The following is a 71049-nucleotide window of genomic DNA, read 5'->3' on the forward strand; positions in this document are numbered from 1 at the left end:
CACCGTGATAACATTCAAGGGAGAGAGTAGAGACTGCATTCCAATGTGTTCATAGTGCCTCACCAGTAGTCATCAACACCAGTAGTCACTACTATGAAAATCACATAAAACTATCAAAACATGTTCCATTTCAAATTTTTGATAACTCTACTCAAGTATTGCAATTTAATTTCAATCCCGGATAGTGGTGCGTAGTGGCCGATCCCAAAAATGGGATAATGAGATAGCGTATTGCAGTATGACAAATAACGATCACCGATATTTGATTGTTATTTTGGACAAATTACATGAATAATACTATAAAGTATAAACAAACATATATTTAATATAAAATTAAATATATCACCCAAAACTCGTGAAACATCCATAAATCAAAACACCAAAAAACAAAAGACAGAAGAACGAATAAAAAAAAATCATAAAACAAGGGAAACCATAAAGCAAAAGAAAGCAAAGGAAGAAAAAAAGAACAGATAAAGAGAGAAGATATCCCCAGGTCGTGTTTTCCAGCCGGAAGATAGAAGAGTGTGTTTTGCGGCATAGGTGAGAAGAGAGAATATATCCTCAGAAAGGTTTTAAAAATATGGTGAATTTAAAAATTTCCTACTAAAATCAAATAGCAGCTGAAGCGGCCTCTATCTATTATGCTCCGCTGCTATAGCAGCTTAAGCGGCCGTTATTTGATTCTGCACCGCTAGGATGATTACTGTAGCGGTTTGTCGCTGCTATCGTCCGCTATTGACCGGGGCATGTGTGGGATGTTTATAATAAGCACCAAATGTGTGAAGCAGCAAGCTTATCATTCTTTAGATGAAAAATAACAGAAAGATATGGACAGACACGTATATGAAGTACAGCATTGACTTATTATAAAATGTTAGTCTTGCTTATAAACATGTGTAATCAGTAAATATCCTTACTAATCAGATTTCTGAGCAGGTTTAGAGAGTTGGATCATATGCCTTTTGTCATGTTAAATTTATAGACCCTAGCTGTTTGAAGTATCAATTGCATGCATGGCAGCATGGGAGATTTTTATGATACATAGATTCGGTACGGCTCTTAAAAAATCTAGAAGGATCAATTATTTGGGTGTGTGTGTGTGTTGTGTTCTAATGAGCTAGTCTTTCTGTTGTTGAATTGAGTAAAACTCTATTTCTAGTTATCACTTTAATGAAAAGGCAAACTAGACGCACACGATCATGTCATTATTTCTGCTTAGTGTTCTTCTGATATACATATGCGCCATTGTATTCTCTTTTATGTTTGTCAATGTTCTCTATTAGTTGCTGATATGTTTGTAACACTTAACAGATTTCTGATTGACCATATTTGACACAGTTCAAACACAAAATTAAAGAGGGACTGAGTATACATAAATTGGAAACCAACGGAAAATGAACTATTTCTCGTTGAGTCAGAGGAAAGATGCTGAGCTTGTTATTTACACAGTTGACAAAAGTGGGAAAAGTTAAAACTAGAAAACAGATATTCAAGTGGGGCTCCGCAGAGATGGCTCAGGAATAAAAGACCAATCCAAATAGCCCAAATCTCTACACACTATAATCCGGTCCTACCATTATCTTCAGGTTGTTGTAATTTTGCAGTTCAATGGTATCCAAAGTCTAAACCTCGCACACACTTCCACTCATAGACCGCTTGAACAGAGAAAACAGGGAAACTTAGAGAGGAAGGAAAACTAGTTGTTACTCTGTCCATCAAGAACAGGAAGGTTTCCTGGAAATGGCCATCAGAAGAGGCCATAATGGTGGCAAGAAACACAGTTTCCTTGGAAAGAATCTAGCTCTAGATTCTAATTATTTGAACCAAAAATCACACACACTTTCAATCATATAACACTTGAACAGAGAAAAGAGTGAAACTAAAAGAGGATAGAAAATCATTCACACTGAAAAATGTACACATTTGTCTTGTTACTCAATGAAACAATAACTTTATACACACTATGAATAAGTTCTGCTCTCATCAGGCTTATTCATTAAGCATGGTTATACAACACAGCAAACATCTAGTCACTTCTAAAATAGGACCTGAATTAACTAAGTGTCTCAAGACACACCTGATAATTCTGGTTGGCTACAAAACAGCTAGCTTGCTCTTTAATATCCGCAAACTGCATGCAACACTCCAAGTTCAGCCTTCTTTTGTTCATATGGTCCCTAGAAAAAGGAAATCTGATCTCTCTATGTTTACTTCTCCATGTGCAATTGGGTGCTTAGCTAGAAAGAAACCTAACTTTCGGGGAGTCCTTTATGGTTTTCACAACATTAACAAGCACCAAACGAATGTAGCGGCTGGATACAATCTCACCATCTTAGAGTCTCCATTATGACTGCATGCAAGGTACCCTTAGCAACATTGAAGCAAGATCAGTGTCTTTCTTTGCTCGATTCACCTCAAAAGTTTTGAGCTATAAGTAAAGTTTGTCAGCAACATGAGCATGTCTAATTAACATATAAATGGCCCGTGATAGAGTTGTTTCAGTGGTGTCCCAACCAGCAATTACAAACTTCAAAATAACCTCGCTGACTTTTTTCAATTGCATTGTTTTCTCCCAATTATATGAATCTTAATAATATATAATTTTTATCTATTTCATTAACATGAGGAGTAATTTGTTAAAATGAAAGCTTAGATTTCAACTCCAACATTAGGTTTGGAGACATGATTTCTGTGATACATGATTGTTGGCCAATCTTTTTAGCATCCTCTATCTCTATCTTCCTTCTCTGAATTACTGAGTAAGTGAAATCATGGAAGAATTTGATGCTATATCTTCCTTCTAAGCTTACATTTAGAACTTTCTAAATGTATAGGGGATCAATGGAACAAAGGGCAACATAGGCAAATATGAAGGAAGCACAATAGAAGAGGGGGGAAGAACCACCTATATGCATAATCGAATTGTGATTTCTGAAGGATTTTTATTTTAATTTCAAAATGATAATATGACGTCGCAAAACAATGAGCTCTAATTGATCGTCAATGTAAAACAAGTTTACTAACAAGTAACAATGCATAGCTATTGAACTCTTTCTGAAATCAACCTATAATAAAACAAATACTATTCATGTATAAAAGAAAGCTTACTTTTTGGTAAAGATGGATAAAAGAAGTTAATCAAAAGTTAAATTTACTATGTGTGCATACCAAATGCAAAAGAATAGGTTTCTTATCATCTCTTTAAAGGGCAACCCGGTGCACTAGAGCTCCCACATATGCAGGGTCCGGGAAGGGGTCCCACCTTTATCATAAAAAAAAAAATACAGGAGATTAGAAAAAATGAATATTTATTAAATGCAACTCAAAAGTCAAAATAATCAATAATTATAAAATACACAAAAAAGGAGATAATGATCTCAATCAAGGAGCTCCTCTCAGCAAAAAAATATATGACCGGTGAGTCTAATTTCATCTAACAGAGAAAGGTTTTAATTATAATCTGTAAAAGAATGAGATGAATTGTACAACAGTTTTACCTTTTGCAGCACCAATTACCCACCACACAGGTTGTTGGAGCCTCCTTGAACCTTCTTACCACCACTCTTCTTTAAATTCAACAAATATATTGGTCAGGATAAATTTTGAGCTAAGTCAGCTTCAACATCGACTCAATTAGATGAGGAAGCATAAGAAAATTTCTGAGAAGACTATACACTTTTGGACCCGCGGCAAAGTGGAGTTCAGGCTCTAACTGCAAAAGCCTTTATCTTTATGCATTAAAGTTTATACTAGGTGTTGTGTGCTCTTTCACAGCAGTAATTCCAGTGTCCTTTATGAAGATAACATAAGCTGGAAACTACATTCAGAATGTGTGAATGATGAACTACTGGCTAAACAGCATATAGTCGGACAGCAGAAAACTAGCACATGACACCACATTTAACATTTGATCAAACTCAAAAGTTCAATGAGTTTATCCGTAAGAACTCTAAATGTCCAATAAATGTATATGGCCCATCTTCCAAAGGATTGAAGGCATTTCACTTCAGGCAACAAGGTCAACTTCATCTCGTTCTGGGGAAACCACATCTAATCTCATCATGCTCTTATATTGATCAGGAACTGGAGCCCCAGCATGCACACAGAGTTCCACAACAGCGGGAGCCTTACCATAATATCTCTTGATATTGTTATTCAGAGCAGGGCCATTCAGATCCTCAACATGCCAGACAAAATTTGGACCCACAATATCATCTAATGTTGCCTCTTGCCATGCATGTAAACCATTCCGAGACTGATGCTTTGAAGCCTTGCACATTCTCAGCTTATGTCCCTTAGGACCAACCTGAACCTCAGGACAATATCCACAAGTATTCACAACATACTTCTCCATGATCTTCTTTGCACCTGAAATCATCTCAAACCATGAGTCCAATGCATGTTTACTTAAATCCCTTAATTTGTTCCTTTCTTCGTCACTCAACTGATCCATATGACTTATTTTGTTCTCCAGTAGACTTTGGACCTTCTCTACAGGCTCTTTTAACATATAGGACGAATCAGTTAAAGGATTGACATTTTCGAAAGAACTATTTCTTTCAATTTCATTATCTTCCGCAACGGATTCAAAATCTGCAATTCTTCCTTCGATGCAATATACCGGTTTTGTTCTCCTCTTCGTGGGAAATTTTTTAAGGTCTAAACCCGCTTGTATACAAAGTTCAATTATGGCAGGGATACGTGGAACACTAAACCTCTCATCATGGCCAACTCTTGGCTTGCCAACACGGTCATACAAATGAAAGCATTTTGGGAAACAAACCACGTCTTGAACACCTCCCCTTTTCCAAACATGAGTTGCACTCCGCAGCCAACTCTTTGGTCCCGTACATGTTCGAATTTCATGACCCACATAACCAATGTGAACCTCGTTACAAAACCTGATAAGTCAAAACCATTAAATGTGAAGCCAATGCAACTTGTTCTACTTCTACTCCAAAAACATAGAAAGCCCAGATCAATGACACAAAATTCTACCACTTAAAAAAAAAATGCTGCCAAGTATACTCGAGTTTCATTTGTTTAATTTAAGAATCACACAAAGGCATATTTGGCTCCTTTTAAAACGAGACAATCTATTTTTTTTAAGAAAAGTGACATATGGTAGAATGTCTCAACTCTATTTCCTGTCATTTTCCCTCACATCAGTGCAATCTTACATGTGATCTTTACCAGTTGTCAGTCACTAAAATACTCCCTACATTCCAAAACTTTTGTTGTTTAAGGTATTTTGCCCAGAGATTAAGGAAATACTTAATTGATGGGTAGTATAAGTACCAAAATTACCATATTCTAATCATTGAACACTTTACAAATACCTATAAATTAGTCCCTGACATTTTCAAATGAGGAACAAATTAGTAATTCTGTTGATTTTAACTGAGACTAATTTGTATTACACTTAAACAAATTACTGGAATAGAGGAGTAAGATATACTTTTCATCTGTCATATATGCATATAACATTAACATTTACACTTGTTTTTATAATCAATTGTTGAGAATTTAATTGCTTAGAACTTAGGAGCTAAATCCTAGATACTAAACATCAATTTATTTCTTATGCAATGCAATTATTCGTACCACTTAAATTCAAAAACAAAACAATCATAGATTCACATAAAAAAGATAGAATGCATACTCGCAGCGCAAAACCGGAATAACTCGAACGAGTTGCTTCAAACCGGAAAGTAGAAACCCTCTTGCTTGATAAACTCTCCTCGCAACTTCTACAAGCTCAGGCACAAGTAACCCATTCTCAGGCGCCTCTTCCAGAACTCTACAAGGCTGTGCCTTTCGCGCTTCTCTCTCTGCCTTTGCCCTCGCAATCAAAACTTTCATTGGCGTCACGTAGGGTTTTCTTTCTGATTTTATTCGGCTAGGGTTGGGTACGTCAGAGTATGGGAATGCGTTGTCGGGATCGGGTGAGTCGGGGCAAGTGCCGGATGTGAAGGGGAGGGTGGCGGTGAGGCGGTGGGAGAGGCAGTTTAGCAGAGGGAGATGGGTGGTGATTGCGGTGGTGCGCATGGCGGAGACACTGCGGTGAGAAATGGAAGTGGCGGAGTTTAGTTCCTGAGTTTTAGGAGGCGTTTATTTACTCTTGATGGTTCTTTCATTTTAATTCTTACAAAAGATTTTATCACCTTTTTTTTTTTTTTTTTTTTTTACTTTTTGTTCTTCTTGTTTTATTTTGCTTCATATTTTAGTTTTAAGTACTTCATATTGATAGGGCTACGATTGAGAATCTCACGCTTTAAAATTTGAATTTGCATTTTAATATTCTATAGATTTTTCTGATCTTTATTATGAGAAAACCTTTTTTTTTAGGATAATTGAATAACTAATGTATTTGATATATAATATAAATAAAATATATCAATTGCTTTTGGTTAATGTTCAATTCTTTATATGGCAAATTTGCCATAACTCTCTAGCCACGAGAAGTCTCTTACACTATTGAAGAATTTGTGTCTCACCGGCTTGTCCTTTTTGTAAGAATGAAGAAGAGTTGATTTAACATTGTTTAATCACAACGCAAGAGCTTTAGGAGTTCCGAAGGTTTATAATACTGATAATGAATGTTTGTAAGGAATCGAAAACCACCAACGTTCCACTTCCGTTTCATAACATTTACTTAAGGTTTGGTTCTTTTCGTCAATTAGTTATGTGGAGTATTTGGTGCTCAAGAAATTAGTTCGTGTTTATTATCCTAGCTACAAGTTCTATTTGCTACAACTATTGTATCTCAATTTTAAGTGGCTATAACTATTTTTGATAATATTATTGAGCAGAATGCTCTTAAACCTTGTCGAGAGGTCTCTTGACAACGAGGTAATCATGACACGATGATCCTTAATGTAGACATGACTGCACTAGCAAATCCAATTCGACAAATCTTATTAGACACCATTGTGGGAGCTTAATATTTGGGTTCCATGAGAGTGTTGGTTGTTATAATATCATTCATGCTGATTTTGAGTTGTAGTGTGTGGGTGTAAGTTATGCTAAGAAAAGGAATTAAGATCTCTTGTTTATACTCTTCGCATATAGTCTAGTCAGTGAAAACTAAGAGTCATCGCTTTCACCATTATCTAATTTGTTGGAGCATATCAAAGTCCATCAAGGTATAAATTGAATGATTTCTCTTCGCCATATTCTCTAATAAGGTAATACTTGTGCGAATTTCTTTGCAAAGTCGAACGCTAATAATACCGAACTAGTTGTTGAAGTTTGTGATCGTCCTTGAAACTTTATTAGACTCTTTTGACTAATGTTTTAGGTGCCTCCTCTTTTAAATTATTATTTTTTATTTATTTTTTTGCTTTTTTCTTTTTCGCTTCCTTAAAAAAAATTACCTTCAAAATTGAGTAAAAAGAAAGAAGTCACTTTAAAATTTGTTTATCTTTTTATTATTTACATTGATTTATTATTTATTTTGTTGGCGTCTACTAAAACCCTCTCAGTGAGTGAGCTAGCAGCATTAGTCACCGTCGCTCAATTTTTAGGGTTTAGCTCTCATCGTCTCTCCAAACCTTCACCGTCCGCTCACCCTCACCAGCTGCCATGGCGAGCACCAAAGTTCAGAGGGTTATGACCCAACCCATTGTACGCTTTCTCAACACACTCTTTCCTCTCTCAATTTCACTTTTCTTTCTCTTTAACAACTTAACCTAATTTCCGTTTTCTTTCTTCTTTTTCTCATCGCAGAACTTGATCTTCAGATTTCTTCAAAGCGTAAGTCCTTCTTAATTCTTCCTTCTGTTCTTGCCCCAAAGTTTCGTTTTTCTGATTTTTTATTTATTTTATTTTCGCAGAAAGCGCGGATTCAGATTTGGCTTTTTGAGCAGAAGGATTTGAGAATTGAAGGAAGAATCATTGTAAGTTTATTTTTTCAAGCTTTTTTTTTTCCTTATCAAATCAATTTTAAAATGTTGTGAAAAATTGAAAAAAAAAAGCAGCTTTTTTTAATTGGGATTTTGGTGCTGTGAACTTTCTTTCAATTATGTTCTGAATGGTGTAGAATTATGTATACAGATTTTTAGGAAAGCTACGGCTTTAGTGTGCAATAACCTATTTGTTTATTTGAAGTTGCTGAGCTATAGCAAATTAGTCACTGTTTGATGCTTTGGGAATTGCAAATTAGTCACTGTTTGATGCTTTGATAAATATCTACCATTGATCTTATAATGCTTCTAATTATAATTTGGCTTCTTGACAAGTACTACTGAATTTAAGATTATTGTTGAGTTATGTTTTAAGAAACATATGCATAAAACCGATGACATTATGATGTCGTTTGATTCGTGTAGCAGAGCCTACTTAGTGGGATAAGAATGCAAAATAGAAAGTTGTAATAGTCCAATTGGTAGACCAAATAGTCACGGGTTTTTGCATCGGGAGGTTTACACTAAAAAGAAGAAAGGGGCACATGACAGAGTTAGCAGAGTTGGTTATAGGAGCATGAGTACGGGGGATTTGAACGTCGGGTGTAATTAGGATTATTTTTTCTTGCATTTTATTTCAGTTTCATGCTTGTATTTGTTGTATTTTCATAGATGGTAATCTCCTTTTCTGTGGAGATTCATTTGTTTTCATAAATGCAAGAAGTATTCAACTTTTCCTGCTCTTTATATGATCAATTCTATTCTGTCATGGAAAACCTGATTGTGACCTATGGAGCTTGTCGGTTTGATCTAATGGTAGACTTTCATAGGTGTAGAGTTGTGAACTCGTAAGGTTTAGTGGTAGTTTTTTTTTTTTTTTTTTTTTTTTTTGAAGAGGCTAAATTTAGCCCACCCAAATTGACACTGGTGAGAATTGAACTTGAGACCTTGAGGAGGAGCACACTCCCAGGTCCCAAGCCAATACCACTAGACCAACCCAAGTGGGTTTATTGGTATCATTTTAATCTACTTAACCAGTTATTCTCAAATATTTCATAGGTCTTTCATTCAAATTTAGCCATGACATTCCCTTAAATGTATTTACAATAACCAGCAGTTGATTCTTATCAGCTGTACTACAAGCCAATTTGCTTGTATCCCTGCCTCATACATTAATCGTTTTCCTAGTGACCCATTTCAATACATCAAAATCTGTAGTCAACTCAAGCTCTTGCAGTCTTGGCGAGTGTTTTAATTGCCATACCCAACATCCATACCACAAAAGATATATCTGGGCAATTATGAGGTGGATAAATCGGTCTTTGGTTTACGAGTATATATTTCTTTAGATGTATGAAATTCTATCCCCAGAAAATATTTCTGCAGATCCAAATCTGCAATTTCAAACATTCTTGTAACTTCTCCTTCAAGCCCGAGTTCAGCTTCATTAACGCTTTAACAATAATATCATCCACATTGATAATTGGGGCTGTAGTTTCTCTTTTGGATTGGCTCAATATATATAATATAAAATAAAATATGACCAACCTAGCTTTGGGTGTGTCTGTGACTCTTCACTTCCACCCCTAATTAGGTAAACGTTTCTTGATAGTTGACTATACACGATCTAGTGCTTAAAACCCGTGGAAAATAGCCGAGAATTTTACACAAGCCAGTGGAGTTAATTATCAGATTTTAGCCAAGAGTTTTATACAATCCTGTGGTTTTACTTTTAGCTGTGCATTTTGATGCTTGCCCAAACCTGTGGAGTTGTAAGCAGTTCAAAAGGGACATCTGATGGAAGTGCAGAAAAATAGATGAAAGAACTGCATTTGTGGAGTTATTTTCCACAGCTTACAACTCTTCCATCATTGCTTTTTCCAATTTTGATCTTCTAGAGCCTATGTGATGTTTAGTGCTGTCGTGTAGCTGAATGTTAACAAACTGCTATTTTCTGCTATTAGATGTTTCTAGGAACAGACATATTAGAAATTTGTACCCGACAAACAAAAGCTCTATGTTTACAACTTTTTGCATTCATTTATCAGCATCTCTAAGAAATGTGATATTACACTTGTCACTACTTTGTACTATCTAAATTTATCTTGGCCACATCCTTGGTATCCAAAACTTTGAATTTGAATTTCATTTGTCTCTTTCAACAGTTTAGGACTTTGTAAACTTTTTGATTCATGAGCTCATTTCTTGGGGGAAAATGCTTGGTTATTGTTTTTGTTAGAGTGTAGACAGTACATCCTCATTAAAATTTGGATTTTTTAGTAGGTTTTTAATGATCTTGTGATCTTATTTTTGTTTTAAACAGGGTTTTGACGAGTACATGAATTTGGTTTTGGACGATGCTGAAGAAGTAAACGTCAAGAAGAAGAGCAAAAAAACATTAGGTAATACATGTTTCTTATATTTTGATTATATTTGTCTTTGCCACTCATGCATTTTCTGAAGGGTGTTATTGTTTTGATTAGGGAGGATCCTTCTTAAAGGAGACAACATAACTTTGATGATGAACACGTAAGTGAAATTAAAATCACATTTTCATATATTTCTATGGTTTTCTTCTCCTCATTTTAAGTGAAATGATTTGCTTTTACAATTTTCAGGGGTAAATGATGATGATGATCTCATTGGTACGGTGGTTCCGTTCAACAAGGCCGATTTATCTTTACCCTTTCAGTTTAATTACTATATCTCTTGTCAACATGTTGAATACGCTGCGTGAAAAAAGTTATGTTGACAATATGAAATTTTTATGCACCAAACAAATACTAGGTTTGTTGGTCCTTGTAGTTATGTCTTGTTGCTTGTATTAAAGTCCAAACTCCAGAATGTAAACCAAGCTGTGGTGATTCAGAAAGTTTAACACCAACTTATAACCTTCATCCATTTATTGACTTCCCCCCTTCTATCATATGCTATATCGTGCCTAATTAAGAATTTTAGAGGATTTTATTAGATTTTTTTTAGGGCATTTTTTTATGAATTTAATTGGGTAAATTACAGTCACTTCCCTTGAGGCCTTCTTAAAATGCACTAACACGTCCTCTAGTTTTCAACTAAACATTAACCTCCCCTCCATTTAACACTGTTAGTCGGTTAAATAACTTTTCAACTTTCACTCATCCTCTCAAATTGGATTTTTATTTGATTAAAATACAATTGTACATGAATAATTATCAAACCAGTTTGTCATTAAAATCATCATCGATGCAATTGTACACATGAGTTTCTTCAAAGCAGTTTGTCTTTAAGATCATCATCGAATGTCATAATAATTTACAAAACACCAAATTTAGCGAATTTGAATGCGAAGTTGGCTATACATAACCATAACATAGCAGAGTATGCTTTAACAAATAAGAGTAACTTTTACCAATTGTAACTAACGAAGCAAGATAAAGCAATATAATTGAACTATGTATGAGAATATGTGACGGGGGTTCTTGTAGTTTAATCCAATTTGATAGTGTGAAGATAAATGGCAAACTGAATATTCTGCATATGATTCACGACTTTTTTACATGCTTATCATTTGGAGTGACACCCATGTGGTCTTAATGTCTGCTGAACTGTTAGACCCATTGGTTGTGATTTTTACGGTCAGGAACATGACCCGTAACACAATACAAAAACATCATGAAAACGAGATTGAAGACGACTATTAGACTAGCCTCGTGGTGATATCATAAACCAATTGTATTGCATATCATTGTGCTATTTTTGGTTGTCTACATTAATTCGAGTTATGCATGATTGTAAACTTTTGTTTTTATATTTAGGGGGGACCGATCATTTGATGCTATGCTATCATTTTAGGAAGTGGGGATCATTTAATGTTATCATGTTATGCTACCATTTTAGGAAAATGGTGGTGATATACGCTGCAAGTGAAAGATCTTAACTACTCAAATGGATGAATGAATTGATTACACGATGCGTCCGTAAAATCAAAAAAGAAATATACTATAATGATGATGCAAATTGCAATACATTATGATTCGTTAATTGTTGGGTTAATTAGGGGAGCTCGAAGGACCGTCAACATCATGAGGATATACAACCGACATTACATCTAGGGCAGGACAATCCCCCTCAAGTAGTCACCCACACCAGTAGCTTGGGCTCTGATACCAGTTTGTTGGGGAGTGGGAATGAGCTAAACGTCTAGGACCACTAAGAGACTTAGACACCACACTGTTACTCAAAACTTTAAGGTAATCTAGTGGTAGGAAAATGTAGATCTTGAATCTAGGAGTTTCAACATTAATATCATATAATTATATTACTTCACGTAATATAATTTTATACGGTGTCCAAAATATCCACTGCCCAGTGACATCATCGCTACACACAGGATGTATAATGGAGGTTTAGAAAAGAAAAAAAATGTGGTTTGGTTGGTGAGCTAAAGAACATTAAAGAAGTTAAAAAGAGGAGGTCTCGAACATGATCCCAAAAATTAATATGACCAATAATTTTACTAATATTGCCTATAAAAAGTAAGTATCATTGAAGATAAAAACATGTTTATTAGTTACCAGTAGTAATATTCTTGAAAGATCACCTAGTTTTGTGGCGTATATTCAACAACTTAACTGACTAAATATTAATGTAAAAACAAATGGCGATCATAGGCGATTTTTCTTTGTTCTTCTCATCACCCTGAACGTTACTCTGATTCTGATTCTGAGACATATCTACATTAAAAACAAATGGCGATCAAAACCTAACTAAACAACAATGCCATAAAATCATAAAATCAAAAACTAAACCTAAACTTAAACTATCATCAAAACCTACACTTAAACCTAAACAATTCTAACAATTCTACAACGATTCATCAAAACCTAAATCTAACAATTCAATAAAAGTTCTCTAACAATTCTAACCATTCTAACCTAAACTATCCTAACATATCATAAAATCAACAAATCAATATAGTCGAACATATATAATCGAAATTTAAGAAAAGCGTTGTGATTGAAAATTGGCTTGGAATGGCTTGAAATAGCTCAAAATCGCACATTGGAGATCAAAAAACGTAACAATGGAGTTTTGGAAACTCCTATGTCTGTTATGTTCTTATAACATTTTCCTCGGTTCCTCGGCAGTTAACTGCAGCCGGATTTCTAATTCCTTAGCAGTTAACTGCCTAGGAAGCAAAAACGTAAATTACTCGTGTGCCACAACGTTATCAAATGTGGGAACAACAATTATCAACCAATTATTAATGTAAAATTAAGTTAGTAGGGTACAATTGACAAAAAAAACTATTTGTACGGGGGCATACATAAATCTACAATAAGTAGATCCCTCCCTTTGAGGGTAATCAAAATCTACTTAATTAGAGTTTAAAACGATGGTTCAACTTACAAGCCCGTCTATAAATAACTCAATGATAATCATTACAAAATAACACTCTATACGTTCCCTCAAAAACAAAGCAAAAAACCACTCTAGACGTGACTTTAATTTATTTCTTAGTAATGAACTCTGGAACGATACATAGCTTTCTCAAGGGAAAGAGCATTTTAGTAATCGGCACAACAGGTTTCTTAGCAAAAGGTACCAGCTATATATATATATCTATATAATTCATTTAAACTATCATTATTATTATTATCAACTTTTATGAAAAAATTACCATGCATATATTATAGTTACGTATAGTTGAATTTATCTTTATGTGCAGTTTTTGTGGAAAAAATACTAAGAATTCAACCAGAGATACAACAGTTGTATCTTCTTGTAAGAGCTTCCAACAATGATTTAGCATCACAACGCTTGCAAAATGAGGTGCATCAATGCAAATACGGATAAATATTTTTATATATTATAGAATATATATGCATTATGCATTATGACTATTTTTTTTATCGGCTAAAATATGGTTTTGGTCCCTGCAAATATGTCTCGTTTTGGTTTTAGTCCCTGTAGAATTTTTTTTTTGTTTTTGGTCCCTGCAAAATTTTTTGTTTTTGAAAATAGTCCCTGACCCCACTTTTGTGATGATTTGCATATATGGCACATTATAACTGAACCAATTTTGTAGTTTTTGGTCCCTGCAAAATATTTTGCTGGAACTTTTTTTTTACAGAGACTAAAACCAAAACGAGATATATTTACGGATACTAAAATCATATTTTAGCCTTTTTTACGTGACCAACATGAACTAATTGTTTGAATTGTTACATAATTTTATAGGTATTTCAAACAGATTTGTTTGGATTGCTACGAGATAAGTTGGGTCAAGAATTTGATTCTTTCATATCAAAGAAAGTTACAGCTATAGCAGGAGATGTTTCTGTTCAAAATTTGGGATTGAAAGATGAAAATCTTAATCTGTTTCAAGAAATAGACCTTATTGTCAATTTTGCTGCAACCACTAAATTTGACGAAAGGTTATGACAATAAGCAAACATGAACACTTGATTAAATTTAGTGTTAAATATGTTTTTTGTCTCTATAAATATACAAACTTTTCGTTTTAGTCTGTCTAAAAATTTTCTTCAACTTTTAGTCCTTATAAACTTTTCAATTGCCACTTTTGTTCCTTATTTTTAAGTTAATTTTTATATTTTTTTGAATGAAATTGTGCAGAAATGTTTATAATATTGTAAAAAAAAATCTCAAAAAAAAAATAGAATTTAAAAGAAAAACACAAATTAAATATGAATTTTTAACCGTAAAAAATATAAAAATTCATATTAAATTCATATTTTGTTAAAAAATTCTAATATTTTTTGGGAGAGATGCTTATAACATTATGATTTTTTATGCAAAATTTTATTAAAAAAATATGAATTCTACATATGAGTTTACTTTAAAGAGGGACCAAAAGTGAAGATGGAAAAATTTTAGGGACTAAAAATTGAAGAAATTTTTTAGAGGGACTAAAAAAAAAAGTTGACATACTTTTAAAGACCAAAAACATATATAACCCTTAAATTTAAATAAATGCGCTTATAGTCCTCTTTTTTCATTATATTAAATTTTAGTCCTCGAGTTTTATAATTTTTCCTCACAACACGGTTTGAAATTTGAAACATGTTTTTTTTTATGAAATGACATTTTTTGTTTAAGCACATTGTTTATGGTCCGAATCAGATATGTTATATCATTAAATGTGATTCTTCTTGTTGTTTTTTTTGTCATGCTAATCGGTGCCTCCGGGGTACTGGTTAAGCATACAAAAAAAGGAAATTTTTATCATAAAAGGAAGTTTTGTTGACTTATTTATAGATTAATTAAATAATTTTCAATTCAATAATTAACATATAATTTCCCTTTTTATTATCCTTAACCAGTATCCGGTTTTTGACAAAAAATGTGATTCTTCTTTCTACCCAAAAAAAAGTGATTCTTTATCATTAAGGAATATGACCATGTGCAAAAAAAAAAACTCCAAAATGACATAATCTTGACACTTGTAAAACATAGGACTAAAATTTAATTACAAAAAAAATATAGTAAGGATTAAATGTGTATTTAAATCAAATTTTAGAATTTGTCTCTATTTTTATCACTAAATTTGATAATATAAAAGATATAGAGATTTATCTTTTTTGTCTATAATCTTGATTGTTAATTTTCTTTTATTTGATAAAATTAATTTAATTTTCGTACAGGTTTGACATCTCAATGGGTGTTAATACAATGGGACCTTTACATGTCTTAAACTTTGCAAAGAAATGTTGCAATATAAAAGTTTTTGTCCACATATCAACAGGTAAATTTCTAGGGCAAAAAACATATAAGGTAGCCTAAAATGCAAGGGAAACTTTTTACTTTATACCCCAAATTTTTACCTATATTTTAAACACATACATGCCAATCCAAAAATATTCTTAACTTTAACATACTGATAGTCTGATACTATAAACATTTGTTTTAATCACATATTCTCTCCTAGACTAAAACGTCGAAAAAAAATCAACGAGTTAATTTTTTTTAATCTTTTGAATTTTGAAAGATCCAATTTAAATATTTATACCAAAAGTTTTGAAATTCAAAACTTACATTTTGAATATTCATGCCAAAGTTTTGAAAGCAAAACATCTAGTTCGAATATTCAAATTAAATGTTTTGAAAACTAAAGATCTGAAGTTAAATTTTCAAAGTAGAGACATCTAAAACGAAGCTGATCCAAATGTCATTCTCATTATTTTTAACAAATGTTAATAAAGTATTATAGCTGTTCTCCACTTTTTTATTATTATAAAATTTATTTGAGAGATCCATATTATATTTGATGACCTCCCACTTTTGGCTATTACTAAAAGTAAGTAAATTGTATTCATTATTAACTAGCATATGTATGTGGAGAGGCCAATAATGGAGAAGAAATTTTACAAGAGAAACCATTTGAGATGGGTCAAACTTTAAAAGGAACCTCAAAATTAAACATTCAAACAGAAATGGATTTGTTGGAGAAAAAAATAGATGAACTTCGAGCAATGAATGCCGATGAAAGCACAATCAAATATGCATTGAAAGATTATGGAATTCAAAGGTTCATCAAATTCTTTTTCTTTTCTTTTAATTTTTGTAGCACACTTTGTACATAGTTTATATGTATGTTGTTGACAAAACATTGGTTCATGATCTTAATCTAACATTCTTTGTCTGATGTGATTTGAACTGATTATTACGAAATTAGAGCAAATTTGCATGGTTGGCCAAACACATATGTATTCACAAAAGCAATGGGAGAAATGCTTGTAGTAAATCAAAAAGATAATGTACCATTGATCATTATACGACCCACAATGGTAACCAGTACGAATAAGGATCCATTTCCTGGTTGGATTGAAGGTTTACGGTATATCTTCTTCATCACTTACAAATCTTCAAAATTTGTATCCCATTTGCTATGATTGATTTTCCTAATCTAATTTTTTTTTTTTTTTTAATTTCATTACAATTATATAATTTTTTTATTTAATTTATTTACACCGTCAATGCAATTTTCATTATACTATAAGTCAAATTCAATCATTATTACTTCTAAAGTCATATATATAATGTAAAAAAATTTACACCGATAATGTATGAATTTGTTTACATGTATAATATATTTTTAGCATGCTTGTATTACAGAACTACGGACACTGTGATACGCGGATATGGTATTGGGAAATTAGCATGCTTTGTCGGTAATCCCAACACTATTTTAGATATAGTAAGTGTCATTGGTTATTTATTTTTATTTTTTTTACAGCAAGATATTTTATTTTATTAAATATATATATATATATATATATATATATATATATATATATATCTTATACTTTTTTTTATTTTTTGTTATTTTTTATGTTTCAGCAAATACGTTGAGCAAATTCATTGATAATTTGATAATCAATGCATTCTTTTTATAAAAAAGAATTGAATTATAACGAATACAAGGTTATTTAAACCCTTTCAATTCAAAGAGATACAATGCATATATTAAAGGATTATTACACTAATAAAAAAAGAGGAATGATAAGTGAACACAAAAATACAAACACAAAAACGACATCAGGGATAGTCTTATAATTTCCGTCAAAATTTAATGGCATAATTGAGATTACAAGTAGAAATTAGAGACATTTTTGTTGTTAGGTAAGACTTGATTGTTGTTGTATTAAGAAAATAAAATGATTTAAATATTACAAATTAATAATTTTTTAGCAAGAATTTGTAACAAGTGGTTACAAATGGTGGTTTCTTGAGGTGGAAGCAAATTGTTTCAAAGTGGTGATCTATGGTGGTGGGCAGTGATTAGAGTAGTTGTCAACGGTGGCCAAAGTAGTGGTCGGTGGTGGTTAGCACGATGAGGAGTGTTATGGACACTTTCTTTCTAACACTCTTTCTAACACTCACTCTCTTATTCGGTGAAGTTCATGTGGGTACCACACATTAGAAATGGATCCCACATAAAATGGTGAGACTCATATGAGTTTCACCCAATAGGAGAGTGAGTGTTAGAGAGAGTGCTAGAAAGAGAGTGTTCCTAGCATTTCTCTTGAAAGTAACTTTTATATATTATTTCTTATTTGTATAAAATTACTATAGACGTTATGCATGTTTGGAATTGGCTTAACTGAAGCTTTCTGAATTCATATTATTTATTTTACAAGCATTTTAATTTGCTATATATACTCTCTTTTTGGACAGATTTGTTATATATTTGGGAAAAACAAAAATAATTATAACTTAACCTTTGAACATGCAGATACCTGCAGATTTGGTCATTAATTGTGTGATTACAACCATTGTTGTTCATTTGGATCAAGCTCCAAAAGATTTCATCTACCACATTTCTTCATCGTTAAGAAATCCTTTCAAAGTTTTGGATTTTATCAACATTATCTATGATTATTTTGTGAAAAATCCTTGCACAAATGAAAATGGAAAACCAATAGTTATCTCCAAGAGACTTTTTCCGACAAGTTTGAGTGGTTTCAACGTTTATTTGACAATCAGATATGTCATTCCTCTTAAGGTTTGTTGAATATGAAACCTAACAACCTAATCAAGTGAACATTAACATTTTAGGTCATATATCTTGAAGTATTTATACTAATCCACTTCACACATTTTGGCATATTTATAAGGTCTCAAATTATGTGAACAAAACATGTTTTCGTTTCTCCCAAGATGCTACTTATGATGACAACTACAAAAAAAATAGAATGCTTAAAGGATGGGCAAAACTATACAAGCCATATTCATGTTTTAAAGCCATGTAAGTGATTTTCCATACGACCTTTATGAATTACAATCTATATATATTTGATCTACTTTGATCTGATTTTTTTTCTACGAGATTTGATTCTTTTTTTAACATGTAAGTGCTAGTTATTAGTTATTATATACTCTCTCGGTCTTAAATTATATGTCATTTTTTTCAAAAACAACCTGTCTCATTTTATATAATTCCTTCGTCCCAAATTATAAGTAAAAAAATTATTTCACACTTATTAAGAAAACTAAAACATGATAATTTGGAGTATAGTTTCTTGTGTTTTTCTTAGAATTAATTTTATGGAAAGATGTAAAAATAATTTTTATTGGTTATTTGTTATAGATAAAATCAGAGGGAGAGGAAATTAAATGCATTTAATTTCACTTGGAAAAAATGATTTTTAGAAACAGCAATTATTTATTAATATGTCATATGTATACAATATGTACAAATTCCAATGCAAAGTTACTATTTTAAACTTCTTAACATGTGAAAATAGAAAAACCTTTTTAAAAATAACATAATTAAATATGACAAAAGTTTGTCGTTTTCACTTATAATTTGGGACAAAAAAAAAGAGTTTTTTCTTCTTATAATTTAGTACGGATGGAGTATCATTTTACAATGTCAATGAATCATCAACCTTATACTTATTTATTATTTATTACTCTCTCCCTGACTCTTTAAATGTCTCCCTTAAAGAAAACCTCTTTAATTTTAGTCAAAGTTTTAAGTCAAAGTTACTATTTTAAACTTCTTAACATGTGCAAATTTGCACATGATAGAAAACTCTTCAAATTCATTCAATAAATGATGTATGTTGCCTACAATAAAGACCACATACATCATTTATTGAATGAATCTAAAACATGGATTTTTTCTTATATTTGTGACCGTAGAGTGTATGTTTGTCCTCGTGAGCTTAACTCAGTTTGTAAAGACAATGCATAATATATGCAAGGTATGAGGTTCAAACCTCGGACACCTATAACGGATGGAGTATTTAATTAAAGATAATCCAGTAGTAATCACACACATTTGAGACAACTTTTCTTAATAATCACACACATTTGAGACAACTTTTCTTAATACCCGTGATTTTTTTACAGGCTTAATTGCACTTTTGGACCCCTATCTTTCCAAAAGTTGCGGTTATGGACCCATAACTAATTTAAATACAAAACAGCCCCCTATGTTTTGATTTTTTGGCAGTTTTGGACCCCAAGGCAAAAAAAAATTGACATGTGGCACCTCACTTAGGGTGCCACGTCAGCGTTGACCGATTCAACAATGGACTGAGAGTCCAAAACTGCCAAAGAATCAAAACATAGGGGGCTGTTTTGTATTTAAATTAGTTAGGGGTCCATAACCACAACTTTTGAAAAGATAGGGATCCAAAAATGCAATTAAGCCTTTTTTAAACAACTCCTATAAAAAAGAACGGAGGGAGTAATTTAACTAGATAGTAGTGTTCTATCTTTCACTAGAATTCGAACCCTGACCATTTAACTCTCCCAACTCCCTTGATCCTAATTATTAGTTCAAACTAACTTATTATATAAAGGAAGAAAATCACTTTTACATTATGGGTTGTATAGTGGTGCCCCTGGTGCTCCTATAAAATATTTGATTCTTTTATACACATTAGATATGATTTTTTTTTTTTTTCATTTTTTATTTCAGCTTCGATGACACAAATACAGAAAATTTAAGAAGGGTAACAAAGAGTCTTAAGGAGAATGAAGAATTAAACTTTGACCCAACTAGTATTGATTGGACAAACTACATGATGAATACACACATTCCTAGCATTGTCAAGTATGCAATGAAATAATTCCAAATCATATTGTTGTTTCAAAATGCCTAGACACTGCTCTGGTTTAGAACTTAATGTTTGAATAAAATAAAAAATGGTTTGTGTGAAGGAGTGGAATATAAAAGTGATAAATTTTATAGCCTTGCACAATGTAATCTTTTGTTAGAAATTTGTCTATGATGTTTGTACCTAAATTTGTTAAGAACTTTGTTGTTTTGGGTGCAAGAACGGTGGTTAACTCGTGTTGTTTGTAAGATGTGGATCATTGAAGTAGTAATGTTGCAGTCTTGACTGCAATCGTTAGTGAGAATTTTAGTCTTATAACTTTATTTTTGTAACCAAACTTGTAGTAAGATCCAAGGAAAGTAATATATATTTTTTTTTTCTGTGATTGCGATCATTATGGACGCTACAACGCGCATTGAGGTGTGAAATAATTTAACATATACTCATGTTAAGAACATTTCAGTTTGATCTACATAGAGTGTTGAGAGTGGCTTGAGAGACTTAGCTAGGATTTGGAGCTTCTCTTAAAATTGCTTTTGGAAGGCTCAATTGATTTGAGCAAATATAGCCAAACATGTTGCAAAATGCAGAAATCACGTTAGAAGCCTGGAAACGTGGGTTTAGAGGTTCCAAACGGCCAACCAAACAGGCAGTTAAAGGTCAAACCTTTCTTCAAATCTCAAGTAGATAAGCTTTGGGAGTCTAAAATTTAATATTTTTTTCTTTCTCAAAAGACTTCAACGAACGGCTAACATGGACGAAATTTATGGAATTCAAAGGTTCATCAAATTCTATTTCGTTTCTTTTAATTTTTGTAGCACACTTTGTACATAGTTTATATGTATGTTGTTGACAAAACCATGGTTCATGATCTTAATCTAACATTCTTTGTCTGATGTGATTTGAACTGATTATTACGAAATTAGAGCAAATTTGCATGGTTGGCCAAACACATATGTATTCACAAAAGCAATGGGAGAAATGCTTGTAGTAAATCAAAAAGATAATGTACCATTGATCATTATACGACCCACAATGATAACAAGTACAAATAAAGATCCGTTTCCTGGTTGGATTGAAGGTGTAAGGTAAAAATTATGATGCATTTTTGAAAAATGCTAAAATACTCTTAGAAAATTTGTTAGCATTACACTATATTTCCAATCGATGCACAATCTTGACAAATGAATGATAATTAGTTGCAAATTGTTGTAATTTGTGATTACAGAACTATGGACAGTGTAATATGTGGATATGGTCTCGGGAAATTAGCATGCTTTGTCGGCAATGCCAACACTGTTCTAGATACAGTAAGTGTTATATGTTTGGATCTTTTATCTTATTTTATCTTATTGAATACATATTTTTTAGAATTAAATATGTTTTTGGTCCTTATAAATATACAAACTTTTCGTTTTATTCCCTCTAAAATTTTCCTTCAACTTTTAGTCCCTATAAAATTTTCAATCACTACTTTTGATCTCTATTTTTAAGTTAATTTTAGTATTTTTTTTATGAAATTGTGCAGAAATGTGTAGAATATTGTAAAAATATTAGAATTTTTTAACAAAACATAAATTTAATATGAATTTTTAACCATCAAAAATATAAAAATTCATATTAAATTCATGTTTTGTTAAAAAATTCTAAATTTTTTTGGGAGAGATTCTTATAATATTATGAATTTTTATGCAAACTTTTATTCAAAAATATGAATTCTACATATGAGTTTACTTTAAAGGATGGACCAAAAGTGGAGATGGAAAATTTTATAGGGACTAAAAGTTGAAAGAAAATTTTAGAGACATTAAAACAAAAAGTTGGTATATTTATAAGGACCAACAACATATTTAACCCTATTTTTTAAGGAATCTTATTGAATAAATGTTCATTGTTTTGGCTTTTGATGTATCCCATTATATATTTTATTTCTTTACAAATAACAAGGAAATTAAGTGATAATTAGATAAGTTAAATAATATATGATAATACATTTTGGGACGAGCTCTAATTAGGTTGGACATTCAAAAGCCAAAACAAGGTTTGTGCGCTATAGAAATTGAAAGAGTATTGACACTAGTAAAAAAATGATAGAAGTGTTATATTTTTTTAACTGCTCCGGTCTTTGTATAAGAGAGTGTTAAATTGTTGTTGTTGAAGATTTTTTAACTCATCAAATTCGTCATTGAGAAGCTTGATCGGAGTCGTTGGAATTTTGCATCAAATGGATAATGTTGTTGAATAGTCATTCGAAAATTCTTTGCTTCTAATAGAACGATCCATTACATTCTCTTTGTCCTTGACTTTTCTTGTTTGTTTTTGCACGTGGTAAAAGGAAAATAAATTGTACTATTTAGAGACGATAGTGACATTCCATCATAAGACGACAAACCAGGACAAAGTCTCCCAGACTGCTGACATCTCCTTCAGAAGCTTCTTTCCTTCATAGTCTGATTTCATCATAAACTTTCAAGCAAAAATGCTACCTTCTGATCATGTTTAAAGTCAAAACAACTTCTCTTTTGTATCAGATGTTTTCCTTTGTGTTCACAATCTTTGGTACTTCAGAACCAAAACTTAACTTTGAGAGTCAAAATTTAATTTTATAATCCTACATGTTTGAACACACATTAGCATATCCAACTGTTCTTTCATGCATTGTTATCGTCATAACCTCAGAGAAATTGTTTCAAAATCCATTTTGGTTCAACAAGACATTGTTAGACCGAACAGGGTAAACATTTCTTGGTGTGTTTGTTTCTGTTTTCTCTCTATCTTTTGCTTGTGATTTTATGCTTTACACTTGGTTCCTAGATTAGATTTAAGTCTGTTATTGTTGTTGCTTGATGCTACTTTAATATTTGTTACTACTTCCCTTTTACTCCACGCATCTAAGTTTATTGGTGTGATTTTAAGTACGAATTCACAACACTTTTCTGAATTCTTATTATTTATTTTATTTTACAAACATTTTAATTTGTTATACATATATATCAACTATCTCTATAGAAAAAAACAAAAATAATCTAACTTTATAATGTAAAATATGATGTGCAGATACCTGCAGATTTAGTCGTCAATTGTGTGATCACAACCATTGTTGTTCATTTGGATCAAGATCCAAACAAATTTATCTACCATATTTCTTCATCGCTAAGGAATCCTTTCAAAATTTCTGATCTTATAAACATTGCATATGATTATTTTGTGAAAAATCCTTGGATAGATGCAAATGGAAAACCAATAGTTACCTCCAAGAGACTTTGGTTGACAAGTTTGGATGCTTTCAACAATTATATGATGTTCCGCTATGTCATGCCCCTAAAGGTTTGTTAAATGTGAAACTTAACAACCTAATTAAACATTTCAAATCTTATTCTTAAAATATTTATACTAATCCATTTCACACAAAATTTTTGGCATATTTCTTAGGTCTCAAATTTTGTGAACAAAATATTTTTCCGTTTATTCCAAAATAACACTTATGATAACAATTGCAAAAAGATAAGAATGCTTAAAGGATTGGCAAAACTATACACTCCATATGCGTGTTTTAAGGGCGTGTAAGTAATTTTCTATGGCCTTTAGTTTTATAAGTTATATTTGATATACTTTGATTTGATTCTCTTATACGAATATATGAGTTTTTTTTTCATGCTTTTCTTTTTATTTCAGCTTTGATGATACAAATACAGAAAATTTACGAAGGGTAGCAAAGGGCTATATGGGAAATGGAGAATTAGACTTTGACCCCACTAATATTGATTGGACAAACTATATGATGAATACACACATTCCTAGCCTAGTCAAGTATGCTACGAAGTAATATCTAAATCAACCAATATTCTATTATTGCTTCAAAATGGCTAGACACTGCAATGATTTATAATATTTATGTTGGGATAAAATAATTTGTGTGTGAGTTTGATTTTAGTGGATTGTCACTTCATCTAAGATAAAAAAAAATGTGTATGGAGTGGAATATGTGAAGTGACAATTCATCTTATACGGGTTTATTGGTTAATAATATTTTGCCGATTAAAAAAAAAAATTAAGTGGTCTTGAAATTGTAATTGTTAGTGAGAATTTCAGTTTCATACCTTTATGTTTGTATCCAAACCTGTTCTATGATCCAAGTTAAGTAATTGTATGTGTATATGTCTTTTGGCTAGTTAAAATTTGCTAAATTTTGATTAGATGCCAAAACTATGATTATAGAACTGAGGTAGACGAGTATCCCTTGAGAATTATATCACTACACTCTAAGAAATCTAAAAAAAATCATGATTTATAGTTTCTGTTAAGGTAAATAAATTTACACATACATGTAAATCAATTGACTCTTTTAAAAAAATGATTTATTTTGATTTTTGGTTGTAAATCGATTTACTCCTCATTTCTTTGAACATGTAATTGATTGACTTAGATTTTTTGAAAATACTTTTGACATGTAAATTGATTTACTCATATAGATGTAAATCTTAGGATGTGTTTGTTTCAAGTTTACAAAATTTATTGTTAAGAAATAACATTTTTTGAAATATAAAGATGAGAAATTTATTCAATGTATTTAGAAAAAAGATGTTTGGTTAACTTTATTATATTCTCACGAACCTTAAAAATAAGAGATTTTATTCTCACCCTTTTCTTTGGAAAATTGTTTCTATTCCCAAGAATATTTTATATCCAGGAATAAAATTTAGAAAACTTGTAACATACATAAGCATGTATATTAATATCATTTGTTCCTAGGAATCTACGAATATAACTTGAAACAAATGCCCACTTAGAACCATGTACGTTCAAATAACAATATCTATATAGTCTGTGTTGTGAATTCAAACAATAAAACATATCAATAAAACTTAGATGTGTGGAGCTAAAGAAATAGTAATCAATGAGCAAAGTAGCCTCAAGCAACAACAACAACAACACATAGACCTAGATCAAAGTGTTAAGCAACACCACAAGTATAACCAAAACAACAAAGATACAAAAGAAGAGAAGAAAAACAATAGATCAATGTTTGTTTACGTAGTACGGTCCAAAAAAGACCTACTCTAGGGGAGAGAGAGAGAAGCTCTCCGATCTATTATGAGAAGAGTGATACAAAGAGGTTACAAGAAATTAGCCTACAAGCTCACAAAGAACAAACTCTATTTTCTACTGATTTTTCAAGCCACTCAAACCCACAAAGAATCCTAGAGAAAACACTAAAGAAAGCTTTTTTATCCTTCCTCTAATGAAATCTCACTACCCAAGGTGTTTATAAATGTTCCAACTCAAGATAACCCCTCACAAAATACACTCAACCCTAAAGTTACCTCATTTTATTTACCAAGTTTCTCTCTTGAAACTCTCTAAAAAAAAGTGAAGATGAAGCTTTATATAGAGCCAAGATCCTGAGGAATCGTGCCACATTTTTATGTTCGTACATAGTACGAACTGACCGTTATCCTTAAATCGTGTTGCGATCCCATGCTCCCGTGCCACAATATTTCCAGTGGCTCGCTCCAAATCCGAGGATTAGAATGGTGCCACTATGAACAAACCATGTGTCACGATTAACCAGATTCTTCAATACCAATTTTGAGCCAAATATCAACAGTCTATTTTGATGATAACAAGACTATTATGGAAGGAACAATTTGTCTACTGTGTCAATGAGCTTGCAAATTATTACAAGACAAGTAAAAAAATATGTCAACTCTCTAGTCTTAATACAACGGTTGAATGTCCAAACAAAGAAGACGTCCAACTATCCTTGAGGAAATAACAAACTAAGTGGTCATCAAACACAAGATAAATTGATCAAAGCCAAGTAGTAAACAAACAAATACTTTGGTCAACACATTGTCAACAAACGAATTGAAATCATGGGCCACACACTATTTAACTAAACTCGATAGTGTTGGGTGTGCTATCCAACATTATTATTACTAATTTTGATGACCCATCTGAGTTTTTTTCTTCTTCTGGTTCCGCCACCGTATATATCCACACACTAAGCTCGATAATGTTGATTGTGCTATCCACAATGTGGCTAACGAAAGTTTGAATCTCGGTTGGGTAAGATATCCATTCATATTTAGTAGGATTACCTCAAGTGAAGGAAAGTTTTTGTCCCTTTATTATTTTGTAAAGAAAAATCCTTTTACAAATACTTGAGTTCAGTTGCAAATTTTGCTCCCACATCTCACTCTTCACTCTTGTATTTCCCACTATCATCTTCTCACTTCATAGTCTTCACACAAAATGCCCCTACAAAGTTCTTCATCCGTTTCCTTCTCATTCTTTGATAAACCAAAGCTTCCTCCATTCTTATCTTCCTCTCCACCCATTTTCAACCATGTGAACGGTTCTTCTTCTGTGAGATTCTCCAAGACAAATGTGGGTTGTGGTGGTGTTGTTCAATTACAGATTTTTCAAGGAAGCTAGTGTGGAGGAAAGACAACATGCTGAGATGATGATGGAATATCAGGCATTGTTATTTCTCATATTACAATATTAATAAATAATTCTTGTCCCTTTTTAGCTATAATTTTTGTAGCATTATTTCTTTATCATTTTCTTATGATTAATATTTTATACAGAATAGAAGAGGAGGAAGGGTTCAGCTTCAATCAATGCTGCTACCGATTTCAGAGTTTGATCATGCAGAAAAGGGTGATGCATTAAATGGTGAGTTGTGCTTGTTATTTCACTAAAAAAAATATTATTTAATAAATTTTGTGTACAATACACGTGAGTTTTCTAAATTGGTCTCCATTTGTAGAACCATGCATGAATTTAGGTTGTTTCACTAATTATACAATAGCTAGTTTTGTTTCATTATGTTTGGTATGGTTCATAGTTACCGATAAGTGTGTAGTGTGGGGCGAAGGCCCCGCTCGTTGTGCGGTATGGTTTAAGGTTACCATAGTATTTAAACACAAGTTATAGTTGTACTTTGTAAACTATAATAATCTTTCACCGATAATAGAAAGATACTACAGTCGCTCTGTAGTCGGAGACGTAGACACAATTGACCGAACTCTGTGATCAAATATCATATGTGTGTGTTATTTTCATATCTTTTTCTTTTGAATATAGTTGCTATTCTAACACATTATATATATTGCAGCAATGGAACTTGCTTTGTCATTGGAAAGGATAAACAATCAAAAGCTTCTAAATTTACACAGTGTAGGTGGTCACTTTTAAAAAATTTCATTTTTTTGTTGAACCTTTTAATTATCTACATTTTCCACTTCTGCACATGAAATTTTTATAAGGTCTTTGTAACTTCTATGTATAGGAAACTGTTGTTCAATGGCAATAACTAGTTTTTCTTTTTCTCCCAATTAATGCAGCTAGCAAATGAAAACAATGATGCACAACTTGCTGACTTTATTGAAAGCCATTTTCTGGTTGACCAGGTAAAATCACTTTCATTTGATTCTTTTTTATGACAAAAGATACATGAGATGGGTGTCATAGGAGTTGTTATCGGACTTGGATTATCTATATTTGCAATATGGTGCTGCAGCGGTAGAAACTATTGAATTTAGAGCGAGAAAGTTTCTCTTTAAATCCAACGGTACCTACAACTGCAACACCATACAACAACTGTAGATGATCCATTTTCGCTGTTCTCCACCAAAAAAAATTAACATATCTGAATATGAAACAGTTATATACATTTTTAGCAAAGAACTATGCTCACAGTAACTGTGTAAATGTTATGTCCTTGTTTTTACTTTTGTGAAAAAGGGGGTGAAATAGAATTTTTTTTTTTTTTTTTTTGTTCAAATAAACTTCTTTTGTGCATTAGGTGGAAGACATTAAAAAGATATCAGAGTATGTGGCTCAGTTAAGAAGGATGGGCAAAGGACATGGTAATTTTACTTGTACCAAAGCATTTATCATCAATATACTTTGGTGAAAAAATTGAAGTAGTTGACTTTTACTGGTGAAATTGCAGGAGTTTGGCACTTTGATCAGATGCTACTTAATGGAGGAGTGGTTGCATGATACTTATCTACTGCAACATTGCCTAATACTAGTATCTATGAGACAGAAAATTGTGCCTGTGAACTCAGATTCATATCTTTATCAATCCCTGTTAGGCTTCTTTCTGAACTTTTTTCTGTACTGTACTTTAAAAAAGGTTGGTTTTCAAAACCTAAGTAAACAATGAATTTCAAAACATTAATTGGCTTCTGCTTGTGCATAAATGTGTTTATCATTTAAAAGATGGTATATATATTTAGCAGTGTAAGTGGACCGGGTAAATCCAACAGACCGAACCGGACCAACCCGTAAACAAACGTGATGTTGCTTGGTTCAAGTCAAAAACTGATCCAAACTGAAGGCATTTCAGAACAAATCGCGTAAAGAACAATGTGGTGAATCAATATCATGAAAAATAAAAAGAATGGAATAATGCATTTTCCCAATTCCCCTTATAAATTATTTTCCAAATGCAATTTGCTAAGGTCCTACAAAGAAACACTCTTTAATCATTTTCTTTTTCATTGCTGCATCATTTAAGCAATGAATTTTTCAAATCTAATAATAATCAACTGGACTATACAATCTGCTATTTCCACATGTTATATAGAGTTGGCAGACTCATCATCCTATTTTTTTTCATCCTTCAATAGAAGGTCTTGTTGTGTTTGGCAACCTCCTACCATTCACAAAGTTACTGAAAAGATGCAGTGCTCTAGAAGGTTGTGCATACGGTACCATGTGAGCTGCACCCCGCACGGTGGCGAAAGTTAACAAATTTCCATACTCGGTTGCCCAACCTCCAACCTACACATAGATATGCAATCAATCAACTCTTACTCATCAAAACTAGTGTTAACCACGAATTGTCGAAAATGACGGGTTTGTTAATTCCGCAAGTTACAATGTTGTAGCGCTGCTAAATAGTGTGTCTCATAACAATAATGATTTGTTTAAACTCCACTACGCAATAGCGCCACTATAGCCTTTATTTGACAACAGTGACAAAAGCCACTGTTGATTTGGAAAACTGGAGTGAAAAAATTGCATAACCACATAAAATGGTTAAACTGTTAAAAAGAATAATTACCTGGCCTTTGTGGAACCAAGCTCCATATGGAACTGTAACCTTGAACTTCAGGTCATCAGCCAGTTCACGAATGAGTGTTCGAGAACCTAGTAATGGCACAACGGAATCTTGGTCTCCGCTGTCGTGATAATTTAACACATGATTAGCTTCTTAGTATTCAGAAGATTTCAAGAGAAATGATCAATAGAGATTTGGAAGCCTGAGAGTGAGTAAAACTTGTATGGAGTCGTTCTAATAAAAGATGTAAAATGAATAATAAAGTATAATATCTATAGGGACTAACCACGTAATTAATTTATAACTAACTTATTGATATTAACATAATTAGTATTCTGTAACATAGCTTACTATCAAAATGTATAAATTAAATATCCAATTGGTCTCTTTTGTTGAAATTAATTACCTGAAAATCCATACTGGAATATGGTTTTGAACAATCCGTTTGAGAATTGGAAGCATATTAATGTTAGGATCTGTATCACTGTAATTTAAAACACTGCAATGAAGAAAAAGTGCAGATCAGACATCAGATCACGAATGAAAATGAAAAAAAAGACATATCTATTATGATTATAGCAGTCAAGATTTCAAGTAAGTTTAAAAATCTCAATTAGCAAAACTCGATCGAACAAAATCAACATGTAAGGCAATGATTGTTTATATTTTATAAGCTATATTAAGACGATATCTCTAGTTTATAGGACTTGAGTTTCGCTAATAATAGTTATACGAAAGCATGCATTATAATTTATACTTACCCACTGCACATGGACCATGAATACGGCAAATTGGTACGGTTCGCATGGAGAGCCTTTTGAACCTCAGGGAGATTGAAGTAAAATTTTCTTTCATAACTCATGCAGACATCTACACCTACACTTATTTTAGTAGCCTGCAGTAACGAAATAGACGAATTAATTAGTTTATAACTTCATCAAAAGTTACAAATATCATCACTATTCACCAGAACGAAAGAAATGAAAGAGGCAAAAAAGTACCATCTTTTTCAATCTCAGTTCTTGTTCAACTATGGATGGATAACAAACATCGAGAATCACATCATAGTTGTTTATATAATCGCCGACAACTTCATTTGCATCATTGATGGCAGTGTTGCATGATGCAGATACGTTATGAGGAGATGCAAAGGTATAATCATCAAAATCGCAATCTTTTGTAATGGCAAGGCCAATTTCATCTGAAATCATTCCATGTGACCAGAAATAATCATATGTTGCTTGTGCATCGCGATCAAGATTCAGAAGTGGGTTTCCTATCTGACAAAGCCAAGGCAAAAAGCTTAGATTACTTTAATTAAATTCCCAGATTTCTTAATTAAATAATCAATAGCCAAATATACAAGATATCATATGAAAGGGATCTTTATCTTACAGCAACTCCCTTCAAATTGAATTTGTAACCGGTTGAATGAGCATTATAATCAAGAATAGCATTAGCTAACTGAGGTATGTAATGTCCTGAATAATATTATAAGTGTTAGTAAAGAAACAAGGACATTCATTTGGCAGTTTTAGAGTAAAACTTCACCTCACAAAGTAAAATATTTCAATAAACAATGTAAAAATAAAATGGGATAATAATTGTATAGCAAAAATCACAATTAGGAATGATGACAAAGGTTATGTGCATATGCATAAGCATAAAGAACAGAATGTGAAGTTTAATCATATAGTATAACTGAATGATGGCATAGGTTACTGCATACACATACAGAATAGAATATGAAGTTTAATTATATAGTATAACTGAATTATGTCAGCAAAACAGAATATTTTGTAACACGAGACCAACTTTTGAGAATTTCGAAACGATAAATTAATAATTAAAATTGGGATCTGATTAATGTGTCTTTTGGACCTGCATAGCTTTCTCCGGTAAGAAACAACGCTCTGGATTTGTATGTAGGAAACTTCTCGAACCATTTCAGGAAGAACGAAAGCATATCATTGGCTGCCAAAAACAAATTAATGGATTATGTCCATGTATAATAAAACTAACAAATTTCATACATGACACACCTAAAAATAACTTTTTTCTTTTGCATAGATAAAATTTGTTCACAGAAAGTTTAAATCAGTACCTGTTGAGGCGTCACCGATGTTATAATCGGAAGTTGTATTTGAGTATGACCAACCAACTCCAGCAGGAGACTCAATAAAGAGAAGATTGGAAGCTATGATAAAAAAATAGACACAATGTTAAAATCAGGAATCTATATGCACCCAAATTATTCTCTAATATCAACCAAACACAAACTCAAACCATAATAAACAAAGTTGATACCTCTATTCCAAGACATTGAATTCGTTCGTAAACCACGTCCATCACCGGCAGGAAAAAACGGACCCAATTCAGTAAAGGCACCTCCTCCAATGGAGGAACAACCTGGACCTGAAAAATTAACAAAGTTACTACTTAATCTCTCTCAAATCTCAATTAATATACAGATTATGAGCCTTGTAACAGGATTTGAATTTGAATCTGATGCCGCCGCTATTTTTAAAAAATTAAAAGTATAGCATCTTTCGTATAAGGTAAAGGTACTTTCTGTCAAGTGTCAACTGTTAAAAAAGCAAGAACCATTCAACATTTTTGATCCACAGATTCTGTTCTTGTCAAACAAAACATGATTTTGTACTATAAAGACAAGAACAACAACACAACCTGGATTTGTAGGGACAACACAACATAACATAACACAAAACAACACAAGTACAATGCTTTTCACCAAAAGATAACAGCATGTAAAATTCAAATTGCATGTTTGGTCTAATTGTCAAAATCACGCTGAACCACCGCGATTTGGACAAAAGTTACACTAAATCACAGTACAACAGTGATTTTGGTAAACTCATCGTCAATCCAAACATGCACAAAACCAAAAAAAATAAAAATTAACAAAATAATTAGTGAATTATTATTTACCTCCATTGAGCCAAAGAGTGAGGGGTTTATTTTGAGGTTTATGATCAGCTTCAACAAAATAATAAAACAAGCTTCTACCATGTTTTACATCAATATCAACATAACCAGCATATTGACTGAATTCAACTTTAGGTTGACCTGGAAGACTAACAACCAGATCCTCAATAGGGTACCCTTCAACTACCAGATTGCAAAGATAGGACACAATAATCAATACATTAAGAAACCAATACTTTGCCATTGTAATTCACTCACAAGATACTCACGCTCTGCCTCTATCTGTTCACTGAGAAAGGTGTTTAAATAGTGTGGTAGCACATTCAAAATAATAGTTTATTAATGTTGCATAAAGTATTAATAAAAAATTAAAAGATATTGTTTGTTCCACGATATATGTGACGTTGGATTATTTTAAGCCTATTATTAATAAATGAACCCCCAAAAATATAACAAACGGTGGAGTTAAGCCATCTTGTTATAAAAAAGAAAAGGGTTAATAGTGTTTTAACCTTTGTAATATAGGTTATTTCGGGGTTAATGTGTGTGATGTTTGGTTTTGGACCTTCATGAATTTTGACAGTACAAAATCGACGATATGACAGGAGCTAAAATGAAATTTGCTCAAATTAACACGGGTAAACTGAAATTTGAGCAAATTTCAAGGTGGTAAACCAAAATTTTATCAAATTACAGAGGGCGAAATTTTCAATTACAATGACGAAAACCAAACAAAAAAATTTACATGATGGAAAATCAAATATGACCTAAATTACAAGGGGGTAAAACACTATTAACGCAAAAAAAATTTATGATTTTTCCTCTTAAAAACCGATGATTTTAGCAAATTATTTGTATTAAATAAACATTTCGATCATTATTATAAAACAAAAATATATTTTTTATATTCATTAAATAAATAATGTATGTGGTCTATATTATATACCACATTCTTCATTTATTATAAACCATTTTTTTTTACAAAGGCTTAGACCATCTTGTTATAAATAAAGTAGAATAATAAATGAATGAAAAGAAATGATGATTTTTCCTCTTAAAAAACGACGATTTGACCAAATTATTCATATTAAATACTTTCTGGATTTCCATTGTGATAAATGCATAACAAAGGAGAAATGATTTGAGAGTGATTCACATAATTAACATTAATTAAAAAATATTTTGTCAAAAATAATAATTAAAAAGTATGATAAAAAATAAACGATTAAAATTGCATTGAAAAGTAAAAGTGATATATTATTTTGAAACAAATTTTTCTTGAAAATGTGACAAATATCGTGGGACGATCAAGCATTATATTTTATGATAAAATATCATACTAAGTATTCGCTCTTCAAAAAAAAAAAATCATACTAAATATTCAAAATTAAGAAATTATTTATTAAAAAAATCAATTTCTAAAACATTAAATAACACAATTTTTCATAAATAATGACTATTTGAAACCCTTAAAAAGTGTTTTGAGGACATTCGTTAATATTTCTTATACTTCCTCTGGTCCTATTTATAAGAAAGATGGAGTATTATTTTATGTTGATCTACCATTCATCACTCTTTTTAAAGGACCATTCATCACTCATTAAGTTGGTCAATATTCAATTTATCCCTAAACAAAGTATAGAATAAATTTGAAAATTAGATTGAATTTAAATATTATTAAATTGAAAAGTTTGCCGTTGCTACCCGCTTTGTTGAAGGAGTGACATAGACATGACGATGATTGTTTGCTGTGCTTTTAATCGCCATGGCATGAAATGTCTTCAGCTGTCGTTTTCCTTCAAGTGTCTATCTATTGGGTCGTTCGTTGTTGCTTTGTTACTTCTAGTCTTATAATTTTAACTTCTAGTGTTTTAATTCTCCTTGGTTTAATCTCCTTATCATTTTCCAATTTTGGCTTATTAGAGAACGAAATATGCTTTTTCTTAACAGTTAAGAAGATGCTTCTAGACGATATGCTCCACCAACAACTTTGTGCCTCTCCCTCTTTGGTCCATCTTCTCCGGTCATATATAAGGAAAAAATAATTTTTTAAGTTCATTTAATAAATAATGTATTCGGTCTATATATAGGTTGGATAATATAACATCCCAATATTTTATATATGTTCTTTTGAATAGTTTTCTCAATTTATCATTTAGTTGTTCGAAAATTTATTTTATATGTGCAAATTTAAGAAAAACCTTGACATTTTCTACTTTAGTTAATTATTTAGAATTTGAGTCCATCTATTATTCAAACCATTTCATTTTTATAAATCAATTTGGTGTGAAGAAAAAAAAAAGGATAATTATTTCATACATAATTTATTTTTATTCTTCAATTGTACTCCTAATAACTTTTTTTTTTTTTGAGCAATACTCCTAATAACTTGGCTTTACTTGAGTGGGAGAAATAATAGCAACATTTACATAGGAAACCAATTCATCTTTGGCATATACATAGGAGAAAACCGTTTCAATCAGCAGCCCCATGATCATTTTGTGTCTTCTCTTTCTCTGATCACTCTCTCTCAAGTTGTCCATTGAATCGCATCCAAATTACCATGAATTGGGTCTTAAATAATTAGGAGCAATATTTCTGTTGCTTTGTCATGCCTAGCCGTCATTAACAAATATGCAGTCTCTCTCCCCATATTAGCAAACTCGCACCTCTTTCATTGAGTTTACACATTCTTTATACCATTTAGATTCATATGCCTCCACCACCTGGTCCATCCAAAAGATTTGCTCAGTCTCTCACAAGTATTCATCTAGCAATCATTTCTAAAAATTCATCATGTCTGCAACACGCTAGTTCTTGGTTTCTACGGTCCGATCTTCAAAAATTTGAGGTATAGAGTCGTGGATTAGGAAGGAAAGCGGTTCAAGGTAAGGGCTTTTTCCGTCCATACTAAGTGCTAGGTTGTGTTAAGTAGAGGTAGCAATTCTTGTCTTTTAAAAAGAAAAATAATTAAAACGTAATTTCATGGTAAAATTAATCCTTTCTAAAAGTAATTGGTATTAATTATGAGTGATTATTCTTAATTATGTTTTATATGAAAGTTGTGTACGATAATGTGATGCGAGTTGATATATTTTATATTATTATGCTTTATATGTTTTTTTTATGTTGGAAAAGTAATGTTACATTTTTGACGAATTAAAGAAAAAAAAGAACGATGAAAATGTGTGTTTGTGAAATGATTGAATTTTGGTTTGTGTACTTGATCATGCATTAATACTTGATTGTAATTGCCTTAGTGGCAAGTTAATATCATATTTCTTAGTGGTGCCTAAGTGGCGGGTTATAATTATATTATGTGTGGTGCCTTAGTGGCGGATTTAGTCTGCATTTCCATGATCATGCATGGCATATGCATCTGTGTGGTCTCTTAGTAGCGGGAATTGCAATTATATTCTGTGTGGATGCCTTAGTGTCGGGAATTATATCCGTATTATATAGTTATAAGAGCATGCATCTTACGCATAATTGCATTGAGTCGGTTGTATATTTGTGATTTTATAATTGATTAAACTATTATAATGTAAATGAAATATGCGTGAACTTTACTTAAAGAATATGACTTGAATGTAATTTCATAAATCTTTTTGATTGAGAAGTTTTGATATTATCTACTTTATGACATTGTTTATGGTGTTTTGAGTATGAACCAATTTGGATAAGGAAATTGACCCTTACACTAATATTTTAGGTACGAAAGAAGAGATGGTTTATGCTTTGAAGTTTTTGCTTAAAGTGCGTACGAGGAACAAATTGGGTTTTTGATCGAATTGTAAATTTTAAAGGATATTTATTTTAGGAATTTTTATTAAATTATATTAAGAATTTTGTATAGATTTTGCTAAGAATTTAGGCTTATTAGATCGTTTGGTCCCTTATTTAATTTCATGTTTTCATTTTGGTCCCACAATTAATAAAAATGGCGTTTTAGTCCCTCACATTTTCCTCTGTTTACCAAATAAATCTCGACTGTTAACTTTAACACCAAATGATGTCTTTGGTGGACCAACCTTAAGAGTGGTCCACCATAGATCCTATTAATTATTTTAATTTCAACCGTTTGAGTTTTTCTTTAAAAGAGAACCATTGAATTAGGCATGTCTATTTTATCTTACGATGTACCACCAACACATTTTCTTTTTTTCCTTTTCTTCATCTTCTATATTTTCATCTTCATCAATCATATTCATACATTCATACAAAAGAAACCCAGAAAAATCAAAAATAAAAAATGAAACACTCAAATTCATTTGTTCATATCTTCATCTTAGATCTGTACAAAATTTTTTTCTCTCAAATCAATTAACCAAAACCCTATTCCTAACAATGAAACACATACCAAACAAAAGTTATAATAACCAACAACAAGAAAACTAAACATCGAACCTACTACACTAATTGAAATTTCAAACCTAATAATCATCAAGCCATCGAAACCAAAAAGACACACACAACAACAGATAACATCTTGACCCAATACACAACGAATCCATCAACAACATCAATAGCATTCGATTCTGAACCACCCAATTGCGCCCTTTCTCAGCCACTGTTGCTGGTGCTACACAATTTGTCTCTGAGCATAGAATTGTTGCCGCTGCTGGTTCTGCTATTGTTGGTTAAGCTGAAACTCATTGTTCAAATTTGTGTTCGAAGTTGGATTTAGGTTCGTGTTTTGGTTCGAATTTGAACCACTACTTCCATGACTGATTCCAGAAGGTGGAAATCTCGCCCTATTATCATTATTGTTCATCTCTCCGATTCAAAAAAACCTAAAAACCAAACCCTAGAAAAAACAACAAGAAGAAAAAGAAAAGGAAAAATCCTAATGTACAAGAATCTGAATAAGGGTTTGGGTGTAAAGATTAGGTTTGAACTTTCTTTCTATCTGAGAAAGAAAATGGGGGGGGGGGGGGGGGGGGGGGGGCAGATCTAATGGAAAGAAGATGATTTCATACAATCACCTTCAGACTGTTTCTAAAACAAATCGATCTAGTTTCTAATTGATATTGTGTATTTGTGTTGATGAAAGCACATACAGGAAAGGAAAAGAAGATGGCTCGCTGGAGAAGAAGAAGAGAAAAGAAATTGTGATTTTTAATTTGGCAATAGGGGTGTTTTAGGTATTTCACATCTTTAGCATTATTGGATGAAGATCTAATGGTCCCTTTTAAGATAAATAGATCGGATGATTAGAATTAACAAAATTAATAAGGTCTATGATGTACCACTTTTAAGGTTGGTCCACCATAGATATTTGGAGTTAAAGTTAACACTTGGGATTTATTTGGCAAACGGAGAAAAAGGTGAGGGACTAAAACGCCACTTTTATTAATTGTGGGACCAAAATGAAAACATGAAATTAAATAAGGGACTAAACGATCTAATAAGCCAAGAATTTATTATTGATGATAAAAAGAAGGCTTAATACATCATTTGGTTCCTTAACTTATTTTCTGTTTTCAATTTAGTCCTCTAACTATTAAACGTTCCAAAGTAGTCCTTTATCTTCTTTACATCATTCAATTTGGTCCTATTTCATTCATGTTATCGCGATTTTCGGGTGTCAAGTCATTAATTAGGCATGAACCTTTCAATCTTTGATATTCTCTATTTTTTCTTGGGAAGGGCAAAATTGAGAAAAAACCCTTAGAGTCTAAGTTCGGGGGTCGTTTTCGCTACGGGAAGGTGTTAGGCACCCGGAACGATTATGGTATTCCATAAGAACCGTTCTCCTAAGTTTATTCTTACGCTTTATTTTTATTGCCTACTTATTGAAAAAGAAGTTTTATTTGAGTGAAGAATGGGGGAGAGAAGATGATTGAGGTTTTATTTTATTTGGCTTGGAGGAGTTTTAACTCATTGCCTACGTACCCTTTTAAGGGATCAAAACCAAACGTAGTTCATTCTCGAAAATTGTTTTTGTTTTTGTTGGTTGATTTTAAGTTTGAAAAAGGAATTTTGAAGAATGGGGATGAGAGGCCTCAAGGGCACGAGATTTAGAAAATGTGAGGTGGAACTAGCTATTTTGCAAAATAGAGTCTAAGTATGATTAAAATTCATTAAGATTTTTTACTTAAGAAAATAAAAGGAAAATGAGGAGTTTTGACTCCTATTTTAGAAAAAAAGGTTTTCAAGTGAGGTTATTCACATTTTTTGGGAAAATGATTTTTGTCTAAACGTTGTAAAACCTAAGCATACATCTAAACATACATTCCCTAATCATGCATCTAGAATATCCACGTGGGGTGTGTGCATGTGTCGGTGCTCGTGTCGGTGTACATCACTTATAGTGTCCATAGTCCTTTACATCGAGTCCTAAATACATGCTATGGTCTTGCAAGGATTTAAAGGGTGAATTTAAACTAGCCTAAAATATTACATAACCATTGGAAATACAAAAAGGAAAATTGCAAGAAATAAAACTTAATCTAGTAGAAATGAGAATGATGTGTTGAGATGCTATGAGATGAGTGAAACATGAGTCAACAATGTTAGCAAAACAAGATGAAAAATATAACATGAGTGATAGAGAAAGTAATCAATACAATGGTGAAGAAATGGTGAAAATAACCAAGACATATTGAGAAGAAAAGTTGCTTGAAATGCAAGGAACACACAAATCATACCAAAACAGTAGCACAATCATAAAATCAACATCACATCTATCATAAAATTGTATACTAATTGTTCATAACATGTGCCAAAATTTATGAGAAAAAATATGGCAAGAAATTCACAAAATTAGGTCCAAAAGAACAAATTAAACAAGAGAATGACATCTATATTTTTATCACTTTTTTAACATATGAAAGGCATCACAAAATAAACCAAAAATGAACTAAAAACAATAGGAATTTTTCTAGAATTTTTGAGAGAAAAAATGAGCAAGCAGGGGTTCAATCAGCAAGAAAACGAGGTGTAAATAGCAAGAAAAAAAGCAAAAACGTAAGAAACTGCAAAGAAAAAGGCCCAACCCAATACTACTGGATCCGGATGCATCAGGACCGTCAGATTGGTCCAGGAGGTGGAAACCTAGATCTAATGGCCAGGAACAAAGGGGAATGGACCGGATTTGGACCGGTCTGGTCCAACGGCCTATAAAAAGGATTGAGCACCAATTTTTTTCATTTTACACTTCTCTTTCTCTCTCTACTCTTGCTCGTTCTCTCTCTAACCCTCTCACTTCTCTCTAGAACTCACCACCGGTGAGGATGAAGTGACGGCGGAGACCTTGAAGGTCCGTCGAAAACTTCATCTTCTCCGGCGAGGCTAAGAACATTCTGGTGACCTAGTTTCCAGAACTCAAAAAAATTTGTGCCTTTCCATTCGTCTCTTCATTCTAAACACGAATCTAACACCAGAAATTGCATACAATCTTTGAATCGATGTAGATCTACATTTTTGTGTTACGGTTTTGAAAGTATGTTTTAGGTTTTCGAATTTTTTTGAAAGAGATCCGTTTGAAACTTTTGAAGATTTACATCGATTCGTCTTCGTTGACGTTTTGAAAGGAAAATGATGAAGTTTTGAGTTTACCTGTGATTTTTCAGTTGGATCTTTTGAACAAAGTTTTTCAGAAACACTTGAATCTGATTTTTGTTTGTTGCTTTCTGGCTTTGAAACCGAAAATAAATCGGTGATGTTCTTCTTCTTCCTCGCCGGTTCGAATCTGTTTCTTTTCCTCTTCTTCTCAGGCTTTCGGATCCTTCGTGATCGTGCTTGAATTCGTTGCCAATGGTGATGAATTTGCACTAGAATTGCGAAGGAACTGATTCGATGATGAAGATTCGCAAAGAATCTCTGAGAATCACAGAAAGAAATGATGAATTTGATGACTTTTGATGAATCTGGAAATCTAGGGTTTGAGATTGTTCTTGGTGTTCTTGGTGATTCTCTGAGTTTTGATCTAACTGACAAGAGAGAGAAATTTCTCAGGTGTTTGTGATGTGGCGTGGAATGAATGGATCTCTGAAATTTTTGAGACTGTGTGTTATTTATACCCTGCCAAGTGTGATTGAGATCTAATGAAATGGTGACATCTGTCTTTTGTGAAGAAGGCTCGGCCTTGGACTGAAATTTTGACTTAGGGACCTTTCTGCAAAAAAGAAAAATTGAAGGACTGGACTGCAAATAAGAAAAATGGACTGAAATGAAATTTTTAAATGTTTTGGACTAAAATGCAAATTAAAATAAAATTGGATTAAAATTGGTAATTTGAAAAAACGTAAAGTGAAACAGAAAATAAAATCAACAAAAGGACTAAAACGAACCAATTACTGACATGAGGTATTTTAAAATACCTCCCTGTCGAAATTTTGACAGGAAAAGACCAAAATGCCCCTAGGGACTAAACTGACTCAAACTAACTCAGATGCAATTTTTTGAAATGATTTTTTTTAAACAAAGACTCAACAGTGATTTGTACAGACAAGTTAAAAAGACTCAGAGGCAAACACAGGGACTAAAATAGGTTTCACTGCAGGAAATGACCAAAATACCCTTTTGCATGGTGTTTTTGAAATAAAACGCCAGAAAAGTAATGCGATGTTTCTGAGAGTTTTTAAATGACTTGTAATGCAAGAAAAGACAGACAGAGGCAGTAAAATACGCTTGAAAAGAGAGTAAGGGTTCAGAGTAAAACAACAGCGAATTGACAAGTATCAGTGTTAAAAAAAAGAAATTTAAATGAGTATTTTTAGGTCCAAAATCAGGGTATAACAATTCATTTTAACCTCCAAAAAAAGGAGACCATTGGATATATGAGGTCTATCAGATCTAACTGTGTATCACCAACACCTGATTTATTTTACTTTTCTTCATCTTCATACTACCTTCATCAATCTTCATCATCTTCATTTTTTTTTTGTTCTTTCAAAAATTCATCATTTCAACTTCAACAAAAACCACATAATCAAACCTTTAAATTTATAATTAACACCACCACCATCATTCAAAATCTTGAATACGAATTAAAAAGTTAAAATGATGGTGGTGATGTTAATTATAAATTTAAAGGTTTGATGGTGTGGTTTTTGTTGAAGTTGAAATGATGAATTTTTGAAAGAACAAAAAAAAATGAAGATGATGAAGATTGATGAAGGTAGTATGAAGATGAAGATGAGGGAAGAAGATGAAGAAAAGTAAAATAAATCAGGTGTTGGTAATACACAGTTAGATCTGATAGACCTAATTTATCCAATGGTCTCCTTTTTTTGGAGGTTAAAATGAATGAAATATGACCAAATTGAATGATGGAAAGAAGATAAAAGACCACTTTAGAACGTTTAATAGTTAGGGGACTAAATTGAAAACATAAAATAAGTTAAGGGACCAAATGATGTATTAAGCCTAAAAAGAAAATAGTAGTAATTTTTGAAAATGAGAGTGAATTAGGCGTAATGTCTTGGATCAAATTCTGGGACGTTACAAATACATTAGTTATTGAATGAACCTAAAAAGTTACCAATGCATATTGCTTATTGGCGGAAAAGGATTGTCTCATATGGATTTTTCTCCTGTGAGCTAATCTCAACCATTCATTTCTTTTAATGACAGCTTAACTCATCTCAACCCTTCATTCATTCATTTTTTTGGGTTAATAGTTTTTTACCCCCTATAATATATGTCATTTTCGGTTTTACCCCATGTAAAATATTTTTTTTGGATTTCGTCCTTGTAATTTGAAGATTTTTGGTTTTATACCTTCATGAATTTTGATTGTACAAAATCGAAGATATGGCAAGGGGTAAACCAAAATTTGCTCAAATTAACAGTGGGGTAAACCGAAACAGGCTCAAATTACAAGGGGGTAAACCTAAATTTCCTCAAATTACAGGGGGTGAAATTTTCCACGAAGGTCCAAAACCAAAAAATCTTCAAATTACAAGGATGAAATTAAAAAAAAATATTTTACAGGGGAAGCCGGAAATGACCTATATTACAGAGGGTAAAACACTATTAACCTTCTTTTTTTGTTTTTTTTTACAAGTTCATTCATTCATTCACTTCCTTTCATTCCTTCCTTCGTCGCTCACATTTTCACAAATCCATCTCAACCCACCTTCCTCCCAAACATCTAAACAGTGCGGCGGTGGAGAAGTCCCTCTTCATTCCTTCTCCGGTTCTCGGTGCGGCGGTAGAGAAATCCCTCTTCCTTTCTTCTCCATTTGTCTGTGCGGCGGCGGAGAAGCCCCTCTTCCTTCCTTCTCCGGTTGTCTGTGCGGCTGCGGAGAAGCCCTCTTCCTTCCTTCTCCAGTTCTCTGTATTTAATTTTGTCAGTGTTTAATTTTTCTTTTCAGTTTGCTTCCCTTTTCTTTTTCTTTTTCTTTTAAACGTGATTACTTAATTTCTTGTTGATTCTGACTTTATCAATTTAATTTCAGATTCATTTACTTCTGATATACCCGAAATTGTACCAAACTGTTGTTCTTCGACAGAATAACCGACTCGTCGGAGTGAATCCATTTACGGTGCAAAACTTGATTTGGAAGGAGGGTTCTGATTGGTTCATTATCATTTTGATGGGATGAATTACTGCCTGGGTTTGGAAACTATGATAGTTGCTTGAATTACATTAAAATGAATGAAGGGTTAAGATTAATTAAGATGTCATTAAAAGAAATGGACGGCTAAGATTATTTCACTCGAGAAAATAGGAGAAAATTTCCACTAGAGTGGATCCTCTCCCCTTAGTGGCTAGCTATTCTAATTCATCAATATGTGTGTGAATTGATGTTTATGAATTCACATCTAATAAAAAAAACATAAAAATGCGAGAAATTTTTGACAAAGACAAACTAATTTCAAATATTAACAGAGTAATTTAATAATAATTTACAAAGACAGAGATTGATTTGATGATTTGCTTATTAGAACTTGTTGATAGTGGAGGAGGAGGGTGATCGTATTTGTAGTGGACAAGGGTTTAATGAATTTTTTTTTATTGATTATGGGTATCTTTGTAAATTTAAGAATAATCAATAATTTCTTTTTTTCTTCTCTTATACCAAACGTTGTACCAAATATATGTAGTATATTTCTCTCCTTTCACTTTTTTTCTCTCTTTCATACCAAACACATCATTAGCAAGAATCCATAAATTGAATTTTCATAACCAAACACATCATTAAGCAATAACCCATAAATTGAATCTTCATTAACCCGACTTTGTTTAATGTGCATAAGTAAATTAATTTTGTTTCATTCAATCGTTTGTTTTCTACCATTAGATCAATAACTCACATAATATCTCATTTGATCCAATAATAAGACATACTCACTTTTTTAGTGTTAACATTTATCTCATTTATGCATGGTGCAAGATTTATCACTTTTTTAGTGTTAACCGTAGAAAGAAATTTCTACATGGTGCAAGATATATCGTTTTCTTAGTGTTAACATTTATCTCACTTATGCATCATAAAATTGACCTCTTAAACCACAATTGAAACTTCTATATTCTTAGCTTAAGGTGTTGCTTGACGTATGTGAAGCCCCGATACTTCAAAATGGATGACGTATTGTATCCCCTGCGTATCCTGCACCGATACCTGCCCGATACTTCCCGATACGTATTCGGAGAGTATCAAAATATTAATTTTTATTGTTTTAAAAAATAATTATCCGATACGCACGGATACTTATATTTTTTATATTATTTTTATTTCTGTAAAAATAAGAATAAAAACATTATATTACTATAATATATATACATTTCTTTTATCTTTCTTTGGTGCCAGTACGACCCACACCACACCACACAACCAATTGGATCTTTCCCTTTCTAAGAAATTAGGGTTTCAACTTTTTCTTCCTAAGTGGTCGCCGTCCACTTTGGCCACCGTCGAACTATCCAAAAGTTTGCTTTAAAGCTTCTTGTGCAACCTTGTTCTTCCTCCTGTTGTGAGAGAAATTTGAGTACTTTCTCTTTTATCCATTCTTTGAAAAGAAACAAAATGGATCCAAAAAGGGTAGAAGATTTGGTTTATGTGCATACTAATCTTCGACTATTGTCAAGGAAAGAAGATGGATATAAGAAAGGACAATCAAGAATGTGGGACATTAGTGGAGATGCGCATGAACCGCTTGATAGTGTAGCATTGATGTATAACACTGATGATGCTCTTTTTGGTATATATTGCGTATGTAATTGACTAATGACCACTCTCTTAATCGTCAATATTATTTATATTTATGTTAATGTGCTACGAGCCTGGTTTCTTGTGTTTGTTAATATCCTTGCATATTAAAAAATGGTTATAATTATATTGTACATTTAATTATATAATTTTTTTTATTAACGTATCACATCCGTATCGTATCTTGATTTTTGAATTTTTTCCGTATCGACGTATCGGTGCAGTATCGTATCCGTATCGTATCTCGTATCCGGGCTTCGCAGCTTGATGTCGAATTTCCACGTATGTGTGGATAATCTCTTCTTAATTTGCTTCCACTGCGTTTTGGCTATATTTTTTAAAGGATTCAATTTCTTTTTTTTAATTCGTATTCAATTTTAACTTTGATAAATAAGATTCAATTTTTGGGTTTTATTTTTCTTAATAAACCCAAATATTTTTAATTTGATTTTTTTAAGTTTTTTTCTAAAGATGTTATGAATGAAGGTGATGAGCACTAACATTTTTTATTTTCAATAAAAAAAGTTATAAAATGAAATTTGTTTATGCGGACCTGCCACATAAGCATATTTTAACGGAGTTGGATCAAAAATGGTGATGATATAAATGTTTTATGACTTAAAGCCCTCGAATCGGATACTATTTTTTTTTAAAGACCAATATGCTAAAAATAACTCAAAGGAGTAAGAAGTTATTCTTTTTTGGAGTAAGTTGTTATAGATGTATAACTGCATTTGGCTTATTATATTCAATAGACTAATAAGCAAAAAATTACAATAATTTTTACTTATGTAAAATGCTAATTAAAGCAATACAAATGAAATGAAAACTAACACTTCAAGAAAATTGAGTAAACATACCGTCAATGTAATTACAAGAAGTTTTTATTTTTTATTTTCAAGAAGTTAAATTCATTCATAATTGATTTTTTTTTTAAGAAATTCATTCATAAGAAATTCATTACTCCATCCAATCACATTTATAATCAAAAAAATATTTTATAGATTTATTAAATACATAATGTATTTATTCTATATGTAGACCAAATACATTAGGTATTTAATGAATCTAAAAAGGACATTTTTACTTATAAATATGATCAGAGGAAATAACAATTTTGCTTCTAAGTACCACCTCTTTACGAAATTCATTGCTAACAAAGTCGTATAGGCAGTTACCGTAGAAAGTAAAAGTGGTAAAATAAAATGAATAAATTTATCAATCAAGTGATAATTTTTTTACTTTTCCATTTCTACTTTTTTAAGAGGATTTTTCTGTTTCTACTCATTTTTGACAAATAGATTTGTTTGAACATTATATACCATTAAAGTAATTTTTTTACAGGATATACTATTAAAGTAGTTAATTATAAAGATATACTAATCCATTAAATTAAAAAAGTAAACAAATAATTGGTAGGTTTCAAGAGGCTTCACCCCCGCAAACCATGACCTTCAGTTTAACGGATTAGGCATCCTAATTTAGGCGGAAACGTGTCTAGGTGTTTAAAGTACACTTCCCTCCTTTAAAGATACTTGAATTACAATCATTTTCTTGTACACTCCCCTCCCCTCTTATTCAAAACATATTAGGAAATATTTCACTCCCCTCCGCTTGAATTACATTCCCCTCCTCTCTTAAGTTAAAATCTACACTTTACTCCCACAATAATTTTTTTATTTTTAATAATCTAGCAAAAAAAATAATCAAACACACTTCGAGAAAAATAGTATTGCGGGTCTATTTTATTATTATCAAAATTTGAATACATATTTTTCGCTATTTTTTATTCACAATTTTATTAACATATAGTTTTAAACCCTATTATAAAATATGAAACAACCAAAAATAAAATTAAAATATGTAAAAAAATTTGTTAGAATTAAAATCTATTAATCCTTTTCTATTGTAATAGAATTAAATTCCACTCGATACTAAACCTAAAAAAAAAATAGGCAAATAATATCTTTGTTTTGAGATTTTGTATACTTAACATCACAAAAATTTTGTTCCATGGACCATTTTGTGTCTTCATTGGCGACTTTACCGTCAATGATCATCGTCAAATGAGAATATATAATGTACATGTGTTTTCATTTGACGGTAATCATCAATGATGGGGTTGTCAATGACGGCATGAGATGGTCCCTATAACAAATTATCTGCAACGTTAAATATTCAGAAGCCCGAAACAAAAATAATCACAACACTAGGCCTTGTTTTTTTATTTCGGTGGTTGCCGAACGTGTCGTTGACATTAACAACATAGCCAATTAGTAAGACAACAATTGTGGCTGGTACAACACCAAGAAAGATGAAAGGGCGTCGTTGATTGAAACACGACCGAAACACAACGGTTATGGTCACTGTAGTAGCCGGCGAGTGGCTTGATGATCATGCCAGAAATTATGGGTTGCATAGACATATATTAGCAGCCCACTAGTTGTTAGAAAATAGCAGGGCTGAAGAAGAAAAAATAAGCACAATTACAACACGACCGTTGTTTAAACCGACAACAAGAGAATTATTACTATGTGAAATTTTTTCCAACACATAGACTTCTCTCACTCTCACCCTAATGACCTAGTACAACCACGCTCTCACAAAGCAATTATTTAAACTAACTTAGATATAAGTTTAAAGTGCTAATGTGTGTATCTAAAAAACAAAGAACCTACGTCCAATATATAACATTGGTCTTCCCTTTGTTTTACCACACTAAGTGATGTGGGACTTCTCCAATATCTAATGTTTTTAACCTCCTTCTTTATTCAAGAAACTTGACAATCAAACCCAACGCTAGTGTGGATGGGACTCCGAGCTTATGCATGTGTGTAGTTAACCACGAGAACGTCGAGCCCACCTGAATTGGACACAGTTGCGATGGATGCGACTGTCGTCGTCTTATAGAGAGCGGGTGGACTTCCAGTTTGAAGCTGACTCAAACTTGAAGGGATGTACGGAGTAATTCTACTACCATTGTTGTTGTTATTGGTGGGAGGGATTGTCCAATGGAAATATTGATAAAATCGTGTTTGTGTTGGTTGGTTTGATTTTGATTTTGTAACATTTGATATGATGAAGAGGCTCAAACATATTTTGTGACTTGTGTTATGATGAAATTAGGCTAATGAGATTTTTGACGCATTAATTAGAGATCGTGTGTTGTTTATTGCAGGTTGCTTGCTAGGTGAATTTAGACATGTTTAGACGTTAAAATATGACTTTAAATAAAAAAATAGAATTTTTCAACTAAAGCTGAATTAGTTATGAATTTTTAAAGCGTCAAAAACTCAAAAAACAAAATAATGAAAACCCCAACCTAAAATTCGAATTTTGAGTTGATTGTTTGCAGAGACATCTATAGAAATACATAAAAAGGATAGGCTAAACTGTAAAATTTCGTACAATTTCAAATATGTTTCTATTTATTTTTATTTTTCAACCAAAACATGTGAAATTGCAATTTTGTTCTGACTAAGCGTATACTCACGGGTCATATTCCATTTTTTAATTTTGTAAGCATGGTTTAAACATTATAAAAACCTTCACCATCAAATTTTAGAATTTTTAAACGAGATATGCATTAACTATGAATTGTTTAAAAAATTCATAATTATTAAATATATAAATTCATAATAAATCCATCTCTACTTGCAAAGATCAACTTTTTTTATGTAAAGTCATGTTTTACCATCTAGATATGCCCGAATAAAATAATGAAAAAATTCAATTACTAGAAAAATTAAGATTATTTTTTTATTTTTATATACTTTGTATCCTTGTTGAGACATAAAGTTGACCTGCGTGGACCCATCCATATTCTAAGGTTGACACATGTGATTAGATTTGTCAAACACAACAACAGTGTTCCACTTCCACTTCAACTCAAACTTCTCTCCGACAACAACATGTCCAAAGTAGTCTGCGTCACCGGCGGCAGCGGATGCATCGGTTCATGGCTCGTTCATCTCCTTCTCCACCGTGGCTACATCGTTCACGCCACCGTCCAAAATCTCAACGATGAGAACGAGACGAAGCATCTACAAGCTCTTGAAGGAGCTCAAACTAATCTCCGTCTCTTCCAAATTGACCTCCTCAACTACGACACTGTCCTCGCCGCTGTTCACGGTTGCGATGGAGTTTTCCACCTCGCTTCGCCTTGCATTGTAGATAAAGTTCTTGACCCTCAGGTTTGTTTTTCTCTTTGAAAAATTGAACTATTACTTGAAGCTTATTTTGATTTTGAGCTACAAAGCTATGAAGCAACAACACTTTTGATCGAAGGTGTGTCTTGTGTCCGACATATGTCAGCGTCAGATGTAATTACATTGAATTATATCGTTATCGGTGTCTATATATGTGTTGGTGTCCGTACTGTGTCTGAGTTTCATATCTATACCCCAGACACATACGGACACTTACACTTTGACACCGATCACAATTAGAATATAATAACATAATTGAGAATGTCATTACATGTGTTAGTGCTACAGAGGTTTTGAAGCTATTGGGTTTGGTTTTGTAGAAGGAGCTTTTGGATCCTGCAATTAAAGGGACTTTGAATGTGCTTACTGCGGCGAAGGAAGTAGGGGTGAAGCGAGTGGTTGTTACTTCTTCTATCTCTGCTATTATACCTAGTCCTAATTGGCCTTCTGATGTTGTAAAGAGAGAGGATTGTTGGACTGATGTTGAGTATTGCAAGCAAAAAGAGGTTTGTTCACCATTTTTGTTCGCTTTGTTCTTTGTTGTGTTTTTAGGATATGTATGTGGAAATGAGGGAGCGGTCGTGTCAAAGAAATTGATGATTTTGTTCTAAAGGCGTTTGTTTCTAAAGCTGGTGACATAATTAGACGTTTATACAATTAAAAATTAAAACTTCAGTTACGATAGTGGATTCTCTGCTGTTGGAATATTTCTGCATTCGCGTAGATTGGTGATCGTTGGATTCAGATCAAACAATTCACATATATGCAGATTCTGATTTTTTTGAAAATCTAAAATACCAAGTTAGAAATTTAGACCGTCTGATCTTGGTCCAATTTGTCACCGATGTGTTGGCTGTGTGAATTCAAGGAATCCCGATGGTAGGGAATCTTGATCCTTTTAATGGAGTATTTCTATTTCTTTTGAGAAATAGAGATACTAATTGTTAGGAAATCAATTAGAATTTTCAAACAATATTAAAAATATTAATGCAAGTGGTGAAAATTTGAAGAGGTGGAGAGATATATCTAGAATCTTGAATAACTCTCACGAAGTGAAGCTTCTTGTAAGGTGAGATAATTAACATGCACTATGTCATATTCATGAATGGAAACTACTCTCCCCTCCAATAAATAGGCGGTCTTGTTATGTGCTGACGCATTTCAATCCATAAACAATAGTAAAGTTTGTGAGATCACTTATAGTAGTGAGAGTTTCTTGTGAGTGAATGAGTGCTATCATTTCCTGTAACTCATGAGTGAGGGTACATAAGTTTGTAGAGTGATACACAATATGGTTTACAATATTATTGTTGTAATCTTATTGGAGACAGTGAAACAATTGTCGACACATTTCTATGAACTAGGTAAAAGGTGCTGAACACATTATTTCTCATATCTTCTTATTGTCTCATTTGTGGTGTATGTGTTTCTCCTTAGATTGTAGGTGGGTGTGGATTCTCCCCAAAACTGTGTATGTGTAACACTGACTCTGGCCTTGTTGAAATGGTATGGAACAGTTGTGGTATCCAATGTCCAAGACATTGGCTGAGAAAGCTGCTTGGGATTTTTCCAAAGAAAATGGTTTGGATGTTGTTGTGGTGAATCCTGGTACTGTGATGGGCCCTGTTATTCCGCCAAGGATTAATGCAAGCATGCTCATGCTTGTGCGACTTCTTCAAGGTACTCTATTTGGATAACCTTCTCTTGAAACTAAAAAGTTGCATTAAAATAATCTTGCAACAAGTATGAATTATTTGAAGCAACAATATCTATTATATAAGCTGCGAATACTTTCTTCATATCAGTTTTTTTTTAGTCTCTCGTTTAACCTTCTTCATGTATTTATGAACTTCTAAAGATTTTCTTGTGATTAAAGAATCTTGAAGTTATTTAAATCAAGCAACTTGCATATGGGATTTTTTTAGGCGATGACTAAGAATTGTAATTTTGTCTCTCTTCTGCTGAAGGCTGCACTGAAACATATGAAGACTTTTTTATGGGATTAGTCCACTTCAAAGATGTAGCATTGGCACATATTTTGGTGTATGAGAACAAGGAAGCAACTGGCAGACATGTGTGTGTTGAGGCTATCACTCACTACGGTGACTTTGCGGCAAAGGTTGCTGAACTTTATCCAGAATATAACGTGCCTAAGTAAGTAAGCTGCATACTTGCAATTAATGAGTGATATAGTAATGATACTTGGTTCTTGAATAAATTGTTGAAAAAGCTTCTTTATTCATTTAAATAGTAATATACTCGGTTTATGTGTTGAGCAACGGTTTTCATTCATGGACCAACTAATCATTCTTTTATGACATAACTTATCAGGTCGTTGTTGGAGTTAACAATCATTTCTGTCTTTAAATGTGTGAGGTTTTGTCACAATATATGAATGTATCAAAATTACACAAACACACATAAGTGCGTCTTTAATTAGTGTCTTTGGTCTTCAATCGTGTATTTCACTAGTTAATTTGGTTCTTGAATGTGTCTTCCGTTAGTCAATTCGGTCCATAAAATTACTAATAAAAGACACGTTTAGGGATGCTTTTCTAATTTTGATAAATTTAGGAACTATAGTGACGCCTCACAAAGCAATGGAATTGGTGCATGTTGTTCGTCTTTTGTTTTCTTCTCAAACATGCAAAAAGATTAAGTTATTTGCAAGTTAGAGTAAGATTTGAAGCTGAACATTTCTTTTAGACTAGCGTGTGTATAATCTTGATCAAAATATAAGGTTGATGTAACCAAAATTTTGCTCATATTGTGTGTCATTTTCCTTTTTTAAAGGATACAACGAGATACACAACCTGGACTGTTGAGAGCAAAGGATGGATCAAAGAAGCTCATGGATTTGGGTTTGGAATTCATTCCGATGGAGCAGATTATAAGGGATGCTGTAGAAAGCTTGAAGAGCAAAGGACTCATTTCATGAATGTTATTACTGTTATCTGGAACCCAAGTTACTAGAGTAGACTATATATTGATGATGGGTGTATGAGTACTTACTACTTGTGCTATGAGTTGAGTTTGTATAATCTGTTTTCTCAATGCTTATATGCAAAGTATCTCCAACTTGAATACTTATTATAGTTATTCTGAGTTTCATAAATAAAATGTGAATTAAATAGTGAGACATTAAGGACTTGCAAATTGCAATTATCATCATGTGCATTTTCAACATTTATCTAAAGTTTAATTAGAAAGATGAGTGCATAAGGTTCTCATAGTTTAGAAGATGAGTATATTAGAAGATCAATACTTAGTCATAAGAGTGATGCAAAACATAGTGAATGGAAACATCTTCTAACCACCACTGATTCAATTCCCTCCCAAACAATCTCAAACTCACTTTCTTTGCACTATTTGGCGCCTTCACACACCCATCATAGCAAATGGAGAGGATCTCAACTCCCCACAATCACACTCACAAGAAGCGAAAAGGAAAATGACTAAAAGATAACTCGCAAAATTAATATGGTTAACACTCTATCTACATTCACAATCTCATAACAAAACTTTTCAACATAATATTTTGATATTTGTTTCTTAATCAGTACCATAAATGCATAGACAATGGATAATAGAGGCCAACCTATTACACGCTATGGCACATAGAAGGAGACATTGGTGATAGTCATCATGAGTGGACTATATATATATTTCTCATTTTATGTTAGTGTATTAACTAAATTTATAAATATTAAACTTAAAAACTATTAAATGTTGAGTGATAATTTATGGACTAAATTGAATCGAGACTAATCAAATGATTGAGTTTAAATGAGTTCTACCAAAAGATAAATCGTTTGGAAAAAAAAAATCAAATTCGATTTTTGGTATAACAAATTTTAATTAAACTTTATTTGTCTTTTGACAAAATTGTGGATTACTAAGCTCAAAATTTGAATGGAGAGCGATAGTTTAAAACTAAATTGATTAAAAAAAAAAATTGAATGACAAATATATATTATATTATAGTAGTGAGAAATCTCCTATCAGAGTACAAATATATATAAAAATTTGAGTAAAAAAATATCCAGGTTGTTATAAAACTATTAGAATAAGAAAAACAAGAACAAGATTAGAAGAACAAGAACAAGATTAAAGAGAAGAAGAGAGAATAGAGAGAGAAGAAAGATGATTATATTATTCTTTTGTGATGTATAATTAAGTTATATGAGCTCTATTTATAGAGAAATACAATGACTTGGGGAGCAAGCACAATATGGTCCAATAAGCTAACAATATTGTTATACCCTGATTTTGGACCTAAAAATACTCGTTCAAATTTCTTTTCTAACACTGATACTTGTCAGTTCGCTGTTATTTTTCTCTGAATCTTTACTCTCTTTTTAAAACATATTTTACTGCCTCTGTCTGTCTTTTCTTGCATTAGAAGTCATTTAAGAACTCTCTGAAACATCGCATTACTTTTCTTGCATTTTATTTCAAAAATCATACAAAAGGGTATTTTGGTCATTTCCTGCAGTGGAACCCATTTTAGTCCCTGTGTTTGCCTCTGAGTCTTTTCAATTTGTCTGTACAAATCATTGTGGAGTCTCTGTTTAAAAGTCATTTCAAAAATTGCATCTGAGTCAGTTTAGTCCCTAGGGGCATTTTGGTCTTTTCCTGTCAAAATTTCGGCAGAGAGGTATTTTAAAATACCTCATTTTTGTAGCTGGTTCATTTTAGTCCTTTTGTTAATTTTATTTTTGGTTTCACTTTACGTTTTGTCCAAATTACCAATTTTAGTCCAATTTTATTTTTATTGCATTTTAGTCCCTGAAACAGTTTCTAAAATTGCATTTTAGTCCAATACTTTTTAAAATTGCATTTTTAAGTCCTTTTTCATAATTGCAGATTAGTCCTTTTATTTTTCCTTTTTTGCAGCAAGGTCCTTAAGTCCAAAAACAAGTGTCCCTCTCCCATTGGGTCTCAGGCACACTTGGCAGCCTATAAAAGGCGCATTTACTGTACAAGTCAAAAAAAGATCCATTCATTCCACGCCACATCACCAAAACAGAATCAGTTTTTCTCTCTCTTGTGAGTTAGATCAAAACAGAAAAAATTCACAAGAACACGAAGAACAATCCGAAACCCTAATTCTCCAGAATCACCAAATCAACACAAATTCAACAAGTTTTCTGCGATTCTCAGAGATTCATGGTGAATCTTCATCATTGAATCGGATTCCTTTGCAATTCAAAGTGCGAATTCGTCACTAGAAGTGACAAACTCCAGCACTGATAACGAAGGAACCAGTGAAGAGAAGAGAGAAAGAAGATGAAGATCTAAGCCGGCAAAGAAGAAAAAGGGAATCAAACCAGCAAACAACATCGATTTATTTTCGATTTCAAGCAAAAATCAACAAACAAGATCAAATCGAAGATTTCCGAAGAATCTTTGATTCGAAATTTTCCAGAAAAATCGCAGGTAAACTCAAACCTCATCTTTTCTTTCTCAAGAACAATAATAAGAACGAATCAATGTAGATCTTCAAAGTTTCAAAGAGTTTCTTTCAAAAAACTGAAAACCTAAAAAAAATTTCAAAACCGTAACAAAAAATGTAGATCTACAAAGATTCAAGCCTTGCATGTGATTTCTAGCTTTAGATTCATGTTTAGAATGAAAAGACGAGTGGTTTAGGGTTAGTTTGGGTTAGATCTGGAAAATTAGGTCAACCGGAACCTGGAGTTTCTCGCCGGAGAAGATGAAGATTCCGGCGAACCTTGAAGGTTCCGGCCGATCTTCATCTTTCTCAGCCGTTTCTTTCAGAAACCGGCGAAGGTGAGAAGAGAGAGGGAGGAGAGAGGCGAGAGCGTCTCTCACTAGTTTAGGGTTAGAGAGAGAGAGAGCATAGAAGAATGAAAAAACCGGCGTGAGCTCGCTTTTATTGACCCCTAGACCGGACCGGTTCAAGACCGGTCCAATCCCTTGCAATCCTGAGCGTTGGATCTAGGGTTTCCCTCCCTGGATCAATCCAACGCTCCCTGTGCTTCCAGGCTTTTAGGTTTTGGGCTTGAGCCTTTTTCTCTGCAGTTTCCTACGTTTTTTGCTTTTTCTTGCTATTCACACCCTGTTTTCTTGCTGATTGAACCTCGGTGTGCTTAATTTTTTTCCTAAAAATTCCTAAAAAAATTGTTATATGTTTCTTAATACATTTTAACACTTTTGTGATATTTTCCAGTGGTTTAAAAAATGATAAAAATGTGTGTGTTATTTCTTCTTGATTAATTTTGTGTTTGATCTAAGTTTGTGTATTTTTGTGGTATATTTTCTCATAAAATGTTGGCATGTGATGTGGATGATTGGTGTGTAATTTCATGGTGAATATGTTGCTGATCACATGTATGTTTTGCTGATTGTGGATATGGATTTTCATTTCTTTCTTGTTTTGTAAGTAATGTGTGTTTTGATCAAGAAATAAAGTGCAAAATATCTTTGAAAATGTGTCATGATTCTTGGCTTGAATGTGTCCTATTTGTTCCCACATTATAGCTCAAAATCAAATCCCTTTAACATTGCTATAATGAGGGGATTATAGGTCATGTGCATTGTCTAAGTGTCATAACCAATTTTAGGTATATTTTGCCACTTTATTTCATTTCATTACTTTTTTTCTCTTGCTATTCTATTCAATTTTGTTTACCTTTCTACTATTTTTATGCCTTATGATACTAACCATTTCATCTCACATTTCATTCATCCCATAGTTTTAGCATCATTTTTTTTTATTCATTTCTATATCAATTGGGTTTGTAATAATTTTACATAGATTAGTTCCTTTTTAAATTCCTTGCAAGACCATAGCATGTATTTAGGACTCAATGTAAAGGACTATGGACACTATAAGTGATGTACACCGACACAAGCACTGACACGCACACACGTTGCATGTTTACCGTTTAGATGTATGTTTAGGAAACGCGATTTTTAGACAAATGTCAATTTTCAAAAAAAATAATAAACCAATTCCATCACTCAAATTTTTCCAAACAAACGTTGGAGTCAAAACTCCATTGAATTTCTTCTTTTATTTTCTTAAACAAATCCAAATGAATCCTAATTTCTACTTAGACTTTTTTTTTTAATAACAATTGAACCAACCATTCACCATTTTTCTCTCTTATGCCTTTAAGGCCTCTTTCTCTTCTTCAAAACCATTTTCCAACAAAAACTAAAATCAACCAAACACACAAAAAACATTTTTTGAGAACGAACTACGTTTGGTTTTGATCCCTTAAAAGGGTACGTAGGCAATGAGTTAAAACTCCTCCAAGCCAAGTAAAATAAAATCTCAATCATCTTCTCTCCCCCCATTCTTCACTCAAATAAAATTTCTCTTTTAAATAAGTAGGCGATAAAAATAAAGCGTAGAAATAAACTTAGGAGAACGGTTCTTATGGAATACCATAATCGTTCCGGGTGCCTAACACCTTCCCGTAGCGAAAACGACCCCCGAACTTAGAATCTAAGGGTTTTTCTCAATTTTGCCCTTCCCAAGAAAAAATAGAGAATATCAAAGATTGAAAGGTTCAAGCCTAATTAATGACTTGACACCCGAAAATCGCGATAACAGAAATGGCGACTTCACTGGGGACACTTTTAGCGGGTCACGCCTAGTTTTCCTTAGTTTATATTTACGCTTTGTTTTATTGCTTACATATGTGAATACTTGTTTATTTTCATTTGACGTGTGGGGTGAGAATATCAAAAGTCCTATACCCGGGCTGAGTGAACTTATGAATAGGTAGAGATATAATCGACAATTCGATCCGAGGGTTGCCTCGTGTATTGGGTTATGCGATCAATCTCACATAGCTGAGGCATTTTGGAAGTAATATTGTCGGCGTGTGTTGTCATGCTTAGGCACTTTGCTTTCAATTGTTCGACGATGCTATGGACCGTAGTTACCAAACCCATCCCTGGCCTTTTTAGGACGTAGTGCGGTGGCTAAACCGAGTGTTGTCTCGAGTTTTAGTCGTCACGCGATACTACACCCAAACTAGACCTTCTTGCGAATAAACATGGAACGGACGTTGTCCCGTGCTACCATGATATACGTAAGAGAGGTTGCAGTTTGGGAACTTGATTAGAACCTTGGTTACTATTATTCTAAACTTTAGTTTACCGGGCACCGTGTCCGCCCGTGGCTCCTCGGCTTTAATCTCAACCCTCCATGTTTTCTCTGTAATTGAAAAAACAATCATGCATACATGCATTCATGCATAAATTTTTCTCATGCATTCATCGAAGGATTGGACAAATTAAAAACTTTGTAAACATTACAGGTATGAAGAAGACTAAATCCTACAAGTTCAAGGAGGTTGATTTGGTTAGTTTGAGAGATTTGGCACTCAAGGTGAAGAATCAAACGGGTTTCCGACTCCGGTATGGTGGTTTGCTTACTATTCTCCGGACTAATGTTGAAGAGAAGCTCGTGCACACTCTAGTGCAATTCTATGACCCGAGCTTCCGCTGCTTCACTTTCCCGAATTTCAAGTTGGTCCCTACTCTTGAGGCTTATTCCCACTTATTGGATTCACCTATAGCCGAGAAGACGCCTTTCACCGGTCCCGGGGCTTCTCTTACTCCTCTGGTTATTGCTAAGGATCTCTATCTCAAGACTTCCGATGTCTCCAAGCATCTTACTACTAAGTCTCACATCCGAGGGTTCACTTCAAAGTATCTACTTGAGCAAGCTAATCTCGAAGCTACTTGTCAGGACGCACTCGAGGCTATTCTTGCATTGCTTGTCTATGGGCTCATTCTTTTCCCGAATCTCGACAACTTTGTGGACATGAATGCTATTGAGATCTTCCATTCTAGGAATCCGGTTCCTACCTTGCTAGCTGACACGTACCATGCTATCCATGACCGGACTCTCAAAGGTCGTGGGTATATCCTTTGCTGCGTGCCTCTCCTATATAGGTGGTTTATTTCTCACCTTCCGAGCTCCTTCCATGACAACTCGGAGGATTGGTCCTACTCACAGCGGATGATGGCTCTCTCTCCTAACGAGGTGGTCTGGATCACTCCCGCCGCTCAGGTTAAGGAAATTATCACTGGTTGTGGAGATTTTCTCAATGTACCTCTTCTTGGTACCCGTGGGGGAATCAACTACAATCCGGAGCTTGCTATGAGGCAGTTTGGGTTCCCTATGAAGACAAAGCCCATCAATCTTGCTACATCTCCGGAGTTCTTCTATTATTCGAACGCCCCCACCGGACAAAGGGAGGCTTTCACAAGGGCTTGGTCTAAGGTCCGTAGGAAGAGTGTGAAGCATTTGGGTGTGAGATCTGGTATTGCTCACGAGGCTTATACTCAGTGGATAATAAACCGAGCCGAAGAGATTGGTATGCCATACCCTGCTATGAGACATGTGGCTGCATCTGCTCCATCTATACCTTTACCTCTACCTCCCACAACTCAGGAGATGTATCAGGAGCATCTGACCATGGAAAGTCGTGAGAAACAAATGTGGAAAGCCCGATACAATGAGGCTGAGAATCTAATCATGACTTTGGATGGTAAGGATGAGCAGAAGACTCATGAGAACCTGATGTTGAAGAAGGAATTGGTTAAGGTCCGAAGGGAACTTGAAGAAAAGGATGAGCTACTTATGCGGGACTCCAAGAGAGCTAGAGGACGACGCAACTTCTATGCTAGATATTGCGGTTCGGATTCGGAGTCTGAGTCTGAGGATCATCCCACTACTTCCTATGCTTGAGAGTTTTATTTGTTTATATTTCAAAGTCTTCCCTTGGCTTAGTATTTCAAAGGGATTCATCTTGTAAACGCTTCGTTTTGCTTTGCTTGTTTAGATATTATTTACAAAACTCCTAATTTGTCTAAAAATCCTTCGATGTCCAAAAACAACTTTTGCATTTGCATTTGTACATATCATGCATCATGTGCATCATTCATCAAGCCACAAAAGGTTTACAAGTGCTCACTGCCTCCTGGTTCTTCTGCCACAGATTGAAAGGTGGCTCGTGCTCGGAAAGTTTACGAATCAGACAGAATACACCGGACTAGACTCTACAGAAAGAAGAATTCGGCAGCCATGGAAGAAGAAAATGCTCAGCTCCGTACCGAGTTAGCCACTCTAAGGGAAGAATTGGCTAAGGCTAATGATGTCATGACCGCTTTGCTAGCTGCTCAAGAACAATCAGCCACGGCTATCCCTATAGCCACAGCTATACCGGTGACTACAAGCGTGCTCCCAACTGCATCTACAGACGCTCGCTTCGCTATGCCAGCTGGGTTTCCGTATGGGCTTCCACCGTTCTTCACTCCCAGTACTGCAGCGGGCACTTCGGGCACTGCTAACAATGTTCTGATTCCTGCAACAAATGCTGTCTCCATCAATACTACTTTGCCACAAACAACGGCAGCTGTCACCGAGCCTCTTGTGCATACCATGCCTCAAAGTGTTAACATCAACACACAGCACGGAAACATCCCCGTGACCAAAACCATGGAAGAGATGATGGAGGAACTTGCTAAAGAACTCCGTCATGAAATTAAAGCCAATCGAGGGAATGCGGACTCTTTCAAAACTCAAGATCTCTGCTTGGTGTCAAAGGTGGATGTCCCTAAGAAGTTCAAAATCTCGGATTTCGACCGATACAACGGGCTGACTTGTCCCCAGAACCACATCATCAAGTACGTCCGAAAGATGGGCAATTACAAAGACAATGATTCCCTTATGATCCACTGCTTCCAAGATAGTTTGATGGAAGATGCTGCAGAGTGGTATACTAGTTTGAGCAAAAATGACATCCATACCTTTGATGAATTAGCCGCTGCTTTCAAGAGCCACTATGGGTTTAACACCCGATTGAAGCCGAATAGGGAATTCCTCAGATCTCTCTCCCAGAAGAAGGAGGAAAGCTTCCGTGAATACGCACAGAGATGGAGGGGGGCAGCTGCCCGTATTACTCCCGCTCTTGATGAAGAAGAAATGACCCAGACATTCTTAAAGACCTTGAAAAAGGATTATGTTGAGAGAATGATCATTGCTGCCCCGAATAACTTCTCGGAGATGGTCACCATGGGAACTCGTCTGGAAGAAGCCGTCAGGGAAGGAATCATTGTGTTCGAGAAAGCTGAATCCTCTGTGAATGCATCAAAGAGGTATGGTAATGGACACCACAAGAAGAAAGAAACGGAAGTAGGGATGGTGTCTACCGGAGCCGGCCAATCCATGACTACTGTTGCTCCTATCAATGCAGCCCAAATGCCTCCGTCATACCCATATGTGCCGTATTCTCAGCATCCCTTCTTTCCGCCATTTTATCATCAGTACCCTCTGCCACCGGGTCAACCTCAAGTACCCGTTAATGCAATCGCTCAACAGATGAAACAACAGTTGCCAGTTCAACAACAACAAAATCAGCAAGCTAGACCTACTTTCCCTCCGATACCGATGTTATATGCTGAGTTGCTTCCGACTTTACTCCATAGAGGACATTGTACAACCAGACAGGGCAAGCCCCCACCTGATCCGTTGCCTCCCAGGTTCAGGTCCGATCTCAAATGTGATTTTCATCAAGGCGCCCTGGGTCATGATGTCGAGGGGTGCTATGCTTTGAAGTATATCGTGAAGAAGCTCATTGATCAAGGAAAGCTGACTTTTGAGAATAATGTCCCGCATGTCCTCGACAATCCTCTTCCAAATCATGCCGCTGTATATATGATCGAAGTATGTGAGGAAGCTCCTAGACTTGATGTCCGTAATATCGCAACTCCTCTGGTGCCTCTACACATCAAGTTGTGCAAAGCTTCTCTGTTCAGCCATGATCATGCCAAGTGCCTAGGATGCCTTCGTAATCCTTTGGGTTGCTACACCGTTCAAGATGACATCCAAAGCTTGATGAATGATAATTTTTTGACTGTTAGTGATGTCTGCGTGATTGTGCCAGTTTTTCACGATCCGCCTGTCAAGAGTTTGCCTTTGAAGGAGAATGCTGAGCCTCTGGTGATAAGGTTACCCGGACCGATACCATATACTTCAGATAGGGCTATCCCGTACAAATATAATGCTACCATAATTGAAAACGGAGTAGAAGTGCCTCTGGTGTCCTTGGCTGTGATGAACAATACCGCCGAAGGAACTTCAGCAGCCCTAAGAAGCGGAAGAGTCCGTCCACCGTTGTTTCAAAAGAAGGCCGCTACGCCCACCGTGCCACCCATTGACAAGCCAACCCCGACTGATGTTTCTCCCGTTAACAGAGATGCGAGCCAACCAGGCCGGTCTATAGAGGATTCTAATCTGGACGAGATTTTGAGATTGATCAAAAGAAGTGATTATAAGATTGTAGATCAGCTGCTGCAAACTCCGTCGAAGATATCCATTTTGTCTCTACTCCTGAGTTCCGCTGCCCACAGAGATACCCTTTTGAAAGTATTGGAGCAGGCTTATGTGGATCATGAAGTCACTGTGGATCACTTTGGTAGCATAGTGGGGAACATTACCGCCTGCAGCAATCTGTGGTTCAGTGAAGATGAGTTGCCCGAAGCAGGAAAGCATCATAATCTGGCCTTACATATCTCCGTGAATTGCAAGTCCGACATGATCTCAAATGTGTTGGTAGACACTGGCTCATCTTTGAACGTGATGCCCAAGTCAACGCTGGATCAGCTGAGTTACCGGGGAACTCCTTTGAGGAGGAGCACTTTTCTGGTCAAAGCCTTTGATGGAACCCGCAAGAGTGTTCTCGGGGAGATAGACTTGCCAATAACTATTGGCCCCGAAACCTTTCTAATCACCTTTCAGGTCATGGATATTAATGCCTCTTACAGCTGTCTCTTGGGGAGACCATGGATACATGACGCGGGAGCGGTGACCTCTACTTTGCACCAAAAGTTGAAATTTGCAAAAAGTGGAAAGCTTGTTACCATTCATGGAGAGGAAGCATACCTGGTTAGCCAGCTATCATCTTTCTCTTGCATAGAAGCAGGGTCTGCAGAGGGGACCGCTTTTCAAGGATTAACTGTCGAAGGTACGGAGCCCAAGAGGGATGGAACTGCCATGGCTTCTTTGAAGGATGCACAGAGAGCCGTCCAAGAGGGTCAAGCTGCCGGCTGGGGCAGGTTAATACAGCTTCGTGAGAACAAGCATAAGGAAGGTCTTGGCTTTTCCCCAACTTCAGGAGTTTCCACCGGGGCATTCTATAGTGCTGGGTTTGTCAACGCAATCACAGAAGAAGCAACTGGATTTGGCCCGAGGCCTGTATTTGTTACACTAGGAGGCATTGCGAGAGATTGGGATGCCATTGACATTCCCTCAATCATGCATGTTTCTGAGTAATATACCTTGTTGCTTAAGTATCTTGTTTTTTTCAAAATAACAAACCTCCCGCTCTGCCCAAAGCGAGAGTGATATTTTCTGTAAGGGCATGTTTGTTTCGGCATTGCCGTTGATTAATAAAAATTTTGTCGTTTCTTCCACGACTGCTATTTTTAGTGCTTTTTTTTCCTTGGAAATAATGGTAATGCCAGAAAAAACCAAAACATCTGTATTTTCTTATTAATTTCAAAAATCTGCATAAAAAAACCTCTTTCTAAAATCATCCAACCATTTTACGCAGATTGAACTATAATGAACCCGTTGGGCACAGTAACCCTGCATTCCCTCCGAATTTTGAATTCCCAGTGTATGAAGCCGAAGATGAAGAAGGTGATGACATACCATATGAGATCACTCGGTTACTTGAGCAAGAAAAGAAAGCCATTCAGCCTCACCAGGAAGAGATTGAGCTTATCAACATAGGTACCGAGGAGAACAAGCGAGAAATCAAGATCGGTGCTGCTCTAGAGGAAGGGGTTAAAAAGAAGATCATCCAACTCCTCCGGGAATATCCGGATATTTTTGCATGGTCGTATGAAGATATGCCAGGTCTAGATCCTATGATTGTGGAGCATCGGATCCCCACCAAGCCTGAATGTCCTCCCGTCAAGCAGAAATTGAGAAGGACTCATCCAGATATGGCTCTCAAGATTAAGAGCGAGGTTCAAAAACAGATTGATGCGGGTTTCCTCATGACAGTTGAGTACCCTGAATGGGTTGCCAATATTGTACCTGTGCCAAAGAAGGATGGTAAAGTCCGGATGTGTGTTGACTTCAGAGACCTGAACAAAGCTAGTCCAAAAGACAACTTTCCATTACCTCATATTGATGTGCTCGTTGATAATACTGCTTAGTCTAAGGTGTTCTCCTTCATGGATGGTTTCTCCGGTTACAATCAGATCAAAATGTCTCTGAAGATAGAGAAAAGACGTCTTTTATCACTCCATGGGGTACTTTCTGCTACAAGGTGATGCCGTTCGGCCTAATAAATGCTGGTGCTACCTACCAAAGAGGGATGACTACTCTGTTTCATGACATGATTCACAAAGAAGTCGAAGTATATGTGGATGATATGATTGTGAAGTCAACAGATGAGGAGCAACATGTTGAGTATTTGACGAAGATGTTCGAAAGGTTGAGAAAATACAAGCTTCGATTGAATCCTAACAAATGTACGTTCGGCGTCAGATCCGGAAAGTTATTAGGCTTCATTGTCAGCCAAAAGGGCATTGAAGTCGATCCTGATAAAGTCCGGGCCATCCGAGAAATGCCAGCTCCACAGACCGAGAAGCAAGTCAGAGGTTTCCTCGGACGTTTGAATTACATCTCCCGATTCATATCTCACATGACCGCAACCTGCGGGCCGATCTTCAAGCTACTGAGGAAGAATCAGCCTATTGTATGGAACGATGAATGCCAAGAAGCTTTTGATAGCACCAAGAGTTACCTGCTGGAACCACATATCCTTGTCCCACCCGTGGAAGGAAGGCCTTTGATTATGTATTTGGCAGTATTTGATGAATCCATGGGATGCGTACTTGGTCAACAAGATGAGACTGGAAAGAAAGAGCATGCTATCTACTATCTAAGCAAGAAGTTCACCGATTGTGAAACTCGGTATACAATGCTTGAGAAGACTTGTTGTGCTTTGGCCTGGGCCGCTAAACGCCTGCGTCATTATTTGGTGAATCATACGACTTGGTTGATATCCAGAATGGATCCGATAAAGTATATCTTTGAGAAAGCTGCTGTTACTGGGAAGATTGCACGCTGGCAGATGCTTTTGTCTGAATACGATATTGTGTTCAAAACTCAAAAGGCAATCAAAGGTAGCATTCTTGCCGATCATCTTGCTTACCAACCTCTTGATGATTATCAACCAATTGAGTTCGATTTCCCCGATGAAGAGATCATGTATTTGAAATCAAAAGACTGCGAAGAACCGTTGATTGATGAAGGTCCAGATCCCAATAGCAAGTGGGGTTTGGTCTTTGATGGTGCTGTCAATGCTTATGGTAAAGGAATTGGGGCAGTCATTGTATCCCCGCAGGGGCATCACATCCCTTTTACCGCCAGAATTCTGTTCGAATGTACAAACAATATGGCTGAGTATGAAGCATGTATCTTCGGGATCGAGGAAGCAATTGACATGAGAATCAAACACCTCGACATCTATGGAGATTCTGCGCTCGTCATCAATCAGATAAAGGGTGAATGGGAGACCCACCATGCTAAGTTCATTCCTTATCGTGATTATGCGAGACGTTTGCTGACATATTTTACAAAGGTTGAGCTGCACCATATTCCTCGTGATGAGAACCAAATGGCTGATGCTCTTGCTACTCTATCCTCCATGTTTCGAGTAAACCATTGGAATGATGTGCCAGTAATCAAAGTGTAACGCCTTGAAAGACCTTCACATGTGTTTTCTATTGGGGATGTGATCGATCAGGCTGGCGAAAATGTGGTTGACTATAAACCCTGGTACTACGACATCAAACAGTTCTTGCTGAGCCGTGAGTATCCGCCGGGTGCTTCCAAACAAGATAAGAAGACCCTGAGAAGATTGGCCAGTAGATTCCTGTTAGATGGAGATATTCTGTACAAGAGAAACTATGACATGGTATTGTTAAGATGTGTTGATGAACATGAAGCAGAGCAGTTAATGCATGATGTGCATGACGGTACCTTCGGGACCCATGCTACAGGGCATACTATGTCAAGGAAGTTGTTACGGGCAGGTTACTACTGGATGACCATGGAGCATGATTGCTACCAGCACGCCAGAAAGTGCCACAAATGTCAAATCTATGCTGATAAAATTCATGTGCCTCCGCACGCTCTCAATGTTATTTCATCCCCATGGCCGTTTTCAATGTGGGGCATCGACATGATTGGGAGAATTGAACCGAAGGCTTCAAATGGTCATCGTTTCATCTTAGTGGCAATTGACTACTTCACCAAGTGGGTTGAAGCAGCATCTTATACCAATGTGACCAAGCAAGTGGTAGCTAAGTTCATCAAGAACAACATCATCTGTCGATATGGTGTTCCCAGCAAGATTATTACCGACAATGGTACCAACCTGAACAACAATGTGGTGCAAGCTCTTTGTGAAGAATTCAAAATTGAGCATCATAACTCTTCTCCTTATAGACCTCAAATGAATGGTGCAGTTGAGGCCGCCAACAAGAATATCAAGAGAATTGTCCAGAAAATGGTAACCACTTACAAGGACTGGCATGAGATGTTACCCTATGCTCTGCACGGCTACCGTACTACAGTGCGCAGTTCAACCGGTGCAACCCCTTTCTCTCTTGTATATGGTATGGAAGTAGTTCTTCCTTTGGAAGTGGAGATCCCATCTCTCTGTGTGATCATGGAAGCAAAGTCATCCGAGGCTGAATGGTGCCAAAGCCGATATGATCAGTTGAATTTGATTGAGGAAAAACGTATGAATGCCATGGCTCGTGGACAGTCATATCAAGCAAGAATGAAGACTGCCTTTGACAAGAAAGTCCATCCTCGAGAATTCAAGGTAGGAGAACTTGTATTGAAAAGGAGGATAAGCCAGCAACCTGACCCAAGGGGCAAGTGGACGCCTAACTATGAAGGTCCTTATGTTGTCAAGAAGGCCTTCTCCGGTGGTGCTTTAATCCTTACGCACATGGATGGTGTAGAACTTCCAAATCCAGTGAATGCCGATATAGTCAAGAAATACTTTGCCTAGAAATATGAAAAGAACAGCGTGGTAGGTCGAAAACCCGAAAGGGCGGCCTAGGCAAAAATGCGCTTCCCGGTGGATCGAAAACCCGAAAGGGCGGTCCAGGCAAAAATAAGGGACAAAAAAATATATATATGAAAAGCTCGCTGAGATTGTACACAACTCAGGCAGGAATGAGCGTCTCGATGAGCCGAAAACCCGAAAAGGCGGTTCATGCAAAAATGAGATTGAAACAAAAGGCAAGTAACTATATCTGGCCAACCACCGTCTCCCTTGGGGCATCTGCAGCTGTTAATGACTATCTTCATCAAAAGCTCCTACGCTTGCGAATTCAAAGTTTCTAGGAAATGTAATGATTGCTGTGTTCAATGTACCACCAACCAATAAAAATTACCATTTTCCAAGCTTCGTAAATCCGTGGAGTCACGCCTTCGGCTGACCACCACTCTTATACATCTATTTGAGCCTGTGCTTTTGTTTGAAATTCTGCTTTCTTTTTACTTTCAAAGTTATGTACAAAAACATTTTCCTTCTATTTTTAATAATGACAAATGCTCGAAACAAACATCTTGAAAATTGAAAAAGTTTTTGAAAAGCAAACCTGAGCAACAGGGTACATTCAAAAGAACATGCATGAGCGAGTGTATGTTGGTGCCTATTTCAATATATGTTACAAGCAGGTTCTCCTCCAGGATAGTCTGTGGTCAATGGCAAGAATGAAAAAACAGAATGAAAATGCATGAAAATGAATAGGCTCGCTAAGTTGAAAACCCGGAAGGGCGGCTTAGGCAAAAATGAGCACCCCGCTGGATTGACAACCCGAAAGGGCAGTTCAGGCAAAAATGGGGCATTAAAAAAGAATTTATTTCCCCGGTGGATCGAAAACCCGAAAGGGCGATCCAGGCAAAAATGGGATGCAAAAATGAATGAATGAAAATTGAAAAAATAACATGCAAAAAGCATTGACCACAGATGCGACGTCCACGATACATCCGGCATTATTCCCAGTAGAGTCTCCCGAGATTCTATCCTCAGCAAGTTGCATAGCTACCTGCCCTCAGCCATGGTCCCGATACGTCTCCCAACGACGTCATCTCCAAAGAGGATTTCCAAGAATGTGTAATATAGCACGAGCCACTGTGTGCCCAATACTCCAGTGTCTTGTCTGTCTCCGCGGAACTGTGTCTACAAATCGCCAACAGTCATGCATTACAAGCATTCATACATGCATAATCATGCATATTACGTGCCCATGCATTTAATGAAACTGTTCTATCATTCATGCATATTACATTTCCAATATCAACAACAGTCTCAACTCAATACTCATGTCGGGTTCTCTGTCAAAACCTTGTGAGCCAATAATATCGGTCAATTTCTACCTTTCAAATCAAATCGACGTCAAGTCAATCTCAATCTATATTTTGTCAAAAAACAATAATCCCCAGTGAATATGTTTCTGTTTGGTCAAGTGGCTAGCTCAATCCAAGAGCAGCTTGAACCTACCTGTTTGTTTATGTTTCCGGTCGAGTTACCAGTTCGCCTCCAAGGACGACTTGTACCCGTTTACTTTTCAATGTTATCGGTCGAGTTACCAGTTCAAATCCAAGAACAGCTCGTACCTGTCTATGTGTCTATGATTTTGGTCAAGTGGCTAGTTCAAATCCAAGAACAGCTTGTACCCGTCTATCTGTTTCTGTTCGGTCAAGTGGCTAGCTCAATCCAAGAGCAGCTTGCGCCTGTCTATTTGTCTTTGTCTCCGGTGGAGTAACCAGTTCGCATCCAAGAACAAGCTCGCACCTGTTTATTTGCCTTGCTTTCAGTCGAGTGACTAGTTCGAATCAAGAACAACTCGTGCCTGTCTACCTTTTCTATGTCTCCGGTCGAGTGACCAGTTCGAATCCAAGAACAACTCGCACCTGTTTGTCTGCTTTTATTCCAGGTCAAGTGCCCAGCTCAATCCAAGAGCAGCTTGTACCCGTCAATTCGTTCCTAGTCTCCTATCTACTTTGTTATCTGTTATCTTGTCAATGTCTACCAATCCCGCAATGGATAGGACATCTTTTGTTAATTCCAGCTTTCGTTTGTCTCGCATTCATAATCCAAATGTTGCATGTGAAGTAGATAAAATAGTCACAAGGAAGGGGGGGTTTGAATTGTGACCCTTTAAAAATTAAACCTGTAACTTAAAATTGATTCTCAAGTTGAAACTTGGAATGGTTAAGTTAAAACAGACTTCAGAACGTTCTGATGTCTGATTGCAAAAACAGTTTAATAAAGTAAATGTGTTTGTGTGTGTTGTGTATGCAGTAAGTAAAGAGTATAGGGAAGAGAGAATCAACACACAGAGAATTTATAGTGGTTCACCCAATGTGGGTTAGTCCACTCCTCACAATCTTGTGAGAGTTTCCACTATGATGCTTGAGATAACCTCTCAAATCCTGCACCTTACAATCCTTGTTCACCTGAACAATTACAATCCTGTATTCTCTAAGCCTCAGCAGGCTTGCACCTTCTTGCTAAGTTAACCACTTAGACTTTTACAACCTTTGCTCAACCTAACACTTTAGGACCTCTAAAAGCTAGATGAGACTTTGTTACAATTTGTATGGAAGTTGGGTGTTTGTAAAACAAACAGTGGAAGAAGAAGAAGAGGTTATCCTACAGATAACAAGAGTATTGATTTGCACTAAGTTGATGAAAGACTTAGAGATTGATCAATTTCAGTTTGCAAAAGCTTCAAACAATCAAGTTGTTTTCTTGTATGCTTTGCAATTTGTTGTGGAGTTTGAATGTTTGAGAATCAAACAGAGGAGGAGGAAGAAAGTTATCTTTGCACGAGATAACTAAGAGTATTGATTTGCACTAAGGAAACAAAAGCCTTAGAGATTGATCAATTTCAATTTGCAAGAGCTTCAAACAATCTTTGTTGTTTTCTTGTATGCTTTGCAATGGTGCAAGTTTTGCTAATGCCTTGATCTCTATTTATAGAGTCTTTGGGCTCATATAGCCGTTGTAGGATGTCCAATGGTGTTATGCCATGTGTCCTGGGTCCCACAAGCTTTAACTTGAAATTCTGGGCAAACATTCTGATCTCTGATGAACATCAGAATGTTGTTGTGTTCATGATGATCTTCATCTGGGTTCATCATGTTCTTCATCCGGGTTCATCATGTATGAATGAACACATGAAGTTCTGGGCTATGCATATGCTTTCCATATGAATTTCTGGACAATAACCAATGTATGGACTTTTCTTCATACATCAGAATGTTCCTTTCCCAGATTTTTTCTTGGAACCGGTGCAGGAGGATTTAGTGGGATTCTGTATCTTCATGCCCATGCTTTGAGAGATTGTATTGTCCTTGTTCAGTACCAACTCTCAGACGTGTCTATCTCTTGTTGAAGATGACAGATTTGCTTTTCACCTACTGTACTGTTCATAAAGTAGGCATGTGCTGAGCTGAACATTCTGACCATCAGAATGTTTGATATTCATGATGTTCTTCATCTGGGTTCATCAAGGATGAATGTCTGATGGGTTTCTGGGTCCATCCAATACGTGACATGAGATTTGTTCAAGTTTTATCCTTCAAAAGTTACTTCTCCATATGCATCAAAAGTTGCTTGAAAAAGTAGGATAAAGTTGAATCAAATCTGTCTTGGATTTGGTGCAGGAAAGAGAGGATAGTGGATCTGCAATCTTCAGGCCCATGCTTCAAGGAGATTTGCTAGAGTACACGTTATCTCTGATGCAAGATCTCCTTTTGCTAGCTTTTCCATCTTTCCACCAACTACACTGTTCATGGCTGGAAGCATGTGCAGAAGTGAACATTCTGATCTCAGAATGTTTCATTTGTTCTTACTTTAGGTTGATTTATAAGACTTAACTTTTAATGTAATCAAACCTAATAGTAAGATACAACTGAAGTGCAGTGAATGCATCATCTAGGACAATATTCTCTTTGGAATATTCCTAGTACTTTAATGTTCATAGTCTTGGATGAACATTAAAGATCCTTTTGACATAGATCCTTGTCCATGCCTTTATTTGTTGATAGATCCATGCAGATGTACTTTTCTGGACCTTTTATTCATGTCAAGTGTACTTGCATGCTCTTCATGTTCTTGATAAATCTGAGTTGCTTCTGAACAACCTTCTGAACTGGGTTGCTTCTGAACAACCTTCTGAACTGAGTTGCTTCTGAACAAGGTTGCTTCTGAACTCTCATCAGAACGTTCTGATCAACTTTCTGATCAACATTCTGAACTAACTTTTTGAACTTCAGAATTAGTTCATGGATTCAATGTCCTTTGATTTTATGCATCTTGGTATGATTCAGACCTTGTTCCTGTCTTAGTGAAAACACTCAAGAGCACAAGTTAAATACCAAGGAATTAATCAAAGTCCATTTAATCCTTAATCATTAAAGTTTATTATCTTTAAAATTAATTAGGGATTTTGCCTCAACAATCTCCCCCTTTTTGAAGATGATAAACTTATGATTTAGGATTTATGGATTTTGATTATAAATGAAGAATTTTAGAGCTTGAAAATTTTATTTTAATGCTCCCCCTCATTTTTATAATCCATTATGAGTTTTTAGAAGTTTTAAAAAGCTCCCCCTCATTTTTATAATCCATAGCATAAATAAGAATATGCAAATTTGAACCAACATCAATATTCATTCATTAATATCATTCATGAAGTCTAATTGTATGATGAACATGGTTCAAAAACAAAAAAAAGCATATAAACTAAGTTTGATCAAACAAAAATGAAGTTTTATAAGACTTCAATAACTATTGATCACTAGCCTACTTAGGGCCTAAACTTAGAGAACTTAAAGACATAAAATCCTAAAGCTTCTCCCCCTTTAGTCATCTGCAAAAAGGTTAGGGAGTAGGACCAGAAATGATTCATGGAGTAGAATCCCCAGAATCTGAGGATGGTTCAGATTCAAAAACTGTTGGATCATCAAAGACAGGTTTGTCCACTGCTAAACCAGGAGCCTGAACATCCCTTGTCCAGTTAGCAAGTGCACACACAATTTTGTGAGTTTTAGTGGCAACTCTTAGAGCCCTTGCAGCCATT

General features: G+C 34.5%; 7 protein-coding genes across 10 annotated transcripts; 5 read left to right on the forward strand and 2 right to left on the reverse strand.

Annotated features, from left to right (window-relative positions):
- Positions 1-1877: 1877 nt before the first annotated feature.
- LOC11405958 (APO protein 3, mitochondrial) lies at positions 1878-6145 on the reverse strand. Of its 4 annotated transcripts, none has more exons than XM_024785229.2 (4): positions 5666-6145; positions 3501-4904; positions 3172-3265; positions 1878-2369 (listed from the first exon to the last, which is right to left on the reverse strand). In XM_024785229.2, exons 1-2 carry the CDS (start codon positions 6049-6051, stop codon positions 4010-4012), a joined length of 1281 nt encoding a protein of 426 aa, XP_024640997.1. In that variant the 5' UTR covers positions 6052-6145; the 3' UTR covers positions 1878-2369; positions 3172-3265; positions 3501-4009. The 4 variants fall into 4 exon arrangements, with proteins under 4 accessions (XP_024640997.1, XP_024640996.1, XP_039690441.1 ...); XM_024785228.2 differs by having other exon boundaries at positions 1878-2431; XM_039834507.1 differs by lacking the exon at positions 3172-3265.
- A 1320-nt stretch (positions 6146-7465) lies between these two features.
- On the forward strand, positions 7466-10835 carry LOC11406496 (small nuclear ribonucleoprotein E). The gene is made up of 6 exons (XM_003615759.4): positions 7466-7629; positions 7732-7758; positions 7839-7901; positions 10231-10309; positions 10391-10436; positions 10526-10835. Exons 1-6 carry the CDS (start codon positions 7588-7590, stop codon positions 10533-10535), a joined length of 267 nt encoding a protein of 88 aa, XP_003615807.1. The 5' UTR covers positions 7466-7587; the 3' UTR covers positions 10536-10835.
- Positions 10836-13373: 2538 nt separating this feature from the next.
- Positions 13374-18670, forward strand: LOC11413618 (probable fatty acyl-CoA reductase 4). Its single transcript, XM_039834824.1, has 9 exons — positions 13374-13487; positions 13615-13718; positions 14127-14323; positions 15551-15651; positions 16233-16434; positions 16582-16743; positions 17022-17103; positions 18142-18411; positions 18524-18670. The coding sequence occupies exons 1-9, from the start codon at positions 13409-13411 to the stop codon at positions 18656-18658; spliced, it is 1332 nt and encodes a 443-aa protein (XP_039690758.1). The 5' UTR covers positions 13374-13408; the 3' UTR covers positions 18659-18670.
- A 2559-nt stretch (positions 18671-21229) lies between these two features.
- On the forward strand, positions 21230-24632 carry LOC11407109 (probable fatty acyl-CoA reductase 4). Its single transcript, XM_039834729.1, has 5 exons — positions 21230-21255; positions 21403-21564; positions 21705-21786; positions 23534-23803; positions 23909-24632. The coding sequence occupies exons 1-5, from the start codon at positions 21230-21232 to the stop codon at positions 24041-24043; spliced, it is 675 nt and encodes a 224-aa protein (XP_039690663.1). The 3' UTR covers positions 24044-24632.
- A 2411-nt stretch (positions 24633-27043) lies between these two features.
- Positions 27044-28674, forward strand: LOC11408664 (ferritin-3, chloroplastic). Its single transcript, XM_039834868.1, has 5 exons — positions 27044-27157; positions 27600-27661; positions 27829-27894; positions 28290-28353; positions 28440-28674. Exons 1-5 carry the CDS (start codon positions 27103-27105, stop codon positions 28487-28489), a joined length of 297 nt encoding a protein of 98 aa, XP_039690802.1. The 5' UTR covers positions 27044-27102; the 3' UTR covers positions 28490-28674.
- A 175-nt stretch (positions 28675-28849) lies between these two features.
- LOC11409958 (serine carboxypeptidase-like 42) lies at positions 28850-32813 on the reverse strand. The gene is made up of 10 exons (XM_003615763.4): positions 32505-32813; positions 31863-31970; positions 31660-31752; positions 31437-31529; positions 30951-31036; positions 30557-30835; positions 30317-30450; positions 29962-30054; positions 29559-29676; positions 28850-29275 (listed from the first exon to the last, which is right to left on the reverse strand). Exons 1-10 carry the CDS (start codon positions 32743-32745, stop codon positions 29108-29110), a joined length of 1413 nt encoding a protein of 470 aa, XP_003615811.1. The 5' UTR covers positions 32746-32813; the 3' UTR covers positions 28850-29107.
- Positions 32814-48484: 15671 nt separating this feature from the next.
- On the forward strand, positions 48485-52015 carry LOC11407110 (phenylacetaldehyde reductase). Its single transcript, XM_003615768.4, has 5 exons — positions 48485-48855; positions 49191-49376; positions 50388-50550; positions 50838-51024; positions 51664-52015. The coding sequence occupies exons 1-5, from the start codon at positions 48574-48576 to the stop codon at positions 51806-51808; spliced, it is 963 nt and encodes a 320-aa protein (XP_003615816.1). The 5' UTR covers positions 48485-48573; the 3' UTR covers positions 51809-52015.
- The last annotated feature ends 19034 nt before the right edge of the window (positions 52016-71049 follow it).

Source organism: Medicago truncatula, chromosome 5, assembly GCF_003473485.1.
Source record: "Medicago truncatula cultivar Jemalong A17 chromosome 5, MtrunA17r5.0-ANR, whole genome shotgun sequence".
Taxonomy (NCBI): domain Eukaryota; kingdom Viridiplantae; phylum Streptophyta; class Magnoliopsida; order Fabales; family Fabaceae; genus Medicago; species Medicago truncatula.

Coding starts and splice junctions, on each gene's coding strand:
- LOC11405958 (XM_039834507.1), bottom strand. CDS start 6,051: ATGCGCACCACCGCAATCACCACCCATCTCCCTCTGCTAAACTGCCTC. Junction 4,905..5,665: donor ATTCCGGTTTTGCGCTGCGA/GTATGCATTCTA, acceptor TTGACTTATCAG/GTTTTGTAACGAGGTTCACA.
- LOC11406496 (XM_003615759.4), top strand. CDS start 7,588: ATGGCGAGCACCAAAGTTCAGAGGGTTATGACCCAACCCATT. Junction 7,759..7,838: donor TCTTCAGATTTCTTCAAAGC/GTAAGTCCTTCT, acceptor TTATTTTCGCAG/AAAGCGCGGATTCAGATTTG. Junction 7,902..10,230: donor GAATTGAAGGAAGAATCATT/GTAAGTTTATTT, acceptor TGTTTTAAACAG/GGTTTTGACGAGTACATGAA.
- LOC11413618 (XM_039834824.1), top strand. CDS start 13,409: ATGAACTCTGGAACGATACATAGCTTTCTCAAGGGAAAGAGCATTTTA. Junction 15,652..16,232: donor TTTTGTCCACATATCAACAG/GTAAATTTCTAG, acceptor ATTATTAACTAG/CATATGTATGTGGAGAGGCC. Junction 17,104..18,141: donor CCAACACTATTTTAGATATA/GTAAGTGTCATT, acceptor TTGAACATGCAG/ATACCTGCAGATTTGGTCAT.
- LOC11407109 (XM_039834729.1), top strand. CDS start 21,230: ATGGACGAAATTTATGGAATTCAAAG. Junction 21,256..21,402: donor GAAATTTATGGAATTCAAAG/GTTCATCAAATT, acceptor TTACGAAATTAG/AGCAAATTTGCATGGTTGGC. Junction 23,804..23,908: donor GCTATGTCATGCCCCTAAAG/GTTTGTTAAATG, acceptor CATATTTCTTAG/GTCTCAAATTTTGTGAACAA.
- LOC11408664 (XM_039834868.1), top strand. CDS start 27,103: ATGCTGCTACCGATTTCAGAGTTTGATCATGCAGAAAAGGGTGATGCA. Junction 27,662..27,828: donor AGCTTCTAAATTTACACAGT/GTAGGTGGTCAC, acceptor CAATTAATGCAG/CTAGCAAATGAAAACAATGA. Junction 27,895..28,289: donor GCCATTTTCTGGTTGACCAG/GTAAAATCACTT, acceptor TTTGTGCATTAG/GTGGAAGACATTAAAAAGAT.
- LOC11409958 (XM_003615763.4), bottom strand. CDS start 32,745: ATGGCAAAGTATTGGTTTCTTAATGTATTGATTATTGTGTCCTATCTT. Junction 31,530..31,659: donor CATCGGTGACGCCTCAACAG/GTACTGATTTAA, acceptor TGTTTTTGGCAG/CCAATGATATGCTTTCGTTC. Junction 29,276..29,558: donor CTTGGTTCCACAAAGGCCAG/GTAATTATTCTT, acceptor ATCTATGTGTAG/GTTGGAGGTTGGGCAACCGA.
- LOC11407110 (XM_003615768.4), top strand. CDS start 48,574: ATGTCCAAAGTAGTCTGCGTCACCGGCGGCAGCGGATGCATCGGTTCA. Junction 50,551..50,837: donor GCTTGTGCGACTTCTTCAAG/GTACTCTATTTG, acceptor CTTCTGCTGAAG/GCTGCACTGAAACATATGAA. Junction 51,025..51,663: donor CCAGAATATAACGTGCCTAA/GTAAGTAAGCTG, acceptor CCTTTTTTAAAG/GATACAACGAGATACACAAC.